This window comes from Sander lucioperca, chromosome 8, assembly GCF_008315115.2.
Source record: "Sander lucioperca isolate FBNREF2018 chromosome 8, SLUC_FBN_1.2, whole genome shotgun sequence".
Taxonomy (NCBI): Eukaryota; Metazoa; Chordata; class Actinopteri; order Perciformes; family Percidae; genus Sander; species Sander lucioperca.
In genome coordinates this window covers 16,804,283-16,876,371 of record NC_050180.1, presented here as the reverse complement: position 1 = coordinate 16,876,371, position 72,089 = coordinate 16,804,283, and the positions used below count along the sequence as shown (strand labels likewise).

Here is a 72,089-nt window from a genome sequence, read left to right as displayed (position 1 = left end):
GGTAGTTCTCTGTGCACCACTGAGTGAAGTGGGAGATGGAGTGCTGATAGGCCATGATGGAGTTATTGTCCTTGAGAAGTGCAAATATGGCTGAAGAGTACAGACTGTGCCGTCGCAGCAGAGCATGCGCCGAATCAGCAGATGTGAAATCAAGCAAAAACACAGTAGCCTTATAAAAGTGAAGCATTTGTGGACATTTCCTATCTTGTGTCTTTTATATCTCTCTCTTTAAACACAAGGTTACTAAACAGTCTTTTAATTACGTAACTCCTCCTCGGAACATCAACTTTGTCTGAAAACAATTTTCCCCTCCCTGTCCCTCCCCATCGCCTCTAGTGTTCATTAACATAGAAATTGACGAGCTACAATTGATGCTCTAAAGCAAAGTTCAGACAGCAAGGTCAGCCAAGAATCAGTAATTAAGCCAGTCCTTAAAGTGTGGCAGATCTGCTTATTAGTAGTGCAGGCTAGGATTCATTCACATAGAACTGAAAATGGAAATAAAATCCATCTCATTCCCGGAGAAGCCCGCAGGACGTCAGCACCCAGCGTGAAAAACAATTACAGACTATTACATAGGGCATAGAGGGTTGAAAGTGGACTTTGTCTCCTTGCCTCTAACTGTCTTTTGAGAGATAGAAAGGCTGTCTCATATTATGTGCGTACATATGTGTCTGAATCTGTCTAAAGTTTTCATACAATGACAGCTCCATCATTCCTAAGAGAGAAAAGTCATATCTAATGGTGTATAAATGTCCTTAGAGAAGATGTGAAGGAGATCACCTGCTGCAGACTCAAAGCAACAGGAAATCCACGACCCTTTGCGCCCAGTCAGAACAAGGTCTGGCTTATGATATGCTACTCAGATATGCCCAATTACTTGTCATTTTAAGGCCTATTTGGCCCAAATGGGGGGGAAAGAGACTAAAACTACATCCTCTACTATAATTTCCCTTCTACTGGGTCTCTCTTCCCTCAGCTCTCTCACATTAAACAGCCATAACAGCAAGTGTTTGAATGGTTGAAGGACAAAAGGGGTGCTTTTAAGTACAGCAGAGATGATTTATTCATTGTTTTAAGCTCCATTGTATCAGAGGCCCTACCGAAGGTGGTAGAGGCGGGCTAGATCTGCACTTAAATTGTCTGACAGAGGCGTAGGCAGGAGTGCTGCAGTCACTCTTTTACTCTGTGTTTACCTCGTCCTCTGTCTCTGGCATGGCAGTGTTGTTCAATGCCGCAGTTTGAGCAGTTGAACATGATGGCCATGAGCATGTACTGTACGTAACTGGTGTTTTTCATAATATACGTCTGCATTAATTCAGCTTTTAGGCCCAGTGGCAAGTGATTTTCCGGTTCTCCTGTCGATTACGATGTAATCCGCTGTGACCCTTCGCGTAATGCAAGAAGGATAAACATGAAGACTGTAAATTATTTAGCTGGAATATGGAACTCATACAGAGAGCGATCACACTTTTCCTCACTTAAAATTTCAGACCTCTATCATTCCTACTTTACTAGTTGTTACAGTAGACGGACATGAAAAAGCTGAATAATAAAATAAAAAGCAACAAGGGGTTTTGGACAAACTTGTCACATGCACTGCCATTGGGATGGAAGAGTTGCTGCAACAGCAGAAATACTTCAATTTAATTCACTGACAAAGTAGCAGGACCCACACAGGTATGGGCCGGACTGTCAAATCCACCCACTCTATACTGTAATAGCAAAACACTCAGTTCATGACATGATGCCAATTTGTTGTTATATAAATTCCTGGGGAGGATGCTTAACCACTTTAACATTTTGTCCAGGAGACTTAGGGTCTGATTACAGTCCCTAACATTGAGTACAATCATTAGTATTGCCAATATTTATGTAGGATTTAATGGCATTATAATGTGACTCTATACCATTTTGTTCTAGCAACTCCCCACCCCAAGATATAGAGTCCAACTCCACCCTAACCCAGCCTACAATTCAGCCACAAAATTATGTTAATGTTTAAGACATTAATGTTTAAGACCAGTAAATCCGAATGATCAACTCACTCAAAGATCAATCTTTTTCACAAAATCTATTTTCAAATGGTATGTAAAATGGATGTAATCTAATTTTATCCAGAGGGGGCACCGTGGTAGCTTAATAGTTAAGGTGCACACCGCATAACTGCATTATCCCTGGTTCCTGTCTGTCTCTGCACCCCAAAAATCATTTTGGGACATTTTTGAGACATGTTCGTCTCAATGGATTTGATAGAATTTATTTGTGAGCGTTTAGACGAAAACAACATTTTGTTTAAAAAAATGTCAAGGGGCTTTGCTTTTGAGGAAGGATTTTACTGCTCTGGAAAAGTTATCATGGTTGCAATTATTTTATCTTTTGTAACAATGATGGCTTAGTAAATGATACAGATACGCCGTTTAAGTAATTACCATTACAAAGTAATCTACCAGGATTGTGCGCTTGCATGTATTTGATTGGTCGATGCAAAGCCTTGCTGGATTACATCACTTTACTCCCTCTTCACCTATGACTGCACACCTGTAAATGGCTCTAACACCATTGTCAAGTTTGCAGACAACACTATGGTGATTGGTCTCATCAGCAATAACGATGAGAAGGCCTACAGGGAGGAGGTCCAGCACCTATCATCATGGTGCACTGACAACAACCTGGCTCTTAACACCAAGAAGACCAAAGAGCTCATTGTGAACTTCAGGAAGTCTAAAGCTGGCACACACACCCCCCATTCTCATCAACGGGACTGAGGTGGAGCGTGTCACCAGCTTCAAGTTTCTGGGTGTCCACATCTCTGAGGACCTTTCTTGGACCCTCAACACCTCTACCCTGATCAAGAAGGCTCACCAGCATCTCTTCTTTCTGAGGAGACTCAAGAAGGTCCACCTGTCTCCTCAGGTCCTGGTGAACTTCTACCGCTGCACCATCGAGAGCATCCTTACCAACTGTGTCACAGTTTGGTATGGCAACTGCTGTGCCCATGACCGGAAAGCACTGCAGAGGTTGGTGAAAACTGCCCAACCCAATGACAATAAAGTTGAATCTAATCTAATCTAATCACATTGCATGTTGCTTGGACTCCCCTCCCTGTGTCAATGAAGTGGTCCTGCTCAAATAAAAGGGGCTGCAAATGGTCACACAGAGCTGAAGTCAGTCGGAATTTGGCCAAATGAATTGAAGCTTTACCTTCCAACTACTCTAGAAACCCAATACCGAGACTCGAAAAAGAAACATCTTGACTGTGTTCATGTGCATGAAACAAACAGTCATGTGGAGACGGCTACATGCAGTTTTTCCCCGTGTTAATGGGAGAGCGTCTGAAGACAGCTGTTGGAACATCTGCTGGCACTGTGTCACTCATGCATCAAAAGTTTCCGGTTCATTTTGGGCTAATGGGTGAGAGGGACAGGCCAAGATGCATTGCCAGTGCACTCCAGCTACAATCTCAATAATTACAGTGGAAAGTTGTCAATGACACTCCTCTTTGTCACTGTTCAGCAGCTATATCATTGTGACATTTCATGTGTTGCAGTCATTGCCCGGTTTGTCTGGAATGAGAAAGTTTGCAGATGTGGTTGAGAGAACAAACCTCCAGTCCAGGCTAATGTCGCCCAATGTGTACGTTACCATTCCAATCAAGAGCCAGTTGAGCCATACAAAACAAAATCAGGTTCCCCTGAGTGGCACTGAATGGCACTCGCAGTGAGAAAACTCTCCACCATACCACTATTATATTGTACATCATTTGTTTTCATGCACACTGATTTACAGAATTTATCTAACATACATTTGCCTTCTCTTCAACACAAAACCAGCTTTGAATCTAATCGGTTAGTGTGGAAATATGCTTCTTTTCTCTCTCTCTCTCTCTTCAGTTTAAACGGGAAAAAACAACAAAGACACAGACTGAGACTGAGACTGCGTCATGGAAAGGGAATGAGAACATCAGCACAGTGGAGAGGAGAGAAGAAAGCTCCAATCAGCCAACCATAACAACACACACAATGGATAGATGCAAAACCAAAATCTGGTGTAGTAGTGAAAGGCAGCAAGTTATTGAAGGTCAAAAGACAGACTGAGAGAGAGAAGGACAGAAGGAGAGCACTGTTAGCCTAGAGTGACAAAAGGAGGAGTGTTAGATGCTTGCCACTTCATCATTTTGCTGTGAATGATTTTGCATGAATTTGTGTGATGACTCATGATACACTGATTGATTTGCTCTGCAGCTAAATGCTTGTAATTAGTTACTGGAAGTGAAAAAATCCACCATGTGAAAGACTTTCTTATAAAAGTTAAAGTAGTTGTTTGTGTCACTCTGTCTTACTTCCTAAAGAAAAAAACTCTTTTTTCACTTCTATTCACAGTTATAACACATGTGTCCTTAATAGGCCAACATATTAGATACATACTCAATATTAATTTTAAAAAAAAGTTATTGTTGTGTTCATTATGGTGGGATGGAAAGCTGGAGTGGGTGTGTCATTAGCAGTAAGCTGATCTGGAGTAAGGGAGCAGGAGTCTCCCCTGGCTCGCTCATGTCTGACAGCCCGAAGATTAGTATGAAGGATGTTCTTCATTTGTTAAGTGCTGATACTAATCCCATCTATCCACGTTATGAAGTGATACTCTGTCTTCATCTGGCCTGTACAGCGTCTCCAAGATCAACACTGACGGAAATTAAAACCAGAACCTGCTGCCCCTCATTCAGCCATCAGTTATTCATGTCTCTGTGTTATAACAACCCAGTAGGTTTTTTTTTATTCAAGCAATGAGATACATTCACATAACAAGGTTTTCAAAGGGAGTTTCCCTCTCATTCATGAAAATGTAAATTCATTAACAATACCATGCACCCTTACTATGTTTAAAATGCTCAGATTTGCACTTATACTACAGCCTTACCTAGTCTGGTTTGACCAGTTATTTATAGCTAATAGCAGCAACCTTTAGATAGATATTGTTATTAATACTATGGTCACTGAGCATTCTTGAATCTGATTGGCTGGCAGGATGGAAATTCACGTTTAGTAGCCTGACTAGACAGTGCACTTCTAAATTAATGAACCAGTATTGACCTTTACGTGAAGACAGCCACAGTAAGACAGTAAGAGCTTGTGTGATTTGTGTGACAAAAAAAAGAAACAAAACATCCAAATTGAATTTCAAACGTGTGTCTCCTCTAGAAAGTTTGATTAATGGATAATGCTTAATGCATAAGATATTCTATATTAACTTATTGTTGGAAAAACCAACAGCTAGAGATTCTACTATCAAGTACTGCATTTGTAGCCAAAGCCTGATATAGTTTTTTTCTGTACCATAGACATTCAAAAACTATTATAAACAATGATGAGCCATTACGTTGCACTGGGTAACATGTTCCTACATTATGATGAACATGGGCAGTGTAGTTTATTTGAGTCAACCGCACGTACACCATCCTGCTGTCTTAAACTCAAATGTGTATTAGTCTGCAGCTGAAAATAGTCCCCGTCAGATTTACTCCTGTTTGAGTAATATTTGCTAAAAACTACAGTGCCAAGCTGTTTTTGGAAATTACTGAGCCTTTCAAAAATTAAACTATGCATTTGTGAGCCATTTTTAAAGATTTACAGCTTTATTAGGGAACGAATGGGCTGAGAGCCACAAATGGAGAGAGAGAGAGAGAGAGAGAGAGAGAGAGAAAGAGAGAGAGAGAGAGGAGAGAGAGAGAGAGAGAGAGAAAGAGTGAGAGAGAGAGAGAGAGAGAGAGAGAGAGAGAGAGAGAGAGAGAGAGAGAGAGAGAGACATTAATGGATAATTGATTTTGGTCTTATAATGAATTGTTGACAATAAGAAAAATTAGAAGAGAAAAAGAGAATAGCCAGCCTTATCCCTTTTAGTGATTTTGTTCAACAATAAGATTTCATTATACTATTTAGAGCTAGGAAAAGTCAATGTGTGACTCTTTTTCATTGTTTCTATATATACTTTTGTCTCTCTTCTCTGTGACTCCATCTTTTTCTCTTCCTACCTGTATCTTTTACCACCTCTCCATCTCTCTGCCTCTCTTGTTGCCTCTCTTCTTCTCCAGCCATGGTTACATAAAATGGTGTGAAGGCCTGGCTGTGTGGGCCGCAGAGTGGAGGAGAGCCTCAGCACTTTCTGAACTTTCATTCACTAAGGAGCTTCCAAGTTCAGCAGCCTTGCAAAACCTCCTCAGCCAGCTCAATGTGTACTATTTATGAACCCGCCTCCATTGCCCAAAACATTTATGTCCCAACACCCTCTGTTGCCTAAATATTATAGTCCCTCCGGAACTATAATGTGCACATTTTGAAGTAAAGGATGCTATGTTGTCTTACTTTATGACAGCATGGTTTAGTTTCTGCATTTCTCTGTTTGTCATTGTGTGACATTGGTTTGACCTGTTTTTATTATCTATTAAACCTGTGATAATTGTTCAGTCTATAAAACATTTTCAGCTGCCAGAACGCAAATTGATACCTTCAAAATTCAAAAATCATTTTTTTTTGTTTGAACAGTAAAAAAGCCAAATGTTATGTTATGTTATATGTTATGAACAAATCAGTTATGTGAAGGAGTTGTATGTTCCATGATTGTAATGGATGACACAAAGGCTAAAAACCACCCAACACAAAGGAGAGGGTAGTTTCTAGCCGTAGGAAAGTGCATTTGTTCAAAATCTCTAGAATAGAGAATAGTGTTGCATGCTGGTACACAAAGTTATTTAAAAAAAAGAACAAATCAGATGAAAAACAGTGAAAATCTTTTCCTGATTACTTACAGTATTAGGGCTGTCAAAATAACGCATTAATTTCGATTAATTAATCTGTGAAAAAATAACGCAGATTAATCCATTCCATATTGACGTTTGACCCGGAGCCGTTCTAGCCACCATTCGACTGTAAATGAAGGAGGGAGACGAGAATGTGCTGCCTGGATCATTAACTGGAACATTTACTTGTAAAAATCTTCTTCCTGCCAACCCTGGCTACCGAAATCTGGTGCCACTGATATGTCTGCACTTCTCTCTGGTGCTCTGAAGACGATACAGGCAACACAAACACCGCTGCACGTGACGCTAGTTAACACTATACTCGACAGCAGCTAACGTTAGCCTACCGCTAGCTAGTAGCTGGATTAAACACGGTTACAATGCTGACAGCTAACGCTGAACGGTGTAAAGTTTGACTGTGTTTTACTGTAGAGGACTGTGACTCAACAGCGGGATGTAACAATCTGCAGCTGCCGAACTGCCGTCGGAAAAACAACACAGACGGTGCGTTCAATGAAACTGGTAAACTACAGTTTCGTGGTGCATTTGAAGTTATTGGAAATGTCCTTTTCCCATCTGGTGGTTGTTTTTGTCGTTCAACAGCAATTTACTAGTGAAATAAGTTATTGTTATTGTTATACATTATTATTAAATCATTTAATTTGGACCATATGGCCTTAGCAATAAACAAGCCGTTCTTTAATGTCACCAACTGTTGCTTAGTACCCTTTGTTTTCTTTTCTTTTTTTACTTTCTTAAAAAGTATCGGTTCAGGCACCGTTAATTATGTATGCGATTAATTTTGATTAATTAATCACAGAGTCTGTAATTAATTAGATTAATTTTTTTAATCGATTGACAGCCCTATACAGTATACATTACACCTGCCCCAACTCCCAAGGCATTCACTTCATTTTCTCCTGAGATGAGCTGAGGATTTATGAAGTTACATGAGACAAGAAACATTGGGGAATTTCTAAGACCAATCACACACATACACACGCGCCTAATTCTATCCCTAATCCTACAACCAAGTCTTAACCCTCAAACAGCTCTTTAAACTTGTGGGGTCCAGCATTTTGGCCCCACAAAGCTGTCCGGACCCCACAAGTATACTGTATTCCCAGTTTTTGGACCCCACAAATATAGTTAAACAAGAACACACACACACACACACACACACACACACACACACACACACACACACACACATATACATACACACTGTTTCTGGTCATTTTGAAAAAAAAACTAAATTGCAATAAATTGCCATTTAAAAAATTGCCATGTGCATAAACTTTAACTCCACTATTACAGAATAGTTCACGTTTTTCTTTCATATTATTACATACCATGACATTTACCGTGGACCTTGGGACATCTACAAGGTCTTCATCTTATCTTAACCACCAGACACCCAGATCCTCCTCACATATTGCATGCCAAGAGTGAAGGACTCTCAAAATACCAAACCATGAGCATGGACAATGCACAACTCATACATTCATTCATGTTTAATATGTTTTTTTCCACAACAACACATAAGATAAATTACTGTAATAATCTAAATGCCAACATCCCAAGTGTGTCACAGTAGCAGAAAGTCAGACTTCAACTTTTCTCGCTTTGTGTTCAATCTTGGACAGACAAAACTTTGCGGTGTTTCTTTTTAAGGGTACTCTGTTTTAAACACAATTGTATAACAATATATATATATATATATATATATATATATATATATATATATAAAATAGATAGTGTAACAGTGACCACAAGTGGTAAACAACATCAGACATAGCATGTATACCAAACAAAGTCCAAACCATCCTATAGAATAGTAGTGTCATACACAGGATGTTGGCTGGTTGCACATAACACATACAGGATTCAATCTAATAGCAGCTCCACTATCACAAGAGTGGTGAGGTGTCAGTTCTCCGCGGCTCAACCTTCAAATGCACCGTAATCTTTTGTAAAGTGGTTATGAAGAGCACGAGTCATGGTTTCCAGTGCATGGAACAGAAACATTGTCTCCACGGAGCCCTAAAAATAGGTCATGCTCCGCTCTCTGATCTACTCCGCACTGTTACATAAAATATACTCTGTTTTGTACAGAATCCCTGTTTCTTTCTAACATTAACACACAGCCAAAGATGAGCGTCATTATCTAGACTTCAAAAAACAGCAGGTATCTGAGGTACGGTAGGTTATTGAAATGCACCATCTGTTTGTGCAAGGTTATGCAATACATTTTTCATTTGGGTTAATGGGATAATATCAAACATGGTTAGCTAGTGATGATGAATCATGCTGTTAGCTACCGGTATCATGGTGCAAAGTTTTTCTATGGTTTTTTTTATTATTTTGTTATTTAGTTTTTTTGTTATTTTCATTTAGTCCTATTTCCTTCACTCAAATAAGGCTTGTACACTAATCACAGCCATAAGTGCTGATAGTGCCATTGTTTGTTTGCAGATGAAAGCAGTCGAGATGAGAGGCCAGCTTAATGCCACAGAGAAGAGAACATCTGAACCCTTCTAACCTTTTCTATTGATCCCCAAGCAACATGACGCTTATTGACTATCAACACTGTGGTAAACAAACACAGATTGACACCACAACTGAAATACAGAGGAATTTCAATTCCCATCGGGAGTACGTTTAGATTATGTTATTGTTTAATCTAAGTTATAGGTGTTGAGTGTATTTCCATCCATAGTTACAAGATGATATTTGATCAAACAAAACATCCATTTATATCTAAAGACTGCTGCCCTGATCTTACTGTATTAGGAGGTTACTCCGAAAACTAAAGATCTAGCCTATGTTGTGACAATGAAAAACTTAAAACTGTCTAGACTTGTGCCTCTGTACGTTTTCAAACGTTAACATGAAACTCTGTCAACATACTATAGGGTCAACTTGTGTGCATGAGGTTCAATTAAACATTTATCAAGTATTATGTAAATGAGGCACATGTGAAAATTATACTCAGGAATGCTGAGTATTCAAGTAGAGTCTTCCCTACCTTGACAAAAAGATTAGTTTAAGGCCTGTTAAGAATCCAAAGTCAACATCCAAAGACAATGAGTGATTGCATTATTTATTACTTTCATCGTGCACCTTAGATAAAAGTAACCACAAGGAAACATAATAGAACACAAACTAAACCGATGGAACCAGACGCCAGCCAGTGTAAAGGCCTTAAAATTGTGTTTGCACCAAAACAATGATTTAATAGCTATCATGTGTTATTACGGTGTTTGGTGTTTTAAGCCCCCAACGTTGTCCAGGCAGCGCTGCTTGGAAGGCACTAGGGTTAGACAAGGGTTAGAGTTATGGTTAGGGTTAGGGTTAAGGTTAGGGTTAGGTGCCTTAAAGTCGACGGTTGCAGCACTGCCTTGAAGTCAACGGTGGGGGCTTAAAACACCATCGAGCTGTTAATACATACATTTTATAAGTTAAATGTGGCATATTTAGAAAAAATAATGACGCATTTTGGGTAATGCAAAGTAACATAAAAATAGATTAATTAAATAAAGAAAAAAATGTAACACATGTTGTCAATGACAGTTATCATTTTTTTTAACTGGCTGTGCTTTAGAAGGCCATGTAATATGTTGCAATATCACCTTTTTGGCAAAATACCTAAAATCATCTTTTGTTGGTCTGTTTGCACTGTTAAAGGCTGCAAATCAATCAGTTCTCCAGTCCCTTTTTGCCTTCGTAATATAAAAGCTCATTCCTACATTAGATATTTGCAGTATCTCCACTTTGTTACATGTTATCCCGTTGACCCAGAAGCTGCAGCATATCTTACAGTAAAAAGGTTGCATGATACCCATCCCAAACTCCTCCATTCTCACTCCAGGCAACCCCCCTCCCGCACCACATGTTCCATTACTGTAACAGCACCCGCTTTGTTCTGACCCCCTGGGGCTAGTCCTATTGCAGGGTACCTGTGTGTGTGTGTGTGCATGTGTGTGCGTGTGTGTGTGTGTGTGTGTGTGTGTGTGTGTGTGTGTGTGTGTGTGTGTGTGTGTGTGTGTGTGTATGAGTGTGAGTGGAGTGTGATACAAGAGTAGAGTCTTTGAAAAGTGAGAAAAGAAAGGAGGGATGCCAGAAACGGATAAACCCAAGAATACCCACGGACAAAATAAACCCGTGCTGCCGAAGTTATTTTACACGGAAGAGGGAGGGTGATGAAAAATTTTGAGAGAACAAGAACACTGCATAGAGACAAGGGTCTTAGGATCAAAAGGAGGAGGGGAGACATATGTGCATTCATTGCAACCACTCACATAGTATGTGTCATCTGAATGTGATGTGTGCCTTTCTCACATGTTAAAGAATATCTCAACAATAACACATTTAGTATTATTAGTATTTATGCATGTGTACTGTTCTTAAGATCTTTTGATCTCTGTACTGAATGTTCACTGTGAACCAGCTTACATGTAACCTCATGTATTGTACCAGTGTGTGTGTGTCTGTGTGTGGCTGATGTAATAACTAGTAAGGGTTGTTTACTCATAATATTATTCACACACTCTCTGCATAGGGTATTTCATAGGCAGGATATGCTCATAGAGTACTGTAATTTACAATTGTGGAGATATTCCCATGCTGAGATGCCTACAACAAAAGTTTAGTAATCAATACAGCTGCACGCATGTGTGCCTAAATGTGTAATTGTGTGCGTGTGTATGTGTGTATAGTCATTAGACTCAATCGTGCTGCGTCTGCCCACCTGTAGAGACATTGCTATTCATTATATACTGTAGAGGCACTGTAGGCCTTCTGCTTACTGGCACAGCAGGACACAATACTGAAATCAACAAATCTGTAGAGATACAGGAAGACTTGAGTGTTACAAGTATTACCTTTAATGCAGCTTCAAGTGGACTAGGCATCAGTGTCATCTTTGTCATCGGCTGTTGTCATAGCCTGGCTCTTAAATACGGGAGACACACAGGTATGCTAACGAAAAAAGTGATTTGTTGGATGATAAAATGTGCTACAGGGGTGATGTGCTGTAAAAACAAAAGAAAGGAACCAAAAGCACAACGCAAAGAGGTATGGTGAGGAGAACTGCCAACATGGGACTGCTGCTGTTCTGGCCTATACATTATATGCATGTGTCACATGGTTTCTATAATTTCTGATGGCTTCCCATTTTGTCTTTCTTACTTCAAAGATGAATTTAAAACAGAATTAAATAGTTACTCACAATTTGAGCCCTCAAATAGGTATTGATTAGTACAGCTTCAAGAAGAAGAAGTCAAGGGCAAACATGAAGACCAACACAGAGAAGAAGAGGGATTTTACCATCCAAATTCCTATACACAGTGTATTGGTGCCTGACATGTTTGAAAAGAATGTTTGAAAAGAGGTAAGCTGTAAGAGCGATCAAGTAAATTATAGCAGAGTTGTTAAATTAAAAAGCAAAATGCAGACCATCTGGTAAATGGAAATGAAAACTGAAAATGTACCCATTTTGTAATTTGGTTTTTAAAAGCTGCACTTATAAATTACTTGGTAGTTCAGCTAATTAATGTAAAGCTGTATTGTCATATTGATTTACATAATCCATTTGTTATTATATATGAATTGATGTACTATCTATTAATCTATTTATAGATTGTTTTACATAATTTACAAATCCTTTTTTGTTTCATTTAAATATCACGATCATTAAGGTCATGATCATTTCATATTTTTTTTTAAGTATTAATTAATTCAGTCCCACCCTCACCCAGAAAACAACTTTATGGGTCAATTATGCAAGCATGTCATAGCGACCCAGGATGGGATGGTGGATGGGTCAAACATACACAGGACTTTTCCTCAGGAGACCAGGGACCTTAGTCCGTGACGTAATGACGTGAAGTCACTTACATCCTCATTTTATTCAACCCAGTCTCACGGCAGTTCGTGAAATGGTCACGTTATTTAATCTATTGATTCGTGTACACAGGCATGTTTTTCTGTTTTTTTTCGTGGTGGCCAACACGAAAATCCAAACTAATGTATTTCAATGGGAAGCATATTTCGTGATCACAGCACGACTACGGTAGCGAGTAGTATGAAATGCCGAAAATCCACGTAAGGAGGTTAGTTGGGGTGGTGGATGGGTCAAACAACACAGGACTTTCACCCCGGAGACCGGGGATCGTGGCACGCGTGAGGCATTTTGTTTCCCCGTTGTTATATTCCTAATCACAACCGTCACGTTATTGTCGCGCGTCCCCCGCGGCCGTCTCCCGGCGTGTTAGGCGTCCTTTCCCTGTTCATCTTTTCCTAAACCCAACCTCCGCCATCCCGTTATTGTCGCACGTCTCCCAGTGTGTGACGCGTCCTTTCCTCGTGTTCTTTTCCTAAACCCAACCTCCGCCGTTCCGTTGTTGTTGTCGCGTGTCCCCCAGAGACCGCGGATCGTGTCCCGGGGTGTGGCGTTTGCTTCCCCCGTTCATCTTTTCCTAAACCCAACCTCCGTATAGATGGTTCCCATTTCCTGCTGGCCACCACGAAAAAAACGTGTTGTTGTACATGAATCAATAGATTAAAAATAACGTGACAATTTCATGAACTGCCGTGAGTCCGTGTTGTTTTATTAGTTGGTTACATGACTCATTTTAAGCCAATCCCTGATGTTTATCTAACCCTGCATGCGATTTTGGTTGCATAAACTTAACTAGTTCCGCTTCACAGCAATTACCAAGTGTTTAATACTCCGCCTGTTATGTTAAATAGAACGGTCACATAATTACGGTCACATGACTAACCCACCACCGAGCAGCAGTAAATAGAAGGGTCGCATTTGTCGTTTTGGGAGGTTTGGAAAATCAACATTTAATCTTGTTTAGGTATGAGGATGTGTTGTTGTATATGCGTTGTGTTTAGTGCCCAATTAAATATAAATTAATGAACTGCTTTATAACACCATGCAAGACAAGTCCTTCCACTCTTTTTATTTTCTGCAGAAACCTTTGTTTTCTCATTATACTGATGCACCAAAGACACATTAAAAAAGAGTAATGCGCAAAATGGGTGTTCAGGTGTGTATACACAGCAGTGTGAGCTCATGTCTGTTACATTTCCCAGTTATTGTTTTCATCCCTTTCTGTCATAAAATTCTGCAGAGAGGAAATCCTTTCTCAGACTGTGTTTGGCAGAGGGATAATGAGCCACTGGTAATAGAAGCATGCGTTGAAGCGCGTGCAAACACACACACACACACACACACACGTGTCCATCACCATGTTGTGTGCCCTGTGTGATTACCAAGGACATGTGATTAATAACCTGTGTTCATTGTAACCTCCTTGTGTTGGTCAATATGTCCTATATTAAAATAAATGGGTGTCAGGGCACATAGCAAGACCATTCCTCAGGCCAAATCTCATTAATGTGCTCCCCCACTCATAACACACAGAAACATACAGACCAATACCACACACAAACCAAAGCAAAATCAATTTGCTTAAAGGAACACGCCGACTTATTGGGACTTTAGCTTATTCACCGTAACCCCCAGAGTTAGATAAGTCAAGACACACCCTTCTCATCTCCGTGCGTGCTGTAACGCTGTCTGACGCCCCCAGCATTAGCTTAGCCTAGCACAGATCATGCAGGTAACTGGTTCCAACTAGCCGACTGCTCCGAATAAGTGACAAAATAACGCAAACATGTTCCTATTTACATGTTGTGATTTGTATAGTCACAGGGTGTACAAATAATATGGTCACATGAGACACAGCCATATTCTAACCGTATACTAAGTGGGAACTATATTCTCAGAAAGTGGAAGCACTGCTACTTGGGCGGAGTGATTAGCGCAACACCGAAAAGCACAGTTACTTCCGTCAACAAAACCAATGTGAATAGCTAGTTAGTAGCGAACTTGACTGGTGATCATGGCATTATTTGTACACCCTGTGACTATACAAATCACAACATGTAAATAGGAACATGTTTGTGTTATTTTGTCACTTATTCGGAGCAGTCGGCTAGTTGGAACCAGTTACCTGCATGATCTGTGCTAGGCTAAGCTAATGCTGGGGGCGTCAGAGTTACAGGACGCACGGAGATGAGAAGGGTATGTATCGACTTGTCTAACTCTGGGGGTTACGGTGAATAAACTAAAGTCCCAATAAGTCGGCATGTTCCTTTAAACAAAATGTATATATGTATATATAGGCTACTGTAGATACCTGTAGATTAACACACAGAGACATGTGCAGACGCAGGCAGAAAGGCAGACTCACAGCATCATGTAAGACAAATCATGTTACTATGTTGTGGGCCCTCTAAGACTACCAGGTTAAATCCCAAGAAAAGCAGGTTTAGCAAATGTTATATGGCAGGGGTGGCGAACCTGTGGCTCTTGAGCCATATGCGGCTCTTTGCCTTCTCCTTTGAGGCTCTTACTGTGTGGCTGGGGGCTGTGTTTTGTGATTTTTTTTTTTTTTTTTACTTTTTGAAACATTTCAGATAAGTACAAAAAAAAATTGAATACACTTGTCAATACATTTGCCAATTATTTTAAAATAAAAAATAATGCAGCAGAGTTTTGAGGACAAATTCTGCAACCCGAGGAAAAAAAAGCTGCCACAGATCACCTTCCTCATTAACCCTTTCACTGCTGAATCAGATTGTTTGAAAGCCCCTCTAATGACAAACGAGTGAAAGAGTCGCTTCGAGTGGCCACAACCGAGTTCTAGCAAGACCTGAAAAGGATTGTGGATAACAAAGACCGTCAGATTTCCCACTAAGTCAATCTAAGTGAGAAAAAAAACTATGAAAACTGCTATGTATTATGACTGTCATCAGATCTGGAAGTCACTGTTGTTGCTGTTGTAGTGTGGACGTGCATGTGTTGTGTGGCTTTTTGCTATGGTGCGGGTTTTTTTGTGGCTCTTTATGCTGAACTGGTTGGCCACCCCTGTTATATGATGTTTACATGCAGAGTGACCCCATCTACAAAACCTCAATAATATACAATATACACCGGTACTATATGTCAATGTTATTTATTTTACATTTAGCATTTTACGGTCTGTGGCAATTCAATTTATCTAATGGCTTTAAATAGTAGGCTATAGTATATATTTATTAGCTATGTATAGTAAACAGAGGTTTGAAAATGCTGCCAAATGCCCATCTTCTGTTCTTTACATTAAGCCATAGTTTAAAGAAAATAAAACTTTTGACCAAAAATATAAATTCTTCTTTTTATCTAAATATAGCGGCTGAGTTTGTTTTATTTCATTCATTCTTGTTCTACATAAGTATTACTGTAGTTGCGTTTACAGTTAAATACCACCATACTATAATATTTAACCATGAATGTATTATAAGAACTGGATACTCAAAGATGGCGCCCATCTACTGTACTTGAACCAAAATTGATTGCTGAGCACATAAGCCAAAAGAGTTTTCAACATTGTGCGGCCCACTGCACATTTCTCTTGATAGCACTGCCCGCACGTTCCCACTCAGCACATAGACTTATTTGTTTTACAAATATAAAACCTTCATGGATAATAAATGTATAAATACAGAGAGTAATAACTGACCTTGTTTACAATTTTAGGTGTCCTGTGAGAAGTTTTACAGATGTATTTTTTACAGTGGTGGTCTCTGGGGAAAATGCTTTTTGGGCCACAGGGGATTTTTCCAGTGCTGTCGCTGCTGAAACACATTGCCGTCTTGCTGCGCTGATGGGCTTGCTGAGTGGCTTGCTGAGTGTCTATCTCTCTTAATATATCTGTTTATTTCACCTGCCACTACATATTTCCCAAAATGCCTTGCAGATCTACAGTAACATACTGTACACTGCTTGCACAGCAAGGCACTGTGAAGAAAACAGTATTAATGCAAAAAAAACAAGAAAAATAACACATTATATATACAGTCATAGTGCAACATAGGAAAGCTTTTTGCACTCCTCTTTTGTCGGGCAGTAGGATGTGTGAAAGGTAGCAGATCAGGAGCTTAGAAAGAATCCCGCACGCTGACCATTACGCAAGTAATTATTTATTTAGAAAATACAACGTTTCGGTCTTCTTTCAGACCTTCATCAGGTAAACTGCCTGTCATAGAGAATTCAATATTGGCAGCAGATCAAGCATAGGTCATTTAAAACAAGAGGAACTTGGTATTTTTGTCTCAATGTTTAAAAAAATCACTACTGTCCATTTCGTTAGCCCCTGGCAAAACACAATGAGCTCTCTAAGTTACCTCTAAAACAGAGAGAACCACACTGTGGTGTATCCTATTTTGTTGGATATTGGCCTTTATATAACTTAATGCACAGCCTACATTTGGATCAGCTGATTCATTCAACTCATTTACATTTTCCCAGTGACCTTCCCTGCACTCTTCAATCCCACACATTCCTAAATACAGAGTGCTGTGTCCACACATACGTAGGACAATAGCAGAGGACAGAAGGGGTGGCGCAGAAGTCTCTCTCAAATGCATGCACACAAACAGGCACAGACTGTTGGTACAGGAAAAACAAAACGCTGGTGCTATACATCAAGATAGCCATTTTTTGCTAATTTGTCAAAGCAGCACTAATCACTTTCATAGGGCTTACAGCATCTCATCTTATAGCATTCTTAAGCTCCCTCTTAAGAATGCTATAAGATGAGATGTGGAAGCCCTACATGCATCATTCCTATGCAAAGCCAAATGGGTTGTATGTTATGTTGTGTGATATCACAGCTGGGCTATAGCCTGTCAGAGCCTTGCCATAGGCTGGCATTGTGTGCGGATAGAAGGAGTAATCCTTGATTGTGTAGGTGCGGATAAGTTCTGAAAAGTGTTTTTCTCTTCAGCTTCAAGTACGGGGTGAAATGAGACTGCTAAGCCATTTCTGAGGACGTGCCTTCCTTTTCCTTTTTTGCCTTTTGGTTTCCATTCTTAACTCCCCCCTCTCTGCCTCGTACCTTGGCTTCTTCTTCTCATGCCTGTATGATTTTTTGACATACAAACTCATTTCTCTATTCATCCCATTGTGTCTTTGGTCTCTGAACATACCACCTTCCCTCTCTGTACTCTCTCACTTTGCACTGCACTTTTTTTCCCTTCAAAGCTACTCAGCTGAATCCCTTCCATTAGAGACTGTGAGAGGGAGATTAGTGTTGTATCAGTGCGTATGTGCATGTCTCTTTTGGGGGTGGAAAGCCGGGAGAAAGGATTTCCAAGACTTTCTTAGTAACAGTAAGTCGACAACCAGGAATACCATCATTGACTAGAGGGGTTTGAAGGGGATGTGGAGAAGCCAGAAGATCATTTATTTGTATCTAATGTGGCTGCACCTATTTTTTATTGGCTCTATCATACTGTATAATATTTGTCATATACTGTATACATAATCATGTTCTGTCATCATCAGGCTTGGCTGTACTGCTTCTGCTCAGTTGAGTAAATGAATGTACTGTACTGTATGCATAGGAAAGCAGACACAAACACATGCACGCACGAGTCACAATCATAAAAATATATACTCACAGGGAACTGAAGCCCTTTTGCGCACATACACACACACACACACACACACACACACACACTTCTGCATCTGCATGGGCCATCAGCCATGAGACAAGTGTGTTGCTTAGAGACCAAGAGGTCACCCCAACAACAGAGATCACACAAACCATGTGTGACATCTGTTCCAGCATGGTGGCCACAGCCAGCACTGGAGCCCTGCCTGCTTGGAGACACTTTGAATACATTCACCGTAAAGCCTTTTTTCATGCTTTAGTATCACCAAATTACTGAACAAATGCAACAGATCTTTCTCTGCCTGTGAATGATTCTTTAATTTATTGCGTTTTTTTTGTCAACTGGGGATAAATCTAAAATCTCCTCAGGCTGAATGGTGATGCAATATTTTGTGGATGAAAAATAAATTATGTTTCACAAGAAAATTTCTGCAAAATAAAATCAGCGCCTTTATGCAAATATATTAAATCGAACAAAAATGACAATTAATACAGCACCTGTAACTCTGATACATCTCTGTATTTCACTGCTGCTTCCCTTTTTTTAATGAATGAAATATTCTCCTTGGATTCCCCTGTACCCTGTGGTGTTTTAATCAGCTGCTATGGTGATATAGAGGGAGGTGAACAAGGATATTTCATTTCCATGCATATAAGTTTTGATGTGCACAAAACAGGTGGATGGAAACACTGACAGGTAAAAACTAACATGCCACCAAAGTCACTTCTGATGAGAAAAAAAATGTTGTTACCTAAATCAAACAATTTATTTATATACATGTAAACTAGGGCTGTCAATTGATTAAAACATGTAATCTAATTAATTATACTCTGTGATTAATTAATCTAAATTAATCGCATACATCATTTTTGCTGTGAAAGTATTTTAAATATTTCAATTCAAATGAATCAATGAATAATCAGCATTAGTGACATTAAAGTTAAAAAAATATATTTTTATTATTATTTTCACTGTTCAAATAATGGCCATAACAATCAACAATATGACCTAATATGCTGAGGAAATAAATTCAAAATTGCTTCAGGAATAGGGTTGGGTATCGTTTGCTTTTTTTCCGATACCGGTGCTAAAGTGGTACTTTTAAAACGGTGCCGGTGCCTTAACGGTGCCTGAGCCGACGGGAGCTGGCTGCAGGACAACTCAATCACCATGAACAGTTGTGGCCACAAGTGGTTATATTATGCTCATTTTCAGGTTCATAATTGTAATTTGAGATTGTATCCGAATAGGTTTACATGGTTTAATTTTCAAAAATCACCATATTTTTGTTGTACTGCACATTGCTGCAGCTCCTCTTTTCACACTGTGTTCAGGTCTCTGTTTTAGCTACAGAGTGAGACCTCTCAACTTCTGTAAGATCTTTGTTGTCAGTCGCACATGCGCAGTAGCTAGCTAAGGATTACATGAGCTAGCTAGGTGTTTCTGCAACTTCGGCCTGTACAAGGCAGGATTAGCCGGGAGACTTCTTCTAAATGACGGCGCACTTCCAACTTTGTGTGGAATACCTGCAGAACAGGGACATGTAAGTAGTTCTATACAATTTATTTTGTAGATTAGGGTGAATTTGTGTGTGTTGTAGCAGTGTTTTGCCATTGAGAACGAGCTAGCATGCTAACGGTTAGCCTCCTAGGCCCCTCGTCTCAGCTAGTTACGTAGAAAGCTGTGCAGATTTTGAACAGCTCACCTGGAGACTGAAGGCAGGACACATTCAGAAACCTGTATCTCACTCAAAACAGCATGGATGTTTTTTTTTTCAAAGTTTGTATGCGTGTGGAAGCACCAGAGACACAAAATAACATTCCAAATCCCATAAAAAGTGATTTTTTTCATAATATGGGCACTTTAATGTTCTATCAGACTATAACTACTCGAGTCTGCTCTTGAGACTTTGCTCTAATTTTCGGGACAATTAGGGCAGGATTCGGGATTCAGGACAACTGCTTGGATTTCGGGACTGTCCCGAATTTTTCGGGACGTCTGGTCACCCTAATCAGGTATCATTCTGACAGCTAAAGGTCAGCATAAAACATTTAGCATGATAAAATGTTTGTCATATAACATTCCAACCCAGTCTCCCGGCAGTTTGTGAAATGGTCATGTAATTTAATCGATTGATTCGTGTAGCCGGACACGTTTATATCTCCTTTTTTTCGTGATGGTCCGCACGTTTTTTTACAACCTGATCTCACAGAATTCCGTGAAATGAACACGGCCACTTAAGTTAAGGAAAAGGTCGTGGGTGGGCTTACGTTTCCTTGACCAGCGGGACGGTTGGGTTTAGGAAAAGAAGAACGGGACGGTTGGATTTAGTAAAAGAAGAAAGCGACAGTTGGGTTCAGGAAACGTGACACGCGGGACACGATCCCCGGTCTCCTGGGTGAAAGTCCTATGTGGTTTGACCCAACCAACCTCCCTATGCGGATTTTCGGGCTTTCATACTACTCGCTACCGTAGTCGCTCGTAATGAATCGTGCTGTGATCATGAAAGATGCTTCCCATTGAAATACCTTAGTTTAAAAAAACGTGCTGACCATCACGAAAAAAAGAAGATAAACGTGTCCGTGTACACAAATCAATAGATTAAATTACGTGACCAGAGTGGGCTGAACATTCATATACTGGCAAAATTAAAATCCGACATTGCCATCGCTAGAGCCACGCTGCTGCTGTAGCTAAAAGAAGAATACAAACATCTATCGCTCATGAGAGTGTTTCCTATGAGAATGCTAGAGGAAGCGTTCCCTCGATCACCAAAGTTGGGCAAATAGCACTTACAGCTAATATCTGTATTTAGCATCTGTTTGAGCTCATGAATTGGCATGCTCACTGAAGCATTTGAGATACATCCATCTGCAGTGCCACTCCAGAGCAGTGGAGTGCGACTGCAGTGACAAACATGCTGTCATCTAATTTCCCACACGCAAAAAAACACAAGACACACACACACACACACACACACACACACACACACACACACACACACACACACACACACACACACAGATGTGCCCTCATAAATGTTTGCTCAGATGCTCTCCTCCTCACTCTTACTTCTTCTGTTCAATCATTCTATCGGTCTGTTTATTTCTGACATAATTCTTGACAGCAATGCAGTGAAGCATTTTGAATATCCAAGTAAACATTTTTTAAAAGTTGCCAGGTGTCAAAAAGTCCAAGCAACATTGAAGGTATACAAAAATAGTGGAAGTAAAGGTGATAATGTAAATATATTTATATATATGACATCTAAGCAATGTAATACTGCAAACATTTACTTCAACTAGTGCAATACTGATATAATACAGTATAATGAAAAGATTTGTAGCAATTACTGCAGAAATTGATTCAGTAGCTGTCTCTAATTTCTTAGTCTTTAGGGAGCAGTGATCACCCTTCAGCTTTATATATTTCAAGCAAAATGATTGCTGCTCCTCTTTTCTATCCATCCATCCAGCTATTTATTTCCAACAAAAATCTATTGTATTTGTACATGCTTTCTGTCCAATATTACTGTAAATGTGCTTTGAAAAGTTGTGCCACCTCTTTGTAACCAAACATATCGGGGTGAGTTTTCTGACCTCTCCTCCTCTTCTTTCTCTTTCACAGTTTCTTTCGCTCTTGTTGCCTCTCCCATGTTTCTGTCCGGCACTCGCCATTACATCAGACCAGGGCCAACAGGTGACCCCACAGATGGCACTTTGACACTCAGATGTGAAATCAGGTGTTGTGCTGTACAGATCTGCATATTTAGTGTCACATTATACGCTATATTAACACACAATGTTAGCAATTCAAGGTAATTTCTAAGTCATCAGAGGCAGGGTAAGGGATGAGAGAGGGAAAAGAAAGAACAACTTTGTGAATAAATTGCTTCATTCCTCCTGTTCACTTTTCAAGGGTAAGGATGCAGCTTTAGTGTCTGGAAAACCAGAACTCTCTGCTTCTTGAGAGATGGTTTATAGATTTCTAATCTAGGCCAGCAAGCTGTAATTCTCTCTGTCTTATTCCTGCTGTGCATTTTCTCATTAACTGCATCAATGCTATGCTCAGCAAGCCACAGCAGGAATACAAGAGACCAGGAGACAATTCATGTTTTGAAAGTAAAACACTGAGAAGCTGAGACATTAAGGTCAAATATGCTGACACATGAATTAACAGCAGGGAGTCTGTCTGTGTTCCAGACACTGATCAAAACAAATGGCTCACAAATGAACATCAGACAGAGACACAAGGCAGAGATGATGAAGAAGGAAAGGCTGTGATTTGTACAGCCACAAATCAAAGTTGTATAAAGCTATGTTGCTGCGTTTTTTTTTTAATTTATAGTAAGAACTTCCAATTTATACCCCTTTCATACATACATTCACTGACACTTCTGTCGTGAGTTGGCAAATGTAGTTCCTGTAACACATCAATACTTAGGTCCTATGACATGCTGCTTTTGGATATTTTTATATAGGCCTTTGTGATCCCCTAATACTGTATCTGAAGTCTCTTTCCCGAAATTCAGCCTTGGTGCAGAATTACAACCACTAGAGCCAGTCCCACAATGAGCTTTCCTTAGGATGTGCCATTTTTGTGTCTGTAGTTTTAAATGCTATTGAGGAGGAGAGAGGGGGGCAAGGTGGAGGGTGGGGGTGTGGCCCCTTGACCAACTGCCATGCTTCGCTTGTTTTCAAGCCATGATGTCTCTCTCTTTCTCATGAGCGGGCCAAATGCTCTGGGCGGGCAAAGCAGAGAAAGGGGAGGTAACCTTTACCCTCATGACGTCATGAGGAGGAGATTCCAGATCGGCCCATGTGAGCTTTCAAAGGCAGAGCAGGATACCCAGGGCTCGGTTTACACCTATCGCCATTTCTAGCCACTGGGGGACCATAGGCAGGCTGGGGGAACTCATATTAATGTTAAAAAACCTCATAAATTGAAATGTTCGTGCCATGTGACCTTTAACAACCTCATTACATAGAGCTACATCATGTACAAAAAGCGCCACGTCTTGGTTCTCAAAGTCTTATAGAGTTTTTCCATACAAATGTGCTGGCTTGGCTTGGCTTGGTTTGGCTCGGTGCATCAGCCCCGAGTAGGATCATGCAGGATTTGCATTTCCATAACAACAGAGCTACCTGCTTGAAGGTGTGTCTTCAGTGGGAAGGTTTTTTTCGAGGCTATGATTGCTGTTGCTATTTGGCGAGCCTGAGTGGTCAAAGGAGCATCTGTAAAACGGTGGCTAATACGTTTAAATTCAAGTCCTCCGTTATTTTGTTATTTCAAAGCTTTTATTATAAAAGCAGCAAAGTCAGGAAATGTTGGGTTTCATCAGCAGTAATTTAACATGACTCGCAATCATGAAACATTAAAATAAAGGAGATATCTGAATGTACAGACAGGGACGCAGGAGAGAAACTATACTTCAAACCACACAGATACAGTTAAAAGTCACAAAAATACTGAGAGCTGAATACTGAAAGTTTTAAAAAAAATAATGCAGGTTTAAGGCACTTCCCCATTGGCTTAACTTTTGAGGCAGGGGTTGCAACTTCATTAAATTCTATCTTTAACAGAAACTCTGACGAGCAATGGCTCATTCATATGTGAGGGATTAACTTGTGTCACTCTGTCAGTCTTAAAGGGGTATCAGAATATGTTGAAATAAGTTTGCAAGAGCTCCCACGACATACTGTGAGCCTCTAAAAATGATATCTTGTGGAGCCAGATAACGTCATGATTTAGAGACCGAAAAGAATATGTTTCAGTTAGACAGGAACCGCAAAGTGAGCCAAAGAGTGATGAGATGAAACTCTTCTGGACATTCTCTATTGTCTTCTTCTGGCAGGCTGTATATTCCTGTCTCCCTGTGGGCTTGTAGGAGGTTTCAAAAGATTTAGATGAGAAGGCAAGCTGTTGGAAACACCTCACAATCACACTCCCACTGGGTGCTCCATCAACAGCAACATTAATCTCTATGCACTCCATCAACAAATTACCTGAGGTGGTTTTTTTCAATAGGTGATACGCTATACAGTGCGACATAGGACGAATGGAAATGCTGTGATATTGGTTCTGAAACTGAGCCTGTGAACAGTCTGTAACAGTGTAGCTTTCATATTTATCTATCTTTATCGACAGACATTTATTTTGGGGGTTTGATAACCAACCAGGGCGGCACGGTGGTGCAGTGGTTAGTATTGTCACCTCACGGCAAGAGGGCTTGGGCCCTTCTGTGTAGAGTTTGCATGTTGTTCTTGTATTAGCATGGGTTTTCTCTGGGTTCTCTGGCTTCCTCCCACAGTCCGAAGACAATCAGATTTGGTTAACTGTTGAATGGAAGCGTGAATGGTTGTCTGGTGACCTGTCCAGGGTGTACCCCGCATTGCGCCCAATGTCAGCTGGGATAGGCTCCTTCCCCCATGCGACCCTGTAAAGAATAAGCTGTGACAGATAATGGATGGATTGATGGATGAATGGATTGACAACCAACCGGTGAGGCAAAGCCATATTTGTTTTATATTCTGTCTCTCTCCCTAATCCAACTGAAGGTTTACAATTAACCTGCAGCTGGTTTAAGAAAGATAAAACTACTATACCAGCAAACAATCATTCATTCCCTCGTAACATTTACTGCTCCATATATCTTGTTATGCCAGTCACCAGCCATGCTGAAGGTTAGGTATTGGTTTGATTGGAACCTGTCCCTGCCATACGGAACTCTACAATCCTGTCACACTCTGATTCATGGGTTTGTGCCTGCTGTCGCTTAAGTTTTACGGCCGGTATTGGCAGGGTACTTTTTCACACATTCAGAGCCATTTTAGGACCTCCTCTCTTTCTTTCTGTCTCTCCCTCCCTTTTGCCTGGTCCATTTGTGCCAGCATGAATCAGCATCCCACTCTCTTTACCGATATACACGGTGATGCAAGAAGATAGGGTGAGGACAAGGGAGACGTAGAGGTATCCTGCTGTCTAAAGCTTGCTCTCCACCATCAACTATCCCTACTCTGCCTCCACAGTCTCAGTGTTTGACATTTTCTTGCCTGTAAAGCATGGCTGTGGAAAGCAGGGATGCTGAAACAGGTATGCTGCTGCGTGTATCAATGCTTGTACATGCACTCCAAAAGCCCCCTCGGCTGTAACCTGCAGTTTGGCTTTAACTGCTGTGTAAATCTGAGCAGCACTTTAATGTGTTGCTCACCCCTGATGGTCCTGACACACATCGCCTCAGTGGGACAGTGCTGGCCAGTGTGCTGCCATCATACAGCTGCATCCAACAGCCCCACTATTAATCACATTTTAATCACTCTGCCGCACCAAACTTGCCTAATGGAAGCACATCCCAACTCCTTCATCCCTATGCAATACATTTGTGAAAAAAAACTGCCCCAGAGAGTGAAGCAAAAGTAAGGATATTATGGACACACTATAGAGCTTTACTACTAGGGTTAGTGGGGTGCTAACATGCTTGGCACTTAGGAGCCATTTTAACAACATTAAAACTAGCAAAAGGACACTGTAAAGCAACACCTGCTTGAACTTGCATAGAAGCTGTTCATTTATCATCAGTTGTAAACTAATGCACTGCATCGCATGGTAACATATTGAACAATATATGAACGCTTAATCTTTTTAATTGTGTGTCATGTGCATGTGTAGTATCTGTGATAAGACTGTATTATATCACAGAACTAGTGTACTTCCCACCTGTGAATATGGATTCCTGTTACTCAAAGTCTAAATGGGTCAAAAACAGCTGTGTGACATTGGTCTCATTCTATGTTTACACGTGGCCGGCGATTTTCATAAACGGACATTCCAACCTCTCCGTTTTCAAAAATAACATCGTGCACAGCTGTCAGTTTTCAGAAAAGTGTTCGTTTACATGTACCCGTGTATATATGCTGTCAATGCCGTCAAGAGCATGCCAAACCTGTAGGTGGCAGTGTAACGAGAAGCTCAAGCCCACTTTAGCCAATCAGAATCCCGAAAATAGCAACAACAGCAACAAATCACTTCCTCTTTCTCGGCTGCCTAAAACTCCGTTTGTCTCAGTTTACATGCAAAGTGCAAACGAAGATTTCCAAAATCTCCACTCTGGCCGGAGGTTTTAGAAAGACTCGTTTTTGGAGGCGAATTCTCCGTTTGCGTGTAAACGAAAGGCACAAACGAAGGGAAATGTCTCCGTTTTTCAAAATAATCATGTACATGTAAACAGGGCATCAACGTGAAAACCCTTTCAGCTACTGGTAAGGCTCACAACCAGTTTACCATTCAAACCAGTTTAATATTTAAAGTAAAAACAGATCAATTACTATAATTAAAATGTTTTTAATTGAGAGAATGAGAGTACTGGTGTCACGTCCTGCTCCTGTGTCAAGTTTGTTTTGAGTTCCATTTATGTTTTCTGTCTGGTTTTCCACTTCCTGTTTTATTTTTATACTCACTGTCTTGTCTCATTTCAGTTCTGTTTGCTTCCTGGTCCTTGTCTGCCTTCCCACCTGTGTGATTACCTTTACCCGCCCTAATGTGTTGCACCCGTCTCTCGTTATCTCCCCTGTCTCTGTGTATATAAGCCCATTTGTTACTCACCTCAGTGCGAGATTGTCTGTTCCATTGTGTCAGCGTTTGAGCGGGTCCCCGTATTCCTTGTGTTCCTGTTTTTCTGATTCTTCTGATTCCCTGTGTTTTTGTACCAATGCCTGTTTTTGGACTTCCCCTTGCCTGTCGATTTGGAAACTTTTGCCCTTGAATTTTGTTTGTGCTCCAAATAGAGTTGTGCATTGTGGGTCCACTGCCTTTGTGAGCGTGATAGCTGGAGTAAGTTCAGAGGTTTCCCAATAGTTAAACAGGCTGTTGACTTTGTTAAGGTGACTGGTATTATGCTAATCATAACATTATCATGACATATGCATCAGAAGATTAAAATAATTAAACAGAGATGATGAATGTGTGGACTCTAAGGCCAGTGAGAAATGCAGGGAAAAGCAAGAGAATGAGCAAAGGGAGAGGAGGAAAGAAGGAGGTGAGATGAAATGATTCATAAAAGGTAGGCCTTTTGCTTTAGAAAAGAACCATAAATAGAGCATATTGCTATTAGATCAGATTGTATTTTTTACACCAGGAAATACAATTATTGCATTTGGATAATTTAGTCACTTCCTTCAAGCAGCCACTACATACATTATGACTGATGCAGTGATGTTCTTATAAATACCTGGTATTTCTAAGCATTGCTTAGCAATAACTATAAAGAATCTATTCGTAATACACAATATAAAGATAAAGATATATAGCTGCTTTACCATGTAAAGTGCCTTGAGTACCTTTTAAAGCGCTATAGAAATAAAATGTTATTATTAGTATTAGGCTATTATAAAAATTCAGTCAGTGTATATAATGGTGAGCCAGTTGTTAACCTATCCATCAGGCCTGAGTATTGTGCAGCAGCCTCCACTCCTTCCTTTGTTTATAGAGCAGCAATCATGACTCACAGAGGCCAAGAGAGATGTTTGAAATGCTAAATCTACCCAGCATCACAGTGATGTAAAACCTAATGCACTGAATGTGCACGAATCATTCTGTGACCAGACAGAAAGTCAATTTTTACTGCCACTAATCAGAAAAGGCATAAAGGGAGGGGGGTGGGGAAGTATACAAGTAGAGAGACCCTGTATGTCTCAGCACACACTCCTAGAGAGAAGGCTGAGCACTGGGCTGCCACCCCGGATCAATGACCTCCCCGTCCTGAGCCTTAAGCCCTCCCAGCGCCATAACACGTCTCTAATCCCGAGTCACACAAGGGTTCATTTCCGATATATTACAGAGCGGTTAAAAGTGTATTCACATACACAGGTGCTTTTAAACCAGATGGCTGCAAGTTTAAATCCTCAGAGCACCTGAGAGTAAAACAGCAAGGTCTCCTTCAACTAACAGCAGCTCATCAAGTGCTGTTGTGTGAGGCACCAAACCCCAGTCATTTCAGTGAAGCTGCTGAGCAAAAACACAACAAGGCATCAGATGTCCAAAACACCACACCTAAATCTTCTGTCCTGTTGTTAGTAAAACTTCTCCATCCACTGCACAGTAGTTCATTTTTAAACAATTTCACAACTTGCTACTCTTTTGCCACAAAGATCAGAAGACACATATCTCCTTGCTCGTCTGGTAGGATGCAAAAAACTTGAGATATTATATTTTATATTAAGATCTATATAAAATCTCTCTCTCTCTAAAAAACAAAGACAATCTGGTTCACTGATATCTTTGACTGAAGGAATACATTATTCTGTATATTACATTACATTACATTACGAAAAGAACCTGGATGAAGACAAAAATCTTATTTTACCAGCCCCTTTCTCAGATGAGACAACAAACAGAACTAGAACTGTCAGTCAGTTAACAGTCAATTTTACAGAGAAACTTAAAACAACTTAAATATCAACCAAACTGTGAAGCAGATTAAATATTTTTTGTGCAGGCAGGATAGAAGAGTGTTTGGGCATTCTTTACGTATTTCAAACTAGTTTATATTCCATTTTTATTATATTATAAATCCTTGTGAAACAGCATTTACATCTTTAACTCCTGTAATGTGACGTGTTTGCGAGTGAACAGATAACACGGTGGGATATAATTTTGAGATTAATTTGGTCAAATTGTTCAGGAATTTGATACCCACAGCTCCCTCACCTGTGTTAATAAATCATGAGGCAGAGGAATACCACAAACTCTTTTGGAAAAGTAAAGTACGTTTTTGATAACTGATATTCAAACATACACCAATATAAAATGTATGTACACATAAATGTATCCAACCAAATGTGATTTGTGGTGACAAGCTACAGGTAAGGCCTCCAATCATAAAACTGCACTTAGATAGCTTGTGGATTGTAGAAGCTTGAATAGGCTGCATCAAAGGCTTTTGATAAATCTGTTAAGTATAGAGTTACTTAGTGTGTTATTGCAAGATGTAATGGAGAAAATTAATATATGGAATGTGCCTTGCCATGACTGCTGCAGATACTGTAAATGTTGGAAGAAAAGATAAGTGTCTTCATTTATCGACTTCCTAACATATATGGCCTGTAGCGCCTTAAGTGCAGCATCTATAGTAGAGAGCTGCAGAGAAGAACAAAGACCCGGAGGTGGACAAATGCATATAGCTGATACTGTGTATGGAGGAGTGGCCCCTGTCTTATCAAAACAAATAACCAGAGGCAGAAAAATGTCTATTGAAAGCTGAACAGATATCGTTTTGACTTATTGCAGCATGGTTATCAGAATTAATGCTTGAGGGTAAAGAGGGGGTGACTTTATTCTTATCAAATATGCCTTACAGAATTAACCCAGAGCTGAGCTCAGAGCACCAAGAGGCATTAACCGATAAAGAATGACATCAATGTGGACAGATAGAGAGAAGATTAAGCTGTGTTATCAATATCTCCTTACACACTCATGCACACAATAACCTCAGACACACAGGTGGCAGATCTTTTTGCAGGCATGTTAAGAAATGGATCTACAGCTTACTCTGGGTTTGTATAATTAATATTCCACAGGGACTTTTAGTCTAGTAATTAGGAGCTGAAACTCCACAGGACTCCATTAATGAAAAGTCAGTCTCAACGCTGATGAAAGATTGTCACTTTGTCAAGCATGTGATCCAGCTATTGTTCTTGGTTTGCCCTTTTAAAATGTCCCCTGCTCAAAAAGGTGTCTGTTGGGACCACCTTTGTGTCCTTGATAAATTCCTTTACAGGAAAAAAAAGTGTCTGGACCTTGAACAGTGGGACAGAGGGGAAGTAGAGGGAGTAGTGAAAAATGTTCCTTGTCATTAGACACTCAATCCTGCCTAGTTTGTGTTGACATATTAAAGCAGGGACCGTAGGAAGGCCATAAATACAGTGGCCATGTCCTGACCCAACACTGCTAACCCTTGGCCTCTCCTGAGTCCACAGAGGGACAACAGGAGGAGAAAGAGAAGAAGTGTGTGATTCTACAGTTTTTTTTCCTGACTTTGTTTTTGGAACAAGGTAGGCCTACTCTTTATACAATAGGGATGCACACGTGGGCAACGATAACCTCACGAGATCAAGGCGGCCGCAGTTCTGAGACGCAAGCAGCATAGTTGCTTTTCACCGACTGCAAGACCCAGGCGGACCCAGGGCATGCTGGGAAACGCCAGCCTCTCAGCTGATCTAACAGCTGATTGGTTCAGAATCGACTCAACATGATGATGTTTTATATAAACTTTTTATCAATTTTGTTTTTTTACAGTTAAAGGTTTGATATTTACGTAAAACTTTAGTCTAGAAATACATTTTATGTGCATGACATTATCCCATGGGGTGGACCATAGAGCAAAAGCCACTCTGGGTGTCTCAAGTAATAATAATAACAAATATGGTCAAAAATCAATGAGAGAAGATTTAATTTAGAATAATGTTTAGCCTCAGTATAGAATAGGCCTCCTATTTACAAAACATCAAGCACGTCAGTTCCGCCAGGGAGCAGAAAATACATTGGTACTGTCTAATAAAGGTTTGTCCATGGACATTTTCAGCATTTTTAAACAACACAACTTGCTTGAGAACAAAAAATGTACTAAAATTTAGCTGGAAGATGTCATACTACACGACACACTGAATTCTAATGAGAAATGGCAGCAAGTGGTAGTATGAAAACACTAATCCGGATTACACCAATAAATTTCTTCTTGCAGGTGGTGTGAAATTGTGTGATCCCCACAATTCCCAGACCACAAGATTAAGGGCCCTGACACACCAAGCCAATCTCGAAAAACCAGCCCAGACAACAATAAGAGCAACTGATGCACTGGCTCTCATTGCCCCACATCTTTTGTTAAACGTTGTGTGAACACACCACAAAAGCTACAGCTGATAGGCAGCTTACTACTGACCTGCCACAACATTCTGAGCCTGCATACCAATACCAGTGAAATTTCATAATTCTTAATACCTAATTCGATACCACAGTAAAAAACTGTTTCAGTTTTGTTTTTTTGTTCGTTACTGTTTTAGTGTGGAGTGGATGTGTTTGAGTAGAGGGGGCAAGGAGAGCGTGATTTATATGTATTCTGGAGAAAACGTCAGTCTTCTGGACCCACAGCCCGCTGCTCTGATGCCTGGCATCACTACACAGCCAGCATACGGTAACGTCTTCCATGAGTTCACCCAGAACTCCCAGACAGCAAGCATGTTTAGTTGCATCTGTTTCTCTCTGCCGTTGTGGTTTTTCACATAGAACCGGGCTGGTTAAAGTTAACTTAACTGACGTTATAGAGGTCCCCCAAACACAAGCACTAACGTTAGCTAAATGTCAGCTATCGTAGCTAACGTTAGCAGCCAATGGCAGAGAGAAACAGACTTACTTTCTGATTGGGAGCTCCAGGTGAAGTCGTGAAAGCCGTTGCTGTAGATGTAACGTTACAGGAAAGCTATGCATGGAGATGAGGCGCTCTGTTTTTCTGTGCTGGTCGGCGTTCATATTCTTCTCCAGCATTTAACAGCAGACTAGAACACTTGTAGGCATATACTGCCCCCGACAGGTCCTGAAGAGGCACAGCGCCGATGCTAACACTGGCATCGGTGCTTACGGTGATTTAAAAAAATGGGCACGGTCAGTGTTTTGTCATTTTAGAATCTAAAGGTATCGCAAGTATCAGTTCTCGTGACATCCCTAGTTTGGTGTGAATTGAATGCTTGTGAATGGGTATGAAATAGTCCAAGTGGCTAAGCATCCAAACTAAAAAACATACTGTATCTGACATAGAAGCCTTGTGAATATACTAAAGAGAGCTTGCATACTTGTGAATTAAAAATTGCATTGGACACATATACTGCTAGTAGTAGCTACTTTATGCTGAAAGGGATGTTTCCCTCTTTGGATAGTGATTTTCCACCCATCTCGTTTGCAATTCTCTCAGTTTACTTTTGCACATCTCAACTTCTCTCACCATTAACTCCAGGCCATTGTTTCCCAAACTTTTTACAGTCCTGCACCCCTTCAGACCCTGCGTTCTTATATGAATTTTCCTTTTCGTGTATCCCCCACATCACTTAGCATACCCCTGGGGGTACACATACCCCAGTTTGGGAACCAATGGAACAGGCAATAGTGAGCGAGTTTAGTTAGGTAATATTTTGGTTCCAGGTGGGCTTGGTTAACAAGGGACAGCAGCACCTCTTGTACAGGTTTTTATATATATATATATATATATATATATATATAAAATTAACCCAATTTCTAGCGGTATCAGACAGCTGTCGTTTAAAGTGAGCTTCAAGCTGCTAAAGACCCATTTTTTTTTAGGAATCGATGGAGACTAAAACAGAGATAAAAGTAGAAAAAACACTGGAATAACATCTGTCTAGTGGTCAGAAAGATGACTGAATAAATGATAATGTTGTTTTGTTTTTGTTTGCTAACATGTTTGCCATAGCAACATAATGAGGTGATACATGTCTCTTTAGATCATCTGATCATTAAGTTTGAACATATTTATTTTATATACTGATTTTGAGATTAGCATACTGTAAAATGAGACAAATGTGGACAATGTCTAGTTCTATGTAACAACCTTGACAAGACTTACACTAACAGTAGCAATATTGTACTAAATGTTGTAATCTCATTTCAAACTCTGACCCATGGTCCTAGTTCATGGATATGCAACATATTACAACAAATTGTGCCATTCACATCACAAATAGGGAATATTAAGGGAAAGAGTTGGATGTGATGACTTGACAGTCTCACAGGAGGGTGGGAAAGCCCTGCTGAGGAAGGTTTTGAAGCACCACTCAAGTTGATTGGGGGGTTCTCTGTCAACTTCCAGAGAGTGTCTTGTCTTATCAGTGTTTTTTTCAGTTGTATTACCTCATTTCGTCTCTGACTCTTATGCTGTACTGTATGCATTTTCGGTTTTTCACTGCCATGGAGTCAGCAGGCCCTCTTATGCTTATTAAACGAATGTCCGTTAAGGCTCATGTTCGACCATTTCAAGGCAGCCTAAAAAAGTCATGAAACTTTTCCAATGTACGATAAAGTAGATAAACCAATTTCAGACTGAGCTTGGGCCAACAGTGTTTTCTTACAAAAACGTTACATGAGCAATATAAAAAATAACCATTATACACAGCTTTAACTAAAGAGCAGTGGATAGTCTGGAACACTGTTTGCTTCCAGTGGGTCCGCACTGTCAGACTACATGCACACTATTGCAAGTAATCCAGATAATTGCATTCAGACACAATTCACATTTAAGATGCATGTTGATGCTTAATATCTTTTCTTTTACATACCACAAATGTGAACTTGAAATGATAGCCTACTTGTCCTATACTCATCAAAGTGTATTAGTGCACAACACTGTTTAATTGTAAATTCTTTGTTCCAACGTTACATTTTACAATAGATTATGCTGAAGAAAGACTGTGTTATAAATCTGCTGGCCACATATAGCTCCCAAAGCATTTGAGACAATATTTGAAATGATAAATGCTCATTTACACCTACACACACTTCCTGTTGCTAAGAAACTTTACTTTGGGATTGACTGTGCTATAGTACCTGGTAATCTTCACAATCACTAAGCAACCACTCATCATGGCCCATGGACGTGAAGTTTCCAAGACCTCAACAGGTTTGTTGACAGTTATTAATTTATTTTCTAAATATGTTTAAGAGAATCCTTTTTTGGGCATATTTGGCCTTTATTTGATATGACAGCTGAAGACAGAAAGGGGGAGAGAGAGGGGGAATGACATGCAGCAAAGGGCCACAGGTCGGGATCGAACCTGGGCCGCTGTGGTAAGGACTGAGCCTTGGTACATGGGGCGCACGCTCAACCAGGTGAGCTACCAGAGCGCCCCTCTAAATATGTTTAATGAAGCTATGATATGCTGAAATGATATGCTGAAGTTGTACCATACTGTCTGTATGTGACAGTTCTGCTATGAGAGCTGTTTTGACGAACTACAAGAATACAAGGAACAAAGCATTCTTTACTCCACCTCAAAAACTAAAGCCTGTGACACAAAGTCAAATCCCTACCTGATAATGTTTGTGTAATTTTGACTTTACCTTCTTATCTGCTGAGTACTGCCAAAGCCTGACGTTTACCCCAGACATTTCAACTGAGTCTTTTAAAATGTGCAACAAACGTAAGATAGATGCCACTGGTTGAGCGTTTCACCTCGCAAAATGAATGAATGAAGAGGACGGATGTGCAGATACTGTACCATTCCTCCTGCCCTCCAAAATCCATGCTTTAAGCCTGGTGATTTGTGACAGATGCTATGAGCATTTGCTCCAATGTCCAATGGTTCAGCTCTCGAAGCCTGATTGAAGTTTGTACTGGAGAGGGCTGACATAACGCTGGGCGGGCACACAGGTGTCACACTTCAGACCAGCTGTTCACCGTTGTCAGGACAATGTTTGCCCTTTTCTGGTGAGCATCATCATCTCTCCGAACACCTGCTGGCCTGTCATAACCACAGATATCGCTCTAAACACAGCTTTGATCTAATTATGATACAGTAGAGATCATTTTGAATTACAAATGTGCAAAGATACAAAACAAGCAAGAACGTTTTTAAAGAGAGGAACAAAACTGTTGTCTCCACTCACAAAAATTGCTGAATGTAGAACAAATAAAAATAAATACATTATTTGGCATTCGCCAGCATCCACAGTCTTCTTGTCAATTTTTGTAAATGAATGTGCCGAGTTTTGTTTGTTTCTGGTAACACTTTAAACATTTACAAACATATAATACATGGTTTATAACACACCATAAGTACATGTTAAAGTGTTTATTAATGTACAGTATTTATCAACAATTATAATTTATCTTATGAAGACATATTTTATAGTATTTCAAGTGTGTTTTACTATTTGTCATTCATTATCTGTTCATACGCAGCCTTTATTTATTAATTATAGTTGTTGACAGATACATTAATAAACACATATCTGCTTAAAACTACATTATAGCATGTTATAAACCACTCGTTAATAATATTAATAATAATAATCAGAAATCAGAAAAGGATTTATTGCCAAGTAAGTAACACTTACAAGGAATTTGCCTTGGTTGTTGGTGCATACATAAACATAAATATGAAATAAACAAACAATAACACACAAATATAAACGCAATACAAATGTTTCTGTCCTCATGCGCCGTAACTGTATTGTTGTTTTAGTTGTCTGTAGCTGTCTAGCCCATGCTGATGTCCTGTACAAATGTTTCTGTCCTCGTGTCGTAACTGTGTTCAATGTTTTATGTTTCCGCAGAACAGGAACCTGCTGGAAACCAGTTTTTAAACTGAGTCAGGCCCGTTTATATTGTAACTTAATGTTACTTTTAACTTTCCTGTATAATAAATTAAATGAAATGATGAATACAGAAACCAATGTATATATGTGTGTGTGTGTGTGTGTGTGTGTGTGTGTGTGTGTGTGTGTGTGTGTGTATACATGTCAAAGTGGAAATGTTTTTAAGGAAGAACATCTTTCATTGAGTGTTTACAGGTCCTGTGATATCTGAACTGTATCCAAGCTGTGACAAAAAGCATAAAACAATGCCTGAACAATAACAGGAACATGTCCCATCGCGGCATGTTTATTGTCTTAGTGAGCCTGCAAACACTGTCAGCTATACGCTCTTAAGGTAAAATCTCTAGACCTTAACCTTGAAGACATATTGCAACGAAAAAATTCCCTGTGGCCCATAGACCTTGTTGATAGACAAAATGTCTGTAAGGCTGTTGATAGGACACTTCCAACTCCAAACACAATCAATTATTACTCTTTGTCTTACGAAATTTTAATCCATGGAAGTTTCATATTTGTAAAACCGTAGAAATGGCTAATAGTCCTCTACAGCTCCATATCACTCTACAGTTTCGTGTTTGCTAAGCCACGCTCACTTCTGAGCAATCCAATCAAATCTGAAGGATATGGAAGATAACTTCTGTTTCACTGTAAATTTAAACATCTATTGTAACCTGATGCATCAGATCCACCAAATCCTACCAAATGGTGGTTTCTATTCTTGTGAATCGCCACAAAGTGCAGTCAGTTGCAGTAAATAAACACAATTTCTCCACTGGCACAGTATTTGCATGCTTTGGTTGTGGTCATTTTTAGCTCCACTTCTATTCCACTCCCTCACAGCAAGGAATAACTGTGTTGATGACTGAATAGTATGGCACTCAGCAGTGTCATTACCATAAAGTCATTGGTTCAATATGTGTGGTCATGCAAGCAAAAAGAAAGTAGCCTCACTGTCTTCTGACCTGCTGTCATTAGCTGTTAAAGCTGTAAGGAAATATGTTGCTATGTTATTAGCACCAAAGTTAATTCAGTGCTTCTTCTTTAAAGCTACCCAACAGCAAACCACTTTATTATGAAGTACCTTCAATGAGTTGACTTAGTTGGGAACAATGGCAACAGCCTGCTAAATTCTTCTTTTATAGAAATGTGTCTACAGTTAACAGTATGTATGTAGATTTGAACTTTTCTGTTACTGTATATTGTAAGGGAGGAATGGCACAAAGGTACAGCAACAAGTGAACTTCAGATTAACATGCAGGTGAGGGACTTTCAAACCTTATACTTGTCATGTGAGAATCAAGAGTAAATCCATTACGAATGCTTCTCCAATTATATCCTTTGCATAAAGTACAGAATCACCAGTAGTAATAAGCCATTAGATTAAATAAGCTTGGTGACACATTTGGCTACTGTGTTATTTTGGTCCAACAAAATGTATTGCCAAATGTAAAATAAATAAAATAGCTTGGTGTTATTAACAAAGAGCCACATAGTGATGGTGGAGGACAGGAGGGAGTTTGGTGACAGAAGAAAATCATCCACAAGCCTTTCACTTACTGTATGTGTGCAATATGTGGTCACATCTGTGCATCATGGAGGATACTGACAGCTCTGTGACAGCAATAATGGCAATCCTTTTATACACAAAACTGAAAATGTTTTGTTTTCCTGCTTGATGAATATGTGAAATTGATTAGGATCTAATCTAGAAAATAACTTTGTAAGCTTTTGAATAGGATGTGTTCGGACACAGATGCACCTTTGCTCTTGAGAATACAAAATCATGGCATTCCTTGACAACAGAAGTATGCTGTGCCGCCTCATCAAAACTGACACACTGCCCACAGAGCCTCTTCTCCTACTTTGATAGATGTGAAGGTGGAAAAAAACAAAAACCCTGTGCCAAAAATGTGGAGCAAAGCCCTATACCTAAGAGCTACAATGAAAATGCAGCCCTGGGTGTTGGCCAGCAAAACACAAGGTTATCTTTAACCTTATATCAAAGTTTTCTGTTGCTTTTTTGTTGCTCTTTCCATGATTTACAAAAATTCTGAAGCAATAAGAACAGAAAAAAGTCAAAACAAATATTTCGAATGAGAGCACTAATGCACTAATGATACAATTGACATGGTGAAACATAAACACTCTAACATCATGAACTTGTGCCAACTGCTCACAGGCCTGTCTTTTATTCTCCTCTACGAGGTTCTACTCCCAGGCATGGCAGGAAACATGAAGATAAAGACAAAGACCTCTAGTTTCATGGTGGTAAACTGGAAAAAAGCAAAGATAATCTTGAATCGGTGTGTGTTCACATAAAATAAAAATATCAAATATAAAATGATCCGCTCTGACCCACACCAACCTGCTGAATGTGGAAATCCTGATTTGGGTGTGTTACTTCAGCGTTCACCTGGCAAATATCTTCAAAACAGCTGCACAAACAGTCCCATAATATCACATTGATACCATATGAGAAAAACATTGTAAACTCACAGTTAACATATGTTACTAAATGGTATAATAAGATATAAATACCTTACTTAGTTACTGAAAGAAAATTCTAAAATGTTACTGTGACATTAGAAATTACATGAAACAACGTCTCTAAACCCTACCACATACGGGTGCTGTAACAGTGGCTGTCCACCGCAGATTGTCACTAGGTTGTGCTGTACAACATGTATGTGACAACAACTCAAAAAACTCAACTATGGTTTTATAAGGATACTATAAAAAGCATTATACAACAGCGGAGGCTGGTTCATAGAGGCAGAGGAGGTTGCTCCTCTATTTTTGAGAGGCAAGAAGGATGTCAAAATATGTATATAAAAAAGAGTAATTGGTTGAAATAAACCATTAAAAAATGTCAGCCTAATTTATAAAAATACATTTTCTTCCCTAACCAATCAACAACCACAATACAAGATTAACATTGCATTGGTCCAATGATCATTTCCAAATTTCATCTTCAATTCTGAGTGAGAGTGTAAAACCATCGAGATTCATACGTTAATATAATACAACCATGGATTCATACAGTAGGATATTAGAAAACAAATTATAATGTGCAATCTCCCACTGTTACATACTGGGTGCTGCGTCACCCCTTGTTGGACTGACAGCCTTCTAGTCACACACACACACACACACACACACACACACACACATACACACATACATACACACACACACACACACACACACACACACACAATCCAGCAACGTGGCACCTTCTCGCAGAGGTGTGAGTATATATATTTTTTTTGTGCATTAGAATGTAACCGGCGCCCCAATTTTTTGAGTCACCAGCCACCACTGTTATACTGGGCTTGAAATGATACATTGAGTATATTAGTGCTTTATTAAATTAGTTTAGTTTAGTTTATTGTCACTGTGGGGAAATAAGGTTGCAGCAGAAATCACAAGGCATTTTTGACAACATAAAGACAAGAAAACAAGACAAATTATTCAGTACTTGATAGTGTTTCCCGCCTGCATATTTCTTATGTTTGCTGAAAAATATTAAAACCAATTTCACATTCAGGCTGGTTGCTATTTTGTCCGCAAATGAAAATGGAATTGGTTGAATAAGCAATTTTAGAAACAAAATACAAATTTGATAGCGACAGTGTAGAGACTTCTTATTTTGAATAAACTGTGTGTTTCTTTCTCAGATTTCTGTAAGGAGCTGTAGGTAAATGATTTGTTGGTCTAGGCTGATGGACAGTAATCTACGGACTGGTAATCTGGCATTTGGGCAGATGCCAGAGGGGCCGCGAGCCCTCATGGGCCGTTTGGGCTGGCCGGCCAATCAGAGAGCCGCATGATTGTCACAGCCATGCGGCCACTTAATTGTAAACAGCGGCCCATATAATTTCTGTCGGCCCCTTTCAAGCATCAATAACAAAGTTCTTTGGCTAAACGATAACCAAATTTGTCCAAATCCTTCACACCTAGTACTAATGTAATCTGATCAGTATTTATATCACATATGAGTCTTTCAATATCACAGTCATAGTTACCCTCTACAGTCACGAACTTTTACATTAGTCTGTATTGTTTTGTAGCAAAATTACTTATTCAGATCAGATGTTCCAAAACGTAAATGTGCATGGTTTTAAATAAAACAAATCTACCTGCATTTCTTTTATTCGAATATTTGTTTGCAAAAGTTAAAATGTAGTAATGCCTTCTGGGAATTTCAAGACAGAATCGAGTAGATCGCGACTGTGTCTACTGTCTGTCAGCGTGGTTGTTGGAAGTTGAAAATTGGAAGTTGGAAGCTATGGTTGGAAGTTGGAAGCTATACTGTTGACAAAAAAAATGAATCGAGGCATCTAGCGACACGAGGGGGGCAGAGAAAAAGAGAGAGAAATATAAGAGAGCACTGTTGGCTGACGTTGAAAAATGCTGCAAACTGACTGATTTGTTTTTAAAATCAAGTGCAGCTTCAGCTAGCATTAGCGCTAATACTGCTAGCATGTTAGCGACACATCTGAGCCAGCACACCAGGGAGAAAGACAGGACAGTGAGGAATATGAGGAAGAGGAAGAACAAAACGAGCAAGAGGAGGGTGAAGAGATAGACATGGATAATGAATCTATGGAACTAACCAACACAGAACAACAAGCCTGCTGTGGGTCTGAATGTGGATTACCAGAAGCAACAGAGATGGAGACCAAAGCTTCAGAATATTATATTATTATGGAGCGGCTGGCTCTGATGATTTCTTCTTTTTTTTTTTTTTATATGTCTATGTTTTGGTGCAGTTGTTATAGCATGGGAGTTTACGTTCACCATTACTGGGGCTATCAAAAGTGTGTGTTCTTTCCGTGCATCAAAAGTTCTATCTGCGACCTCCCCCCCACCGGTGGGCCGCTGGTGGGAGGAAATGCCAGGGCCGTTTTTTGTTCCCAGTCCGTCACTGCTGATGGATATCTGACGGATCTCTGTGGTGAACCATCATCTCTTTTTAAAGCTTATTTTTTGGGGCATTTTTAGGCCTTTATTTCCACAGGACAGATGAAGACATGAAAGGGGAGAGAGAGGGGGAATGACATGCATCAAAGGGCCGCAGGTCGGAGTTGAACCCGCGGCCGCTGCGTCAAGGAGCAAACCTCCATACATGTGCGCCTGCTCCACCAACTGAGCTAACCCGGCCACCAGCCCATCATCTCTTTAAATACAGATCTAAAACAAAGCAGTTACAGAGCTTAATATCTGTCGTTGATATGGCTTTTACAGAGACACAAGCAGCTCATTATTTTTTATTAGCCTAACTTTTCAGTCTTGTTAGCGCCAGCTTTGCCATACAACACCGCCATGAAACTAGAGGCCAGAGAGACTATGTGTTGACATTGAGAAATTTACTGTTTGCTGTTCCAGTAGCTGAAAAAGCTTTCCGTGGAAGCCAATCTATGTCAGCTAAGACATGAGAAGCTGAAACTGACGTGTGAGGGAGAAGACAGGGTCACACCACTACACAGATGAAGGCAGATAAAGAGAAAGAGTGAGAACCGCACAAGAACCTCAGGGGAGCTGAGAACTTGCAGGCTTGAATATCAAGTTCCTGACAGAGGCCCTCAGAGCTTTGACAAAGATGATAGAAGCAGTCCAACATTGGCTGCTTCTATAAAACCTCAGGCATGCATCAGAAGACCTCAGCTCCAAATAGGTTTGGCAGCATTAACCTTCCTTTGACATGACTTGTTAAGGCTGTTATTATTCATCACTCTTTGTGCATTTTGTCAAGATAACCAAAACTATACATGATGCAGTATAATCATTTACAGTATTTTCAATGCTATCGTTTAAGCTATATAACAGCCACCCTGAATGTAAATTACTCTCACTGTTGGAAGCAGTTCTGAAACAACTTATTGTCTGCTTTCAACTCATCTCAAGGTCTCACTTTGTAATTCATCCTGGAAAAAAGGCTGCTCCTTGGTAATCTGTCTTTCTGTGCACCCTTTGAAAATAATCCGTTGTATAAAGCTCTCATGGCATTTTCAAATGATGTGACAAACTTATTGATATGTCAAACATGCCGTGATAAACTTATCTATTCTTTTCAACTCATATTTTGAAGAGGCTTATACATGGTTAGGTCAGTCTAGCAAACTTAATCAATGAGTGCAGTTGCCTGAAAGTTGTGTACAGCTCAAGTGACAACTTCCGGGCCTAAAAGGTGAAGCCAATGTAGTGCCTTAAACCTGCAGTCTAATGGCCAACAGGGGCAACTCCACTGGTTGCAAAAAGAAGTCTGATTGTATAGAAGTCTATGAGAAAATGACCCTATCTCTAACATGATTTATTACTAGGGTTGGGTACTGAAATGCGGTGCCAATAGGGCACCGGTTCTGACGTAAACGGTAGTAACGAGACCAAACAAGAATGAAAATTTGGTAACTTATTTTGGTACCTGACTTTTTTTTTTTCCAGAAGCATCGCTGCACAGGACGCTAAGTTACCGTTATTGAACCGTGAGCATATAATTTTTTAGTTGAACCTTTCCATTCCTAAAGCATGATGTTGATTGTGTAATAATGGTCCCGTTTAGAGTACACTTAGTCTATATACTTCGCATTCCTCTTCTGGGATTGCTCCGGTGCTGCAGGAAATTCCGCCGGATGCATGTATTTTCCGTTTCGTTTGCTTTCTTTGTGTTGGAATTTTAAATTCGGTCTCTACAAGATCTCTACAGGGTAAATTGAGACAGCTAGCTAGACTATCTGTCCAATCTCAGTTTTCTCTCGCATGACTATTTTCCAGCAGCTCTGTGCAGAGTTTAGCACCACCCATGACGATTCTGATTGGTTTAAAGAAATGCTATTTAACCAGAGCACGTTTTCCTCCCATCCCCGAATGCTGTGTGGAGTAGCCAGACTCTCTTTCAGCGCACTTTGGAGGAGGGTCTGGCAAAGCGAGACTAGAGTACACTAGACGATAAAGCAGGGTATCCTTTAGGGCGATTGACAAGTCGCTACCATGGTGATGTCCTTGGGTTTTCAGTTCAGATCCACCCCTCACTCCTCCCCAGCTCCACCCTCTCGTCCAAATATGGTCCCCTCTGGTTCCAAATAAATCCAAGATTGCAAAAGCCAGAATGCCAAACTTGAGTCCTCGAAACGGTAATCCACAAACCAATGGGTGACAGCATGGTGGCTACGTCCACATCTTTTATACCGTCTATGGTTCAGCTGCACCTCTCCTGGAACCATCACTTTATCGTGGTGGAGAGGTTTGTGTGTCCCTATGAACCTGAGGGCTGTGTTGTCTGGAGCTTTGTGCTCCTGGTAGGGTCTCCCAAGGCAAAGTGGTCTCAGGGGAGGGGCCAGACAAAGAATGGTTCAAAAACCCTATGAAAAAACGAGGTAGAGATGGAGTGTCCCTGCCCGGAGGAAGCCCGGGGCCCCCGTCTGGAGCCAGGCCCAGATGGAGGGCCCGTCAGCGAGCGCCTGGTGGCCGGGTTTGCCACGGAGCCCGGCCGGGCACAGCCCGAAAAAGCTACGTAGCACCTCTCTCTCCAACCCATGGGCCCACCACCTGTGGGAGGAACCGCTGGGGTTGGGTGCGCTGCCACATGGGTGGCAGTGAAGGTCAGGGGCCTCGACGGACCAGACCCGGGCAGCAGACGCTGGCTCTGGGGACGTGGAACGTCACCTCTCTGTGGGGGAAGGAGCCGGAACTTGTGCGGGAGGTGGAGCGCTACCAGTTGGATCTGGTGGGGCTTACCTCTACGCACAGTCTCGGTTCTGGAACCATACTCCTGGATAGGGGTTGGACTCTTTTCTTCTCCGGAGTTGCCCAGGGTGTGAGGCGCCGGGCGGGTGTGGGGATACTCACAAGCCCCCGGCTGAGCGCCGCTATGTTGGAGTTTACCCCGGTGGACGAGAGGGTCGCCTCCCTACGCCTGCGGGTTGTGGGGGGGAAAACTCTGACTGTTGTTTGTGCGTATGCACCAAACAAGAGCTCGGAGTATTCGGCCTTCTTGGAGACCTTGAACGGAGTCCTGTATGGGGCTCCAGTGTGGGACTCCATAGTTCTGCTGGGGGACTTCAACGCGCACGTGGGAAATGATGGAGACACATGGAGAGGCGTGATTGGGAGGAACGGCCTCCCTGATCTAAACCAGAGTGGTTGTTTGTTGTTGGACTTCTGTGCTAGTCATGGATTGTCTATAACGAACACCATGTTCGAACATAGGGATGCTCATAAGTGTACTTGGTACCAGAGCACCCTAGGCCAAAGGTCAATGATCGATTTTATAATCGTTTCATCTGATCTGAGGCCGTATGTTTTGGACACTCGGGGCAGAGCTGTCAACTGATCACCATCTGGTGGAGAGTTGGGTCAGAGGGTGTGGGAAGACTCTGGACAGACCTGGTAAGCCCAAATGGGTAGTGCGGGTAAATTGGGAACGTCTGGAGGCCCCTGTCCGACAGACTTTCGACTCACACCTCCGGCAGAGCTTTTCGTGCATCCCTGTGGAGGCTGGGGGCATTGAACCCGAGTGGACAATGTTCAAAGTTTCCATTGCTGACGCTGCGGCGGGGAGCTGTGGTCTTAGGGTCTTAGGTGCCTCAAGGGGCGGTAACCCACTAACACCGTGATGGACACCGGTGGTCAGGGAAGCTGTCCGACTGAAGGAGTCTTTCCGGGATATGTTATCCCAGAGGACTCCGGAGGCAGTTGCAAGGTACTGAAGGGCCCGAAGGGCTGCAGCCTCTGCCGTGAAAGAGGCAAAGCAGCGGGTGTGGGAGAAGTTCAGAGAAGACATGGAGAAGGACTTTCGGTCGGCACCAAGGTGCTTCTGGAAAACCGTTCGCCACCTCAGGAGGGGGAAGCGGGGAACCATCCAAGCTGTGTACAGTAAGGATGGGACGCTGTTGACCTCAAATGAGGAGGTAATAGGGCGGTGGAAGGAGCACTTTGAGGAACTCCTAAATCCGACTAATACGCCCTCTATGGTAGAGGCAGAGCTGGAGGATGATGGGGGATTGTCGTCAATTTCCCTGGTGGAAGTTGCTGAGGTAGTTAAACAACTCCACAGTGGCAAAGCCCCAGGGATTGATGAGATCCGTCTAGAAATGCTTAAAGCTCTGGGTGTGGAGGGGTTGTCTTGGTTGACACGCCTCTTCAACATTGCGTGGAAGTCGGGGACGGTGCCTAAGGAGTGGCAGACCGGGGTGGTGGTTCCCCTTTTCAAAAAGGGGGACCAGAGGGTGTGTGCCAATTACAGGGGTATCACACTTCTCAGCCTCCCCGGTAAAGTCTACTCCAAGGTGCTGGAAAGGAGGGTTCGGTCGATAGTCGAACCTCAGGTTGAAGAGGAACAATGTGGATTCCGTCCTGGTCGTGGAACAACGGACCAGATCTTTACTCTCGCAAGGATCCTGGAGGGAGCCTGGGAGTATGCCCAACCGGTCTACATGTGCTTTGTGGATCTGGAGAAGGCGTATGACCGGGTCCCCCGGGAGATACTGTGGGAGGTGCTGCGGGAGTATGGGGTGACGGGGTCCCTTCTCAGGGCCATCCAATCTCTGTACGACCAAAGCGAGAGCTGTGTCCGGGTTCTCGGCAGTAAGTCGGACTCGTTTCAGGTGAGAGTTGGCCTCCGCCAGGGCTGCGCTTTGTCACCAATCCTGTTTGTAGTATTTATGGACAGGATATCGAGGCGTAGTCAGGGTGGAGAGGGGTTGCAGTTTGGTGAGCTGGGGATCTCATCGCTGCTTTTTGCGGATGATGTGGTCCTGATGGCATCGTCGGCCTGTGACCTTCAGCACTCACTGGATCGGTTCGCAGCCGAGTGTGAAGCGGTTGGGATGAGGATCAGCACCTCTAAATCTGAGGCCATGATTCTCAGCAGGAAACCGATGGAGTGCCTTCTCCAGGTAGGGAATGAGTCTTTACCCCAAGTGAAGGAGTTCAAGTACCTTGGGGTATTGTTCGCGAGTGAGGGGACAATGGAGCGGGAGATAGGTCGGAGAATCGGCGAAGCGGGTGCGGTATTACACTCAATTTATCGCACCGTTGTGACGAAAAGAGAGCTGAGCCAGAAGGCAAAGCTCTCAATCTACCGATCAGTTTTCGTTCCTACCCTCACCTATGGTCATGAAGGCTGGGTCATGACTGAAAGAACGAGATCCAGGGTACAAGCGGCCAAAATGGGTTTCCTCAGGAGGGTGGCTGGCGTCTCCCTTAGAGATAGGGTGAGAAGCTCAGTCATCCGTAAGGAGCTCGGAGTAGAGCCGCTGCTCCTTCGCGTCGAAAGGAGCCAGTTGAGGTGGTTCGGGCATCTGGTAAGGATGCCCCCTGGGCGCCTCCCTAGGGAGGTGTTCCAGGCACGTCCAGCTGGGAGGAGGCCTCGGGGAAGACCCAGGACTAGGTGGAGGGATTATATCTCCAACCTGGTCTGGGATCCCCCAGTCGGAGCTGGTTAATGTGGCTCGGGAAAGGGAAGTTTGGGGTCCCCTGCTGGAGCTGCTACCCCCGCGATAAGCGGAAGAAGATGGATGGATGGATGGATGGATGGTTCAGGTGCAGACTGTGGTGTTGATTCTCAGTTGGATCGTCAGAGTTGGTAACACATAACCAGGAGTCTTTTAATTTAGTTATTTCATGGATTGATTTTATTCATGGTAATATTTATTCTGTTCAGATTAAATGTTTTTAAATGGAAGAAAACGGTTTTGCAGCAACTAGTAGTATTTTAACTATTTTGAGCAATTTAATATAATTATTGTATTGAATATTTTTACTGTTATTTTGAAAGTAACGTTGTCAACGATAGATTTTAAAGATAGTACTTCAAGAGAACAATAATAGCATCCTCCTTATGTTTCTGAAGACGATTTACCCAATTAATTGTGGATTGAGTCCTGCATGTGGAGTAGTTACTTTCAAGCAACTAAAAGTGTTTAAAGTCACTTCATATCTCCTCTGAGACTGTTGCTCATTAAAATAATAGCTCTAAACTCAAACAGCCTGTTTATCAGCGACCACGATGGATGGCACTATGGACAAATTGAGGTGTAATTATAGCGTTGGGTTGCAAGAGACTTTTCATCACCACAGAAAGCGCTAATCACAAATTATTCAAGAAGGAGGTGGAGAGAGAGAGAGAGAGAGAGAGAGAGAGAGAGAGAGAGAGAGAGAGATTTCACTTGCTGATGCCAGGAAAACTAGTGCTGAGCCTTTCAGCATCAAAAGTCTAATAAGTGGGAGCCATTTGCAAACAGGATCCCCGGAGAGGGTCCTATTTGGAAAGAGAGAGAGAGAGAGAGAGAGAGAGAGAGAGAGAGAGAGAGAGAGAGAGAGAGAGAGAGAGAGAGAGAGAGAGACTCCCAGGACAAGGGGATACACATGTAACTCGGATAGAATAGCAATAGCTCCTTGCATTACCACACTGAAGACTAATCACACATCAAACATCTTCATGACAAATCAGACTTAAGTTAAATTATCAAGAGGGTTGAAAATTAGAAGAGTTTTTATCCTGATTCAAAATGAGGCAAAGGTGTCACCCATTGCACACTGTCTATAGGAAGCACCAGCTAGGACATGAAAACTAAAACAAATTTCACATTGAAGAACATTTACAAGGTCGACGAACCATAAATATGAACTTTTCAAGCTGCCTTATCTGTTACAAAACAGCCACCCAAAGCAGATATATTTTTTTACGTTTTGCTGTTTAAAGCGGCACTTGTTCATATTTTTATTTTGACAATGGATCAAATTATTATTACAGTATGTGTATGAACCCACAGACAATTATTGCCAGACTGTGCAGTTCCTCTCAGCTCTACTGGGCATTTTAGCATCTCTAAGCTGTTTGTTGTATTTTTATGAACTGTAACTTTAATGTCTTGGTTCACTCTCACAGCTCTCATTAACTTAATTTTCAGCCAGAAAATGCAGCAAAGAACCCATTGTACGCTACCTGCCCAGCACCAAATGGCAGACAGACAAAGTTAGCGAATAACTGGTGAATGTAGTGGACCATTAGCAGCTAAAGAGACATTTCCGTTAGGAGTTGGTAGAGACCAAAAACAGAGCAAACAGAGAATGAATATTGGACTTGCATTCATAAAAAATATAATAATAAACTGTATTTCTATAGCACTTTTCTTAACAAAGTTACAAAGTGCTTTCCAGAGAAACAGCAAATAAAACCAAGAACAACACAGCCAACAACAATTAAGTAAAATGCAAAAAACAGAGGTGTCATAAAGCACCATATATATATATATATATATATATATATATATATATATATATATATATATTCACACACACACACACACACACACACACACACACACACACATACATGCCTGTAAATGTACAAAAACATACAGTAAATGGGCAATAGCAGGGCAGGAAGATAAAACCCAACAGCATATTAAATATTCATAAACGCTTCCCTATAAAAGTAAGTTTTAAGAAGCGATTTAAAAGTAATAATGATGTGGCGTGTCTAATTTCATGCTAATGCTAATGCTGCTCCGTGTCTGCTGGATGTGTTACATTCTAGTCTGGTAGCACCTTCACTACAACATATTTGTTTGTCACACTGCCCTGATGACGCCAAAAAGATCAATTAATGCTGCTTTAACTTATACACTTAAATACCAAAAAACACTATTATCATGTAATGTTATCTAATGCAACAGCCCTGCAATACATTTCTGAGGTTCATCATATTCTGTTTTTGACTGTGTCAGAGAATTGTGGAGGCTGTTCGTATTAGATTGCATTATACTGAAAGGTGTTTCCAGTATTTTGTCCATTGTAAGCACAAAAACAAGGGGGTAAGCGCTAAAAAGCCAAAGAATACGAGTGCATGGACAGATAGTTCATCTGCTTTACGATTATTCATACAGGAGAATTGGTTTGGTAATTATTACCTTGACCAGTAGTGTTAATTATTTTGCACAGTGGTGTGATCTTGAATCCAGTCTTCTTTTTGCAGGAAAAACCGAAGTTGTGTAGCAAGAAATCAGCTCTTTCTTACACTTATTGTAACCTCATTTCAATTTGGCTTTGCTAAAGTATTGAAAAGTAGGATACAGTAGAAACAGGGGCTGACATATTTTTTGAGATCGCCATATTTAGGCTGCAGCTATTCTCCAAAGGGAAGGGAGATTGTAGGCAAGGGAGAACATAAGAAACGGTGCGACAAGAGGAGTTGGTTAAGTGTGTGTGTTTGTGCATGCCCGTATATGCTGTACTCACATGTTGTGTGGAATTGCCTTTGTGTTAGCATGCCTGTGTGAGATTGGGGAGAGAACAAGAGCTTATGAAGTTAAAAGCAAAGGGATGGATACAAATAGAAATGTATGGTGGAGTAGTGGGGATAGGAGTTAGAGAGAGAGAGCCTTTGTGTCCCTAAGGATTGCAAGAAGATCCAGACCTGAATATTAACTCACAGGGACCCTATGGAACTTTAATTATTAATCATCAATCAGCATTCACTGCCAAAGCCAACATGTGCACCATGAACAATCATTTGAAAGTATATTATCAAGCATGGGATTGGAAGTATACAATACCTTTAAATTCAAAAAGCAAAACCATTCCTGAAAAGTTTTATACGGTACCAAGTCTTAAGAGACTCAGAACACTGAAATCTTAAAGCAGAACTCCATCTAATACATAAAGGGAAGCTGTGAGTGAGAGGCTAGTACAGTACCACTCAGTGTCACGCTCAGGTCAGTGTTCCTCAGGGATGAATTACAGCGCGCTGCTACTTTGAAAGATTGCAAAGTACTAGTAGTTCTAGAGTTTCTGTGCTGTTGAGACACTGATGACTGTTCACATCTCTCAGTTCTGACTCTCATTAGCTACTGGTTCTATCACACTGCATCTTGGTGCATGATTACTAACGCTTAATTTCATTTGTCTAATTGGAAGCTTATTCTCACACGCTGCAGATGGAGGCCGAAAGTACGGTGGCCGACAGGGGCAAATGCCCTGCAACTTAAGAAAACACATGCAAATAGACAAAACACAAGCAAATTAAGAAAACAACTTCATTAATTTGACAACACATGCGCAGCATTCAGCAAACACGCTGCAAATACACACAACACAACCGAATACATAAACGCGCTGCAAATACACACAACACAACCAAATACACAAACACGCTGCAAATAAAAAACGATGCAAAAAGAAAAGCACACAAAGCCCGAAAACAAACGCAACAAAAAAAACGCTGCATCCAGATTACACAACGGAAGTTCTCCAGACCTCTAGAGGGAGCCGCTAAGTGGAACAGCTTTATGTTCGACCCCACGGGGGGAGGGGGAGAGAGAGAGAGAGAGAGAGAGAGAGAGAGCCGGGACACGTTCAATCTCAGAACGGTGTGCACCGTTGTCAAACGGTGTGCAACGGTGAGATCATAGACTGTAAATATTAAGTCTATGTTTGAGATATGTTTTCTCTCGTTTGGTGGGTGTGTCTCGGCTCAGGTCACAGGTGATACTCAATCAGCAGAGACGTCTGTAAACTTGTGGTAAAACATTTAAAACTGCATCAGCGTTTAATGTTGACGTTTGTTTAAGCCATATTACATGAGAGGGTTTAATTTCGAGGTCCGAAATTACTGAAGTATAGGCCTCCTCAAGTGTAATATTGTGATTATACAACAAAATAAGTGATCAATCTGTATTCATATTGTGGAGCAATTCGCTCTTGAAATACAAAAAAGAAAAAACAGAAAGGATTTATAGTCCCTCCCTGTTTAGTAAACCAGCCAATTTACCGTGCGATTTATCAAACTGAATAAATCCCGCCCGCACATAAACATAAAACTGCTTTGCTTGCTCCATCGTGTTGTAAGTAAGACATCGGTTATCGGCATCGGCAAGTTATTGTATTTATTAGCATGACTGCCGTACTGTTAAGTTCAAAAACATCCAAAACACCAAAGTACGAAGACATAGGGACCAGACGGCAGCTTTTATTTTGAAAAGTCGAAGCTTAGGGATAGCACCAGCTGGGAGGGCATGAGACAGGAGCATAGACTGTATATTAATAATATATTATTATTATTATTATTATTATTATTATTATTATTATTATTATTATTATAATAATAATAATAATAATAATATGAATTTAATATACAGTCTATGGACGGGAGGGCATGAGACGGGAGTTCTCTTTTTACTATGCAGCCATACCGGACTCAAATAAAAAGGCAGAGTGCTCTCTCCCTGTGGGGTCGAACATCAAGCTGTTCCACTTAGCTGCTCCCTCTAGAGGTCTGGAGAACTTCCGTTGTGTAATCTGGATGCAGCGTTGTTTTGTTGCATTTGTTTTCGGGCTTTGTGTGCTTTTCTTTTTGCATTGTTTTTTATTTGCAGCGCATTTGTGTATTTGGTTGTGTTGTGTGTATTTGCAGCGCGTTTATGTATTTGGTTGTGTTGTGTGTATTTGCAGCATGCTTATGTATTTGGTTGTGTTGTGTGTATTTGCAGCATGCTTATGTATTTGGTTGTGCTGTGTGTATTTGCAGCGTGTTTATGTATTTGGTTGTGCTGTGTGTATTTGCAGTGCGTTTGCTGAATGCTGCGCATGTGTTGTCAAATTAATGAAGTTGTTTTCTTAAGTTGCAGGGTGTTTGCCCCTGTCGGCCACCGTACGAAAGGCATTGCAGTGGCCCCAAAGTAACTCAGCACAGAGTGAAATGTAGAGGTTACATTTCACTCCGTGCTCGAGTTCAACTTAGCTCCAGTGACTTCATTTCACACTTCATCTCCCTTCCAGTCACACACACACACACACACACACACACACACACACACACACTTTACACCATGACAAGTTGCAATCTATGACATTTCCAGAGAATGTTTTAATCATGAACAATCAACCTACAAAATAGGGCTGCCACGCATGGCGGAGTAAAGCTTGATGCGTGCATTATTACATTAAACAGCTGTGAGTGTATTTGCTGATATGTTCCTCTTAGACAATCATTGCTTTTGCAGTTTTTTTCCAATTGAAATAAAATACTAACAGTGGGACAAGTGATATTGTATCTGCTTCAGTTCATGGAGTATAAATACATGACACAGTGTCAAACATTGATAAATTTGGCATGCTATTCTGTTTAAAATGAGTAAAAACTGCAAACTGGGAAAACCATAATGCTTTGTAGTCCCATCCCATCTGTTAGAAAGCTCAGAGTAGCAGGCACTTGGACTCTGTCTCTGTCTCCTCATGATGCTGAGTGACAACACAGTGCTCATGTTCAGCCTGACCTCAGCGTGGCCAAATCAGACTAGATGGCACTTTACAGCGTGGAGCCACTCAGAACCCTGATGGCCCAGCACATAAAAAAACACAGGGTGGGAGTAGAGGATGTGATGTTTCTGGTAGCAGGGAACACAGTTGTAATGCTGAATGTGATATGTCTCCACATGGACATGCCCCTTACCATTCAACAGTCCTTGTCTCATACATGCAATACTATTTGTGAGACTCAGCGGTGACTCAGTAAAACTGAACAAAGAATTTTAACAAGATGACTCAGTGCTGAGTGAATAAATAGGTCGTGAAATTTTATCACTGACAAAAAAGAAAAACTTGGTGAATAATCATTCGCCACAGAAACACTGAGCGATGGATACATTGTTGATCACCAAGAAATAGTTATACCACGTACCTTACTCTAAAAACAATTACTGTTCTTACATTGTTTTAAATTTTCAAAAGCCAGGCTAGCTGTTTCCCCCTGCTTTCAGTCTTTATGCTAAGCTAAGCTAATGGTCTCCTGGCTCTAGAACCATACTTAACGCACATATATGAGAACGGTATTGATCATCTTGTCTAACTCTCAGAAAAAAAGAAAATAAGCATACTTCCAAAAAAATAAACTTTTGAGGTGAAATAAAAGATTATAAACTGCATTAAGTACTTAAGTCAACTTTAATTGTATGTTCCAAATGTTAAGATCCAGCAAATGTGCGAACAATGTTAATGAAGCTCTTAGAGGCCATGACTGATTAGCCAGGTGAAATGATTATGCAATGTAGGTACAGAGTTTAGTATACTGTTGGCCTCTGAGTCTGTTTGTGGTTTAAGGGGTAATGTGGTTAGCTTTAAAAGGGAGTCATATGGTGCCCAGGGTGTGTGTCCTTCAGGCAGTTTGCGCGGGTGTGTGTGTGTGTGTGTGTGTGTGTGTTTGTGTTTGTGTATGTGTGATACCATCTGTGGCCTGGTCACCGGCCCAGAGTTTTTCAGCTTACGGCTCCCTCAGAGAAGATTGTTAGGGGGCATGTTGAGACTCACTGTTGATTCCCAGCTCAACACACAAGCAGCCACATTTTTATTTGCATGGTAAGTGCAGCATTTATTATCACATTATTAGCATGCATGCTTTCGAAATCAAAGTACACGATGAGTCTATGAACCGCTTCTGTGACACATACTTTCAAGGGCATAAGCTTGTATTCATGTCCCGTTGTTCTATTTTCCTTTTCGCCTTTTCTTCCTCTCTTCTCCATGCTCTCTGTTATATGCCACTAAATCCCATAGCAAGATGGGAGTTTCACCCATTTGTTCAAAGGGATGAATATGAGCTTTTAAAAAGGGCTCAGTTCTTTCAATCCAATTTCAGGAATACACTTTTTCTGACAGCTTTGAGGCTGAGGAAGTGTTTTGCTGAAGAACAGGCCCCAAAATCACTCTAATGCTATGTCGGCTCATAAATAGCGACAAGCTATAAAGTTATCTTTTTACTGTAGAGGGGAGAACATTTACAGTATCTCATTATGGACGTTATGGAGAGCACAGATATCATAGTGTTATGATGTGGCAGAGGTTTTGCGTCTGAAAATGAGAGAGGTCCCTGCCTTGTGTTGAGTGTGCTACAGTATGGTAATGGCCATCTGTTGGTAGTGCAGCAGTGCAGTAAACTACCTCTGATGGTCCGACAAGATGAGACACACACACACACACACACACGCACACACGCACACACGCACACACGCACACACACACACACACCAAGGATGACCTCTCTCCTCTCTCTAGTCGCAGCAATGCATGTGTGTGTTTTTGTGCGTGATCCCATGGCTTGTCTACAATGCTCTGGGGTGAGTCAGTCAGGGGACAGAGGAGGATTGAGCTTCAGCATGAGGATGAGGAGGAAGCTTGTAAATTTACATATTCACGCTGTAAAATGTTTAAAGGACACACATATCCTTTACGTCTGACCTGGCTGCACAGGACACACTGTCTCTTTGAAATTGTTTATATTTTACCAACAAGTATGTATTCAAGAAAAAAATGTCGCCCTGATTAGGTTTTTTTTAGCCACACTTTTCAGGTGTCAATGTCGGTCGTTCACCAATTTGATCCAGACTGAAATATCAGATGCAATAATGTCATCTCTCATTGCAAATTACAATATTGCAAATTAAATACATTCCTGTACCTTGTGTGGAAAAAGCAGCTGCATTGCCTAATAACACAATCCTCTCAGCAGTTTGACCCGCTTTATCAGTAAAACGCCCTGTACTAGGAAGAATATCTTTAGGTGCAATGGTGGTATTTTCACAGAAGCAGGTGAGTCTTTAGGAAGATGTGAGGCTATGGCAGCAAATTATATAGATATTCTAAGTGAGATATTACTGTGTTTGCACAAAAAGTCGGCTACATATTCACATTCATTCTGCTCTTTATCAGCTATCAAGCTTAGATCTCATAGTTTACTGTGTCAGTAAATGTTTTACTCAATTTCTTTTCAAATGCTGCATGATCAAACACATTTACAGCTCAAACTTTGCATCATCAATGTGTAGGGAACCTTACAAACTGTTTCATCAGATGCTGCCTGTGATATTTATGTATGCAGTGTACAGTATGGAAGAGTGTGCACAACTATATATGAGAGCATAGAGAAAGAGAGAGTGAGTGAAGGATAAACTCCTGCCACTTCATGTCAATTGATCCAAAACACTCTAGATCAATTGGAAGCGTCTCACGTCTATCTGTAGCCCTCAGCCGGAAGGGACGGCTTTGTTCTGATTTACTACCGCAACTTTATAGACCATACAGACAAATTCCTATTATTACCCCTTTGATATTGCTTGGTACTTGCCAAAATGCTGTGAAGATTTTGCTTTGCAGTGTGATGTGAAATGCATGTTGTCTCTCTCTCTCTCACACACACACACACACACACACACACACACACACACAGTGAGTAGTTTGTCCACTATTAATGTTAAAGTGCTCATATTATGCTAATTTTCAGGTTCATAATTACATTTAGAGATTGTACCAGAATAGGTTTATGTGGTTTAATTTTCAGAAAACACCATATATTTGTTGTACTGCACATTGCTGCAGCTCCTCTTTTCACCCTGTGTGTTGAGCTCTCTGTTTTAGCTACAGAGTGAGACATCTCACTTCTGTTCCATCTTTGTTGGGAGTCGCACATGCGCAGTAAGTACTGCTAGCTAGTCAGTTGCAGAGTATGAGGGAGTGCCATGCTAACAGCTAGGGGAGCATTATAACGTGTGTTACAAAGTGACACACGTTCGTCACAGAAGTAAAGGCTGGACTACAATAGAGCTGTTTGGAGCAGTTTGTAAACAGTGTTCTCTCTGGAAGATGGTAAATCCCTTTGGGATGGACTTTGGGCTTTTTCTATTTGTAAACCTATAGCATGCACAAAAAGATATAACACAATAAAGGAAAGTGGAAAAGCCAAAAATCATAATATGAGCACTTTAAGTTATGAGTTAGACTAGAATACAAGCTTATTCAGAGGTAAGCTGATTAATACTTGTTTAACGGTTGCTTTTTTCATTACTTATGTTATCTTGGCATTTAAAGGTATTTCCAGAGTTACATTTCAGTACAATTTCTTAAAGCTCCATAACTGATTTTTTTTGGCCACTTGGAGGCAGCAGAAACAAGTTGTTTCTTATTTACACATCCAGTAGTTATAGAACAACATTATCATTCATTTGGAGTTGTGTTTCTGGTCACCTGATGAATGTAAATCCAATATTCACTTTCTTTTAGCTATGATTTGGTCTCTACCAACTCCTGAGGGAAATATCTGTCTCTTTAGCTGCTAAATGTTCCACTATGTTCGGCAGAGAGTAGGTAACTGTGTCTGTCCGCTGTTTGGAGCAGAGCAGGTATACAGTGGGTTTTTAGAGCTTTTTCTCTGAAAACAGCTGTCACGGTTAGTCAGGAAAGACTAGGCTTGGACCCAAATGCAGTTAGAGGTGATTTATGTAAACAAAAAGAGTCTTACACAAAGTGTCCTCAGGAAGGTAGCCAGGTAGGAACAAAAACGAAAAACAGAATCCACAACAGGAAAGAACAGCACGGCACAAAAAACAGAATCCACGACAGCGCAGAGAACAACATCCAACAGGAAACACGGCAACAGAATGCAATGATCCGACACTAGACAAAGACAACACAGAGACTAAATAAACCAGGTAACGAGGACTAACAAGGGACAGGTGACACTAGGCTGGTGAAACACATTAGGGCAATCACAAGGGAGGGAAAACTAAAGACAGGAAGAAAACTAGACAAGGACTTCAAAATAAAAAGGAAACAGAACATAACAGAACTTACAATCATGACAACAGCTGCCTTCTCTGGCCAAAAACGACACTATGAGAGGGGTAAGAGTGAACCTTAACAGTAAGGTTGCATTGTTTTCAAATTGTCATTTGATACATTGTTATTTTAAAGAATTTGGTTATAGCTGTTTTAATGTTTTGCCATGTAAAGTAAAAAGCGCCCTTTTCAGGCTACATATGCACGTACAATCACAAGCCAAGGAGTGAAAGTTATATTTCAGGGTTGAAATTATTCAGCATATTTGGAGCATTTTCAAACTTGACTTTAAATGCTATTCTCTGAGGATGACTGGCACTTTTCATATTAAATGCCACCAGATGACTGGTTCCACGGGCTAAAAAAAACTCTTAGTGAACTTAAGTTGATAGTCTCTGTTCCCAAACAGTATAATACTGTTTATATCCCTCAAAGTGTCTTCAACAACAACATGCTCAGACAACTCCTTAAGACTCAACTGTTTCTAAACACATTCAAACTGAACAAAAGTGAGAGAAACAGGAAATGTAAAAATAGGAATAAGAATAGGAAATAGGAATAGGCAGCAGAAGAAAGGTAGGCAAGTGTGAATCTAAATTCCCATGGTGCACTACTTCCCTGTGCTGTGCTGATTGTGCTCGATGGTGTTTTTTGCCCCCAACTGCTCCTTCCAGGCAGCGCTGCGACCGCTGCCTTCAAGGCACCTAACCCTAACCCTAATAACCAGTGCCTAATCCTAGCGCTGCCTGGAAGGCGCCGTTGGGGGCAAAAAAACACTGATAAACACTGATTGTGGTGGTGTTGACTGATTAAGCCTGATTTTGGCTAACCTGTGATTGCCGTTTCACCAAGATCCTGAGCACTTAATGCCCTATCTCTGCCAAGTCTCACAAACTACATTCTTCATTATAACAACACTACATCCTGGTTTCCAGTGTCCTTCCATCCAAACTCCCAATTTCTCCCTCCACTTGTACGAGACGACATTTCCCCATTTCCCACCTCTCAGTCCTGTTATCATTACTGAGCTCCTCTTCTCCACTCAGCCTCCTCCTCTTGAGCACCACCTCCACCTTAAAACCTGGCAATTTGTCACATGCTTCCTCTTCAACAAAAGCAGGAGTGTACCATGATTGTCCCACTAGTATTTTTTTTAGTTGAAGAGAACACAAAAACCAAAATCATCCATGAGCTTTTAGACGAACCTCTTGGTAATTTGAAATTGTAAGTGGCAAAATAACAGAATCAAACCAGGAACATTGCAGTTATATGGTATGCATCTTAACCAAGCAGCAACATCGGGGACTGAAAAATAAAGCCAACGCAGAACTGCCAAAAACTGCAGTTCCTCGAATGGCCACTTGAGGCTTGCTGTGAAAGGGAGTTAATCGCCATAGACCCCCATGTTAAAATGCCAAACTTTACAGACTAAATTAACATGTTTACAGCCTGGTACAAAAAAAGGGTTTTGGTCTCTATAGCTAATTTCCCCCTTCATGAAGACTGTACAGGGGGTGAATTTTTATATAACTCACCCATTTAAATTATATTCAGGCTTAAAGTTCTGCATAATTAAGGGCATGGCCGCTTTGAGTGACAGGTGGGTGCCATCACAGGAGGCGAACATAGACTGTAGGCTTCATTCAGCCCGCCTCAGCTCCATCAACCCTCCACCTCTTTGTCTATTTTTTGATTAGCTGCAGCCACTGGGAACCACCCACATTGAGCTTCATTTTGGCATAACAGAGACTACCTCCATATTTTATAGTCTATGATCCTAACCACTAGACCACTGGACACTAAATTTGATTAACATTTCATTTTTATTTCCCAATCTTCTCAAAAAGTGCTTCCCCATTTAATAACATCACAGTAAAAGTCCAATTAGTAATGAAGGCATATTCTACACCTGTGTTTACAAACATCACTGATGTAAACAAACATGTAACAGAATCAAATGACATTCAAATATACAATATATAACTATATATTAATGAGAACATTTAGCTACTTGGCTGCTTTTAGTTATACTGTAATAAGAACGTCAACTGAAAAAAGTTGTAAATTAAATTACATAATTACCAACTGCTTAATTTGCATCTTTCTTCAATCAACTTCACAAACTTAAAGATAGGTAGCTCTTAGCTAGCACTACTGCAGCTACTGTGTTGACTAAAATTACAATATAGAGACATCCGTCACTGCTGATCGATAATCAATTATTAGAGGCTTCGATGATCACTTCTAACGAGATTAAATGCAATACAAACAGTCAAGCAGGGACACATTAATTATTTTAGTGTCTGTGTTAATGCCACTTATGTCATCTCCCAAAAGTCAATAGACATTTTTCACTGCAGACATTTTGACATGTCAAAGGTGGAATTAATAACGTCAATGATGGCTGAACTCACTGTCACGACTAACTGGGACACTTGAATAGAACAGAGCCATCGTTAATGTTATTGTGTATTGCTTTTCCTGCTTGACAAGTCCAAATGTGTTCTCCTTTCATTTAATGTATCTTCTCCTGCTCACACTCTCCTACTCACAAAATAAGACAGATGGTCTCATCTCATCAAAAGCAAACATGAAGAGCGATTTTTGAAGCACACAGACACACTGTGTGAATCTGACAGCATTTTTGGGAATAAGCAGTCAAAGGGAGACTGGGAATAAATTGCCGGTGTCCTTTCAGCCAGCACAGTAAATATTCCCAACTTCTCTCAGCTCTGACAAGCGCAATTATGCATACATAATCACTGGTGTTATGTAACTAAATGGGTTACTGGTACATGAATAATTTGTACTTGATACTCAGCCATCACCCTCTGAGTTTTCATTTTTGTCAATGTTTCAGTCTCATTTAGCAAGTTTCTGAAGATTTTTTTTTTTATATTACCATGGTTTTATTTCACTGGTCTTGGAAATTGCAGACTGATTGTGGCCAGTAAAAAACATACTCACATATAGCATTCTGGGTCACACACAGATGTTGAATCACCTGTGCATGTGTGTTGGTGTGTGTGTTTTCCAGAACGAGGTGTGTATATGTGTGTAGGGGGTTAAATAATCAGTCTACAGTAAGATAGGATATCAAGAAATGGTTCTGAGTTGAATGCTTTGTGAGAGACTGAGACTTTTTACTATAGTTATTAATTACCGAAAAGGAATAGTTTGACAATTTGGTTGAGAGTTAGATTAGAAGATCGATACCACACTCATGTCTTTACATTAAACCTTTAGTGCGTAACTATGAACGTCCGTTACATTCAAGCCATTGCCAAATTAGTTGCTACAAAGCTAATTAAGACTCATCAGCTCCACACAACTCTCTGTATTTTTCAGTATGGCTATGTTCAGAAGATTGTGGCGTCCGGTGACTTTCCCACGCAGAAATTCAAGTGAAGATAATTACCTCTTCTGAACATCATGAACCCATCATGTTTTTTTAATCCTCCGTGTCCTCCTTTCATACTAGCAACTGCATGGTGGAGGAGGAGGAGGTGTGGGGGGCGCTTGCGCAGTCACGGAAGACTGGATCATGTGGACGCGCCGACAGTGTTGTTGTCATTACTTAGAATTCCTCATGGGGGAGACAGAAACTACGCACTATAGCTTTAAATACTATATGTAAGTATGTATGTATGTATATGTAGTTTAACTTCTCATAAAGACTGGAAACAAAATATTGTTTCATATTGTACAGATGTGAGAGTGGTTTTAATCTCCTCATATAAATCTCAGCAAGAAAGCATAAGTGTGGTTTCCAAAATGTCGAACCTTTCCTTTAAAGCAAACTTTAGACCCATTACACTTTACTCTACTTCTGCGGGTTATGTACATGTAGCATTCACATGTGCAGTGTTATGCAGGAATGTCTCCATTTATTTGTGTGCGTGCTCTGCGTGCAGACACTAATGAGATGTCCGACTGCGTCAGACATCTTTTATCATGGAGACATGGGGGGGACAATTGTAGCAACTAAAGAGACATGTCAGCAAGACAGTTGAGAAAACTGCACACACAAATGCATAGGCACATCATCGAGATTTTGATTGTGTGGTGTGGTGAAGCAGGATCTGCCCCTTCTCCCTTTGCAGTATGTAATTAGCAGTGCCATCTGTATGTATGAGACTCAGAGGTGAAGACAGCATAGGAGGAGCACGACTGCCCATCCTCATTCACTCAAATCATTGCTTCGGCCTATTCATCGCCTTCTTTCATTACTCCTCTGCTCTTTTCACTGGAAAATGCTCTCCCACATTAAGCCAGCAACTCCGAACTGCTCTATTTCCTCTGCAGTGGCAGGCCACCTCTCTGTCCTCTTTGTGTGGTATTCAACCTCTCAAAAGCCCCATCCATCACATTTTCATGTGTCCCCTGATTTCACATCTTTCTCAGTCTGTCCTGTTGTCTGTCATTCTGTCTCTCTCCTCTCTCTCTCTCTCTTTTTCCATCATTAGGCATCTCAGTTATTCTCTCTCTCTCTCTCTCTCTCTCTCTCTCTCTCTCTCTCTCTCTCTCTCTCTCTCTCTCTCTCTCTCTCTCTCTCTCTCTCTCTCTCTCTCTCTCTCTCTCTCTCTCTCTCTCTCTCTCTCTCTCTCTCTCTCTCTCTCTCTCTCTCTCTCGGCTACAGGCAGAAGTGTTGGATTCTCAGAGGAGAAGTACAGCATTAAATGACGGGCTTGTTAACGGGGTCACTGATAATTCTGCCAATTAGCGGCCATATCACCTTGACCAGCAGCTAGATAAGCAAGACCGTAAAAGAGCGAGAGAAATAAGATAGAAAATAAACAAACTCTCAGATTATGGCAGCACTTCAGAACAAGCAACCATCACTCACTTTATCTGTAGCCTTTAAAAACAAGGAGCAGAACAGTTAATAATACTAAAGAAAGATTAATAAGAAATTCAACAACGAAAGTCTCATTATATCATTAAGTTTTGCTAAAAGTTAATTATGTCTTTAATGAGAAAAATGAATCACTTTTATCACCTGTTAAAAATAGTACAAAAAGGCTAATTGCAACGTGCTCAACAAAAATGTAATTAGTGTAACTTCCAAAGACGTTCCACCCATATTTCAGTTTGTGTTATTACTTTAATGCTGCACTGAATACTAAAACCCAATCCGGCACCGTGGCTGTTAATAATATGGATAAAGGTATTTGTGCAGCACCGACAATTAGCATGGGTCGCTTAAAAAATTGATGGAGCTTGTCATTTAGCCGGAAGGCAAAATCATCACATAATTAACCTGTAAAAAATCAATACACAGCAGACTGTATGCAAAATGGGAGGCCATGTCCCTTATTAGCAGTAGATTTCAAAGTGGATCCTTCTGTTGCACTATTGGCTGCTTGAGGAGTCACCAGACCTCCTATTGGTCCTGGCAACTTGTTAATGAGCCTCAGATGTCCACTTCACTCAGTGGGATTATCGTGGTGTTTAATATTGATATCAGCCGTACTAATTACAGCCTATTAATTATGGAATAAATAATTGAAAGCAACAACTATACTCAAGTTAGTGTAATTAAAGAAGACTAATTAATGCATTAATTGATTTTATGTTAATTTAATTTTCCACGGAATTAGAAGAATCTTGAGAGAATGACGCAGAGTGAAGTACAGGCCCTTGAACAAGGTCGATATGATTTGGCACAATTAGAAATACTTCACGATACAAAGCGGGTGAAAAGTTACAAAGGGCAGTTTGATCAAAAAGTGATGAGGAAGTTCACGTCAACCAAGGCTCTTCTAAAGACACACTCATGTGGATACTCAACAGGCATACGATTAGTTTTTTTTATCTGCCTTGTACTTTTTCCTAATTGGGGAGCATGCTAAAACCGGATGCACAAACGAGTGGAATGGAGGCACATATCTGAGGGCTAGATGAGCCTTTGTTCTAAATAGAGAGAGAGAGAAGATGAAAAACCTTCTTCGTCTGGGATCTGGGTCAGAGCTCTGTTTTGCAGCGTCGAGTGTCTCTCTGTGGCTCTGTACTGCACACTGTACTGACTGTATCTGGCTCTGGAAAAGCTACGAGATGCATCTACCTGGCAAAGCATCACTGACTAGATCAAGCACCCACACACTCACAGTCTACAGTTATACGCAAACAGCAATCAGAAATAAAATACTCTTTCACAGACTCACATGCACACATGCTTGACCCTGGTCATGATATGCTGCGATAATGGAGCCAATGAGGCGAGAAGCCATATCAGGTTATGAGACAATAGGCCAGCTGAGGCAGACTGTTCCTATCGTGAAAATCCGCTCGCCCTCTCTGCTCGCCTGATCTATTTCCCCTAAAATACCACAAGAGGGATTCTGAGAGTCAGCAGCAACACTGATTTCTTCTCTCCCTCACGTTTCACCTCCCAACCATGCACACTCAGCCTCGTTTGGCGTCAGCATGAATGAGCTGTATTAAATTAGCACTGTGAGCTAGCCAAACCCCTTTCTCCAAACTGCATTATGAGAAAGCATGTCTTCATACGACTTTGCCTTCGCAGGTCACTGCACTCATTTTTGCCGGCGCAGGACCAAAACGCATTATACACTTAATTCACTGACATATGCTGGCACATAAACATAAACCTTCAAGACACATACACAAAAGCAGCCATTGCGGTGTAACGGAGGCAACAGAGGAATTTGATTGACAACAGCACGGCGACTGTAGATCTAATTTTCTCGGCTTGGTGGAGAGGAACAGCACTGGAGAACGCAGCAAATCAGCCTGTCAGTCAAAGTGGTTACCTGCCCCGTCTCGGGCACCGTTAGCAGCGGAGCTATAGGTACAGAGCTACAAAAGGTACATCAGTCGTGTTGTTGAAGCAGAAAGGATTAATCCCCAAGTAGTTACCGCTTATATATTGTTATAATTGAGCCAATCGTATGCTGCAGTTAACTTCTGAAAGACAGCAGTATTTGGGGAATAGGAACAAACAAGAAGGCAAATCTTTCCATTTCAATGCCTGTGCATTCATTGTGATCTGGTTCCACTGCTTAGAAAAAACTGTAGAGGTCCCTCCAAAGATGTTTGAAGACAAGTAAAAGGATTTGGTTTTGAATAATTTTCATCTATTGGTATCTTTTTTTTCCCCCTTAAAATGACATATACTCCTTCTCCCTCATTGATCCAATAATAATCTATGAATATACTAATATGTTTTATTTCAAAAGATTGGACACAAGATGTTTCCTACTTGTGCACTGGAGGTTTCAAGTTTCCACATCACACTCAGTTGCATATTGGACCAAACTTGGTCTTCATATTAGTTGTGATGTCACAAAATCATCTTGTATGTTCACGTCTTATACTATGATGTAAGGTGAGCACAGAGAACCCACCCAGAAAACAGCCTTCTAGTGTCAAACTGCACATACAATATTGTATGAAGGTAAAACATCCAAGTAACAGTACGAAAAACACATTATTGAATAAAGGGAGCTATTTAAGATCTCCTGATAAAGAAAATGTATTTACCCACGTTATCAACCTGATTGTTGCTGTAAATAGCAACAATGTGTTCTTCTTTTTTCCCCATAAAATGAGGTTATCATCAGGCTTCAAGTTTGAATGGATTGTAGGTTAAGATTGCCAGTTGATTCCTAATCCAACAGATCCTTTAGGGGGTTAAACAAGGTGTATCAGATGGATTTAGCTGCTTATAGAGGAGGACTTAGCGAGGAAAAGGTGCTGCTGTTAGGCCCGAGGCAGACAGAATAAAGATCTCCATGCTAGGTATCTGCTATATCTGCTTCGCTGGCGGGAAGGAGGTAGGTGTCATATATGCTGTTATCGTTGGACGGCTCACTGTATCTCTAATATCTCTGTTTCATCATCGGTATAAAAAAATGGCCAGAGGGCCAGAAGGGCCATTTAACTGTCTTCTTTTCCTCTGATTCACTTCTCCACTCTGTCCTCTTAGTTGTCACTGTGAAGAGACCAAAAAGGAAATGCACGCACTCTCTCACTGACAGCCCACACAGATTCTAATCTTTTTTAATTTTTCCGTTCCTGTTTAAAGAGCCTTTGTTACAGGTGACCACAGGTGAAGGACGTCAGCTGCTCTGCTGTCTTGCCTTGTTTATTTTCTTCTTTTAACCAATAAAAGGTGAGGATGGACTTTGCAGTGGTTTGGGGTCTAGAAGACCCCGCAGTGGTTTATCTTTAATCTAAAGCCTAATTATGTGTTTTCATCTTTAGGTTGATCAAAAATAACTCAAGACAAATCAAAAGCCACCCTCTCTCTCTCTCTCTCTTGTTTCTCTGCATCTCTCACTCTCTTTACAGTAGTTTGTGCATGAAAGTCGCCCGTCCCTTTGCTTGTGTATGTACATCCCCTTGACTTCTGATTTCATTAACCTCTCAGTGTGCTCCATCAGAGAGAGGGGGAATGTGCTACAATAATATCCCAGTGACGACACGTGGGTCAGGACCCCTCTGATCCTTAGAGGGGAGAATATCTCATTAAGAGAGAAAGCCTCTGGGACACTAAAGCAATTTGGCTTGCCCTCTGTTCTCAGGAACCAATTAAAACATTAGCCTAAACTATCGCAGTGCTCACAGATGTTGATACAGTCATGACAGTTGCGTGCGTAACATGGAAAAGTCAAAGCTGTGTCAGTGACTCCCAGGGCTGAAATAGTAATTAGAGAAGGTGACAAATATGCTGCATAATGCAAATTAAAACAGCCAACGATAGAGAAAATGACAAATGCGCTGTAGTTATAATACATGATGTTTTAATGGATTGTGTGTCCGTGCAGTGTGTATATCCAGAAATTTAATATGCATTCGCTTTATATCTAAATATGAGTAAAAACCCAGTGAACAAACCTTAATTCAGATTCTAAAAGTTCCCTGACTGCTTTCTCCCACAGAGCTTTTACTCCCATTTTCCATCCCACGATTTGATTCCAGTCTATTAAACTGTGCTTCCAGGCCAGCTGCAAAAGTCTCAACAGCTTCATTCTGTGCTAATCAAGCGCAGCCTGTCCATAACCAAATCTCCGTCTATGAAATTTCTGTATTGCGGCCTGTGTAAAGAAGAGGTCCTCGATCATCCCTCCAATCTCTAACTCGATTCAACAATTACATGCAAATAATCCACAGATTCAAATCATTCTGACACATCACTGGAGAGTAAGAACAAAGTTCAAACCAGGATCATCCACAGATCTTACAAATGATAAAAAAATATTATTTAAAAGGAGTTGAACTGAATTCATAAAAGCAGATTTTCTTTATCAGCCTTTTTTCCCTCTTTCATTCCAGCTTGGATTTTTTTCTCTGTCCTCTTTCATTTTTTACATTCATGACAGTACATTCTAACATTGTGCTTAATGGCCGAAGAATATTATAAAAAGAAAAGTGTGCACCAAAGTACCTTGACATCAGTCACAGCAAAGAAAAATCAAATGCTCGGCATTCCAAAATCTTTCACAAAATCTGATTACTCATGAACACTTCCTCCAGGGGTGATTATGCTTCGCTACTATACTATAATAAGAGGTGAATCTGTCTTTCCATGAAAAATTACAAGGGAATGCAGAGTCCTTGATTCAATTCGACTACCAAGCCATGACAGCGGTCTTTTCTTATGTCAAAACAATATTTACAACCATTCAGAAACATCTGACAGACTGCAGCAAAGAGAAAACATTCAAGCATCACCTCTGACCGCGGATTGCCTCCTTGTTGATATGATTGACTGGAGATGAGTGCAGATATGCTGAGTCTACAAGGCATCTCCCTGAGCGATGTCACTGTGAGGTTGTATAATGACAGTCCAGAGTAGTGGGTCATCACCCTCCTGACCCGAGATTCAGAATGAATGCAACTCACTGGAGTGAATGACAGACAGGGTTAGGGTTAGCTGGAGTTACACCCATGACTGCCTACAAAATAAGTGCATTCCACTGTAACTGAGCATTAAACACTTCATAAAACACATAAATCCAGCCAAAAGGCTACAGAGTTGAGCTACTTTTTATCAGTACAGTATTATTATTTTACAAAAACATGATGCCCCATCATCCATGCAGTTAAAGGCTGATCATCACTCTGGAGGTCAGTGGTCCAATCACCCTCAACCTCATGGGAGAGTGTTAGCTGGATGCAGGCCAGCGCTTAGAGACAGGCTGGCATTTCACCCATAGAGCCTATCATCACTGCCAAAAGCATGCCTTTGTGCAAGGCCCTTAACAGCTACAGATCAGTGCTCCAGACAGTGGTTTTTGGCTGACCTAGAGTACTGTGACCCTGCAGTGGAAAATACTGATATGTGCATGAATGTGTGTGTGCGTGTGTGTGTGCGTGCGTGCGTGCGTGTCTGTTGTAAAGGGGCTAGTGGTGGTGAAAAAAAAGACATTTTTCACAATAAAAGTATTTAAGTTTTTCCGCCCAAAATTCATTTCATGTACAGCAATTGTGAGTAGGAGCATTGGGGAAAACATCCAACATTTCTTGGAGAGAAAAAAATTATTAAACAAGATGAGAAGAGTCTACAGCCATGGTAGCTGTTCTGTGAGGCTCCACTCAGACACAGCGGTGCTTTGAGCTAAATGCTAATGTTAGCATGCTATCATGCTCACAGTGACAATGCTAACATGCTGATGATGAGGAGATATACTGTTTCGTTCACCATCTTAGTTTAGCATGTTAGCATGCTAGCATTTGCTAATTAGCACTAAACTCAAAGTGCAGATGAAGCTGATGGGAATGGCAATAGTTTTGCAAGTATTTGCAGTATTTTTAGTAACTTTCAAACCCCAGTTAAGTGATTTTTTTGTCATGCAGTGAGAATGGCTCTTCATATGAATGACAATATTAAAAACATAATCGGTTTTAATCTGTAGGAAATCTGTTATGACAACCGGCACACGTGACAACACACCTACAGACAGAACCCCCCCCCCATTCAAACATATACATTCACAGACCCTGAGACACACACACACACACACACACACACAAACAGACAATACGATCCCTCTTGGCAATCTATGACCCAAATCCTCTACGAACCCCACCCTCTTGGCTCCTCTGATTCAGTTTTCTCTCAGTCTGTCTTTTTGGGAAGGGATTGGGACCTTCTTCCCCAATCGGTTTCAATTTTACAGAGACACGAGCACTCCCATTTCTCAACAAACAATGGACATGTTCTACATCACTCTGAGGAGAAATCTCTGTCGTTGTACCTGAAATAGTATCTAGATAGATGGATGGATAGAAGTATGTGTGAGTGGAAGAAAAAGATGAAGCATCCTGCCTTGAGTCCCTGATTGATCTTATTAGATAATGTTTTTTCTTCCCTGGACCCCTCTAGTCAGTCAGTGATGAGATTCTCTACCTTTGTACCATTTCACTGGTCTCACCTCTGAGTCAACGGCTGCCTCCCTATGTGAAAGAAGAACAGGTGTCCAGGAGGAGGGAGACTGCTGGGGCTACAGAGGGTTAAATGCTGGCTCTGACCCCCACTGATCGCCCTGCTGAGTCTATAATGCCACCCATAGACCGAGGGCACGGGGAGACACACATGGCTCTGGATTGAGAATATAATAGGCAAGGCTTCTGTGGGGTGCAGGGGAAACGGAGGAAAGGGATTTCAAAGAAAGTCTTCTGAGAGTTGCCATATGCTCAATAAGCCCTTTAACGTCTGCACTCTTTACCATAAACCGTTACCAGGATGATATTCACAGAATGAACAGACACCTCAATCCTTCAGAACTTTCCCTTTTTTGACTGCATTGAGTGTCTGCACAGGGTGTATTTCTACTGCATCCCAGCATTTGAAACAAGATCAATTGCTTTTTTCAAAGTCACGGCACTGCGGCGGAGGGTCTGGCTAGTCCACACAGCAATCCTGGGATGGGAGAAAAACATGCTCTCCTTTATTGGCATTTCTTTAAACCAATCACAATCGTCTAGGGCGGTGCTAGGCGCCGAGCGGAGCCATGGTGCCGCTGCAATATAGCCTCGGGAAGGAACTTGTTTTGGTGGAACGTGTACGTTCAAAGGTTGTTTTAGTCGTGCAACAGAAAACTCAGATTGGACAGATCGTCTAGCTAGCTGTCTGGATTTACCCTGCAGAGATCTCAGGAGCAGTTAACCATAGTCCTCATAAATCCACCAGAGTTTAAAATTACAACACAAAGAAAGCGGAAGGTAACGGACATCCGGCCAAAAAAAGGGACATCCGGCAGAATTTCCGGCAGAACCAGAGCAATGCCGGAAGTGGAACGTCGCAGACATAGACTAAGTTGTTTGCAACCTAGGGGTCGGCCCCCTCCAGTTGGTCACAAGATACTGTATATCTGTGGGGACGAGAGATGTTTATAGAGCGTAGTAAAGAAGAAAAACAAAGGAATGTATATACATTAGGGCTGTCAAAATAACGCAGATTAACGCAGATTAATCCATTCCATATTGACGTTTGACCCGGAGCCGTTCTAGCCACCATTCGACTGTAAAATGAAGGAGGGAAATGAGAATGCGCTGCCTGGATCATTAACTGGAACATTTACTTGTAAAAATCTTCTTCTTGCCAACCCTGGCTACCGAAATCTGGTGCCACTGATATGTCTGAACTTGTCTCTGGTGCTCTGAAGACGATACAGGGAACACAAACACCGCTGCATGTGACGCTAGTTAACACTATACTCGACAGCAGCTAACGTTAGCCTACCGCTAGCTAGTTAACACTATACTCGACAGCAGCTAACATTAGCCTACCGCTAGCTAGTAGCTGGATTAAACACGGTTACAATGCTGACAGCTAACGCTGAACGGTGTAAAGTTTGACTGTGTTTTACTGTAGAGGACTGTGACTCAACAGCAGGATGTAACAATCTGCAGCTGCCGTCGGAAAAACAACACAGATGGTGCGTTCAATGAAACTGGTAAACTACAGCTTCGTGGTGCATTTGAAGTTATTGTAAATGTCCTTGGTGGTTGTTTTTGTCGTTCAACAGCAATTTACTAGTGAAATAAGTTATTGTTATTGTTATACATTATTATTAAATCATTTAATTTTGATATGGCCTTAGCAATAAACAAGCCGTTCTTTAATGTCACCAACTGTTGTTTAGTACCCTTTGTTTTCTTTTCTTTTTTTACTTTCTTAAAAAGTATCGGTTCAGGCACCGTTAATTATGTATGCAATTCATTTCGATTAATTAATCACAGAGTCTGTAATTAATTATATTAATTTTTTTAATCGATTGACAGCCCTAATATACATTGTTTAGGTTTTTCTAATCATCTAAGAAGTTTAGAGGGGAAATATCTATTTGGTTGCTACCAACTCAAATACATCTTAAACATGACTAGGAGCCCCAACTACACATTGCTTTTTGGGTTTCATCTTTTAACGATGTATTTAATGTATCACATACTTCTTGTAAAATCTTGATCTGTAAAATAACCAGTAACTGTGGCTGTCAAAACAATATAGTGGAGTAAAAAGTACAATATTTCCCTCTGAAATGTAGTTGACTACATGTATAAAGTCACATAAAACAGAAATACTCAATTAAAGTACATCAAGATTCTAAGTGCATTATTGAAGTACAGCTATTTTCCACCAATGGTATGTACACACACTATACTGTACTGTGTGCCAGTTCCTAACTTAAGTACAGTAATGGAAAGAAACTAAGTACATTTACTCAAGTACTGTACTTAAGTACAAATTTGAGGTACTTGAGTATTGAGTATTTCCATATCATGCTACTTTGTACTTCTACTTTACTACATTTCAGAGGGAAATGTTCTACTTTTTGCTCTACAGATTCTGCTCAATAATACAAAATAATCAACAAATAAATTATGATGTATTATGAATTTAGATAAAAGCTTTACATACCCAGCAATATATAAAGTCATTAAAATTAGCTCCACCCTTAACAGCTTCTACAACACAGTGATGTACACATTAATGCATCAATAACTATAATCCAATGATATAATGTTATTCTAAAATGTGTTGTTCTGTATAATTATGTCCTATTACTTTTGGTAATTTAAGTATATTTCGATTCCAATACTTTTGTAATTTTACTTAAGTAACATTTTGAACACATGACTTTTACTTGTAACAGAGTATTTATACACTGTGGTATTGCTACTTTTACTCAACTACAAGATCTGATTACTAGACAATGCTCACACAGTCTCTGTCTACAGAAACAATGGCAAAAAGGTCAGCGTGAATCAATCACGCACACTCTCTCACACACACACACACACACACACACACACACACACACCAACAACAAAGCTATAACCTTTCTGGAAATTACTCCATTACATAGGCAACTCTCTGATGAAGTAAGGAGACAAGCAGCGGTGAAATAATACACTCTTGCACACTGTTGCGGGGTTACTAATATCCACTGTGGACTGGCAGTGATGAATGAGATTCCTGGGCTATGTGGAGGTGTATTGAGCGCAAGGTAAGAGAGAAAAGGCTGTTGAGAATGGAAGAAGGCAGTTGGGAGATTACCCAAAGGTTGCATGAATAGCTCCTCTGATAGTTTTTTCAAACCAATGTATTGTTACACTGGTGGTTTGAATGTGGGGTCTTATTATTCTCATGGCAGATATCCAGACACTCCAGGAGAGGGAGAGCATTCTTTATGCAGACATTGTTTCACCAGGCAATCTTTTCATGCTTCGCTTTACTATTATCTTTTCTTGCAACAAAGCTGTTGTTTTATATATCCACTCAGCGACAATCAATATTTTATCACTCGATAAATAGGGAAGTAAAAATAAAATAATAAAAAATAAAAATAAGAGGTATATATATATATATATATATATATATATATATATATATATATATATATATATATATATACTAGAATAAGAATAGAAGTAAAAAACAGTAAGCTATATATAATATATATAAGAGCAATTAAAGACAAAGTTACAAGGTAAAGTGACAATACCTCGTTATTTGTTTAATATAGTAAACAGTTGCTTTTCATTGCAGCTCTGGGGAAAATAAATCAAAGCACCTTCCAAACACCTTCAGCAAGTGAGTAATACACAGTAGCATAAGATGATAAATTAAAGAAATTTGTCATTAAAGGCCCAAATGTCAGTGCATTACAAAGAAGACAGAACATACTGTGTGAAGTGTTGCATATTTCAGACATGTGCCTGGCACACTTCTGTCTGTTTAAAGTATAGCTCTTCTCAATTTGACCTCATGGCTATTCTAAGGATGTGAGAGCACCTTCTCAGATCTATAAATGGGTGTCTCATAATGAGTATGATGACACCAAGCAGAAATACTCCTCTGTTTCATCAGGGAACTCACTAAATCTGATTTATTCTATTCTTCTGCAGCAGATGTACTATAGGAATGTCCTTTGTTTAAAAGGAGTTAAATCACCTTTGGGAAAAATCTCTGAAATAGACGTAGGAAAGTCAGCCTTTGAGCAGTGAAGGCAAAGAAATAGATTTCTAAAGCCATGTTGGTCTGATATGTTGCATCTTACAAACTGACTATATAGGATGTTACATAATTTTTGTCAAAAACTGCAGTTCATCAAGTGGCCACTTGAGGCTGGCTCCAAAAGGGAGAAAATCCCAATAGACCCCCATGTTAAAATGGATCGTGTTGCTGTGCTGTGCTGTGTGTCTGAACAACACTTTGAGCCTACAATATTGAACCTTTTCACAATATTCAAATTTTCTGAGGGTTTTCATAAACTGTAAGCCATAATCATCAAAATTATAATAAATACAGGCTTGAAATCGCTTT

The 72,089-nt window shown here is 40.7% G+C and overlaps 1 long non-coding RNA gene across 1 annotated transcript; it reads right to left on the bottom strand.

Moving 5' to 3' along the window:
- Positions 1–40,380: 40,380 nt before the first annotated feature.
- On the bottom strand, positions 40,381–58,456 carry LOC116055821. The gene is made up of 3 exons (XR_004106486.2): positions 58,446–58,456; positions 45,466–45,473; positions 40,381–40,616 (listed from the first exon to the last, which is right to left on the bottom strand). It is a non-coding gene; the product is annotated as an uncharacterized LOC116055821 (long non-coding RNA).
- Positions 58,457–72,089: the final 13,633 nt, after the last annotated feature.